The 72,089-nt window shown below is 37.5% G+C and overlaps 4 protein-coding genes across 4 annotated transcripts in view; 2 read left to right on the top strand and 2 right to left on the bottom strand.

Moving 5' to 3' along the window:
- The window catches only part of tram2 (translocation associated membrane protein 2), an 8,939-nt gene extending 3,157 nt beyond the window's left edge, over positions 1 to 5,782 (bottom strand). The window contains exons 1-9 of the mRNA XM_053490555.1: positions 5,482 to 5,782; positions 2,532 to 2,595; positions 2,335 to 2,444; positions 2,131 to 2,247; positions 1,975 to 2,033; positions 1,037 to 1,121; positions 867 to 937; positions 659 to 763; positions 414 to 557 (exon numbers count right to left, since the gene is read on the bottom strand). Coding sequence (XP_053346530.1) covers positions 414 to 557; positions 659 to 763; positions 867 to 937; positions 1,037 to 1,121; positions 1,975 to 2,033; positions 2,131 to 2,247; positions 2,335 to 2,444; positions 2,532 to 2,595; positions 5,482 to 5,601 — 875 coding nt within the window. The 5' untranslated portion in view covers positions 5,602 to 5,782. The remainder of the gene's footprint in view (positions 1 to 413; positions 558 to 658; positions 764 to 866; positions 938 to 1,036; positions 1,122 to 1,974; positions 2,034 to 2,130; positions 2,248 to 2,334; positions 2,445 to 2,531; positions 2,596 to 5,481) is intronic.
- A 3,325-nt stretch (positions 5,783 to 9,107) lies between these two features.
- Positions 9,108 to 19,610, bottom strand: xkr5a (XK related 5a). The gene is made up of 7 exons (XM_053514039.1): positions 19,497 to 19,610; positions 18,074 to 18,257; positions 17,765 to 17,937; positions 16,915 to 17,127; positions 16,533 to 16,702; positions 15,324 to 15,435; positions 9,108 to 15,203 (listed from the first exon to the last, which is right to left on the bottom strand). Exons 1-7 carry the CDS (start codon positions 19,600 to 19,602, stop codon positions 14,434 to 14,436), a joined length of 1,728 nt encoding a protein of 575 aa, XP_053370014.1. The 5' UTR covers positions 19,603 to 19,610; the 3' UTR covers positions 9,108 to 14,433.
- A 2,322-nt stretch (positions 19,611 to 21,932) lies between these two features.
- Positions 21,933 to 31,268, top strand: prep (prolyl endopeptidase). Its single transcript, XM_053491223.1, has 15 exons — positions 21,933 to 22,133; positions 24,289 to 24,363; positions 24,446 to 24,579; positions 24,696 to 24,826; positions 25,029 to 25,238; positions 25,868 to 25,989; positions 26,136 to 26,241; positions 27,529 to 27,720; positions 27,799 to 27,996; positions 28,095 to 28,198; positions 28,281 to 28,417; positions 28,513 to 28,607; positions 29,593 to 29,724; positions 29,870 to 30,026; positions 30,126 to 31,268. Exons 1-15 carry the CDS (start codon positions 22,092 to 22,094, stop codon positions 30,418 to 30,420), a joined length of 2,130 nt encoding a protein of 709 aa, XP_053347198.1. The 5' UTR covers positions 21,933 to 22,091; the 3' UTR covers positions 30,421 to 31,268.
- A 13,236-nt stretch (positions 31,269 to 44,504) lies between these two features.
- lin28b (lin-28 homolog B (C. elegans)) lies at positions 44,505 to 64,306 on the top strand. The gene is made up of 4 exons (XM_053489378.1): positions 44,505 to 44,655; positions 45,362 to 45,534; positions 58,538 to 58,725; positions 64,072 to 64,306. The coding sequence occupies exons 1-4, from the start codon at positions 44,646 to 44,648 to the stop codon at positions 64,304 to 64,306; spliced, it is 606 nt and encodes a 201-aa protein (XP_053345353.1). The 5' UTR covers positions 44,505 to 44,645.
- Positions 64,307 to 72,089: the final 7,783 nt, after the last annotated feature.

Here is a 72,089-nt window from a genome sequence, read left to right as displayed (position 1 = left end):
TACGCCGTGATGATATTCAGTACAACGGCATGACCGAGGTGAGTGTGGTGCCGCTTAAATAAAGGGAGTTTTTACTCTTTTTTTTTTTTACAGAGTAACAAAGTCCCGGTTCGATTCAAACAAACTTTACATTTATATATTCAAAGGAGTTGAAAAAACAAAAAACTAAACGATTTGTACCAGGATGTGTAAATTTACAGTTAAAGTCGGACATGCTGGTACGCAGCTAAAGGTTATTGTTAAGGCGTAACTCGTAATTTCTGACCTTAAAAGAAAAAAAACAGACAGCTGACGGCTCATCCCTAACCTGGAATTCGTACTCAGGAACTCGTCATGTTTTTACACAGCCGAAGCACAGTGTGTGGACAGAAAATATGTGTGTGTGTGTGTGTGTGTGTGTGTGTGTGTGTTACCTGATAGGCAGTGTGTTGAAGTTTCCGGCCTCCCAGTCGAGTGCCTGGTTCTCAGATCGCGCCAAACCGAATCCCACGGACAGGAACATCAGCGTCAGAGATACCATACGGGTCAAAACAAACCCCACTGACCACAGATCAAACCTACACACACACACACACAGGAGTTTAAAAACAATCCTGCACAGAGGTGACATTATTATATTGTGTGTGTGTGTGTGTGTGTGTGTGTGTGTGTGTTTTACATTTTATGGTGTGTCTCGTCGATAAAGTAGATGAGTCTGGACAGGTGGAACCCCGTCTCTGAGACGTACTGCAGGAAGAGTAGGACCACGCCTATACGTGTCAGACTGCGCACACACACACACACACACACACACACACACACATCATAAGTACACTGCATGAGATAAAACGCACTCCAGACCCTCCAGACTAAACCTGTACACTCACTTTAATAAATACGCAGCCAGGATGTGAGACAGGTACAGGCAGATATACTGCAGCTGACGAGCGATCTCTTCCTGCAACACACACACACACACACACACACACACACACACAATAAATCACCACTCCTGCCCTCGTTCACACGCATCTCCCTCTTGTCTCTGATCTCTCACCTTGCGCACTTTCTGGAAGTAGAGCTCGGGCAGAGCGTGGAGCCAGTACGCCAACTGGGTCAGATAGAAAAACTTCACCTGGAACCTGGAGAGAGAGAGACGGAGAGAGAGAGACACAGAGAGACACGGTCAGTGAGACAAAGAGAGAGACACAGAGAGACACGGTCAGTGAAACAGAGAGAGAGAGAGACACGGGAAGTGAGACAGATACAGAGAAAGAGAGAGACATGGACAGTGAGACAGAGAGACGGACAGTGAGACGGACAGTGAGACAGAGAGGGACAGCGAGAGAGAGAGACAGTGAGACAGAGAGGGACAGTGAGAGAGAGACAGTGAGACAGAGAGAGAAAGACAGTGAGACAAAGAGAGAGAGAGAGACGGAGAGAAAGACACACGGACAGTGAGACAAGAGAGAGAGACACGGACAGTGAGACAGAGATGATTAGAAACACAGAAGGAAGACTTCAAAGATCAAGGATTTTGCTGATTAAATAGTTGCGATTTATTATTATTACTTGTTTGAGTCAAAGCGGGACTTTTGATTGGGAAACAACCGTGTTCTGTTATTCTGCACAAAGTTTCACTGGTGCTTGGACCCCATCAAGGTAGAAACATTTCTCAGCGCTCCGCAGCCATGATGGGGCGTCTGAAACGCAGGCCTCCCAGGAACTCCTTTCCTTTAATAGAAAAATGTCCTCGTATAATCACTACAAACAGAACACACCGAGGGGTTCCTGGGAGGCCAGCGTTTCAGATGTGCATGAAGCCGGCAGTGCGATCAGGGCTCCGGTGTGCTGAAAAGTCGACGGTGTCCGCGCATTACCGAAACAACGGTGTTCTTAAAGTCCCCTTTTGACTCGAACATATGTTTTACCAAATCGGTGCTACAGGTTCTTCAGTGGAACTGTGTGAAGCAGTTCGAATGTGTGTGTGTGTACCTTAGGTGGACATGAGGGTAGTTCTCCCACAGGCTGCTCGGATGCAGAAGATATCCCTCCTGCAAAAGATAAAAAAAATAATTAATAAATAAATACACACATACAAATATAGAGATGGACAGACAGATAGACAGAAAGTCCGTCTTAGTGTCTTACAGTAGCGAGAACGTATAGACTCCACAAACTGGAGACGAGGTAGAACACACACAGCTGTCCGGACTCGTTAAACTTCGTGTTCTTGCTCTTCGAAAGGTGAAGACGCCGGTTCACTTTCTGTACGCGACAAACGAACAGCACGCAGTTAAAGGTTGGAAAGGACTACGTTACCCATGATGCATGTGGTGTTGTGCCGTAACTCACGTCCAGGATGTACTCCTGCACCACGGCGTGGAGGATGATGGTGATGAAGAGATAGAAGAGGACGGTGGCGCAGTCCTTCCAGCCGTAGTGGTACAGAGTCAGCTCTCCATCTAAAACACACACACACACTCGATCAGTACACCTCGTGGTACAAAAGTAATGGAGTGTGTGTGTGTGTGTGTGTGTGTGTGTGTTACCTGGTGTCACTGTACTGATGTTGTACTGGGGTTGAATAAAGAGAATAGCGGTTTTTGCCGTGGCCTGTTGGAATCAAACAGAAACGATCGTCGTTATTTCTTTATTACAAATGTCACAACATCATATCATTACATCATCCACACTAGTTTTAATAGAGCGTGATGATGAAAGACGTTTTTTCTTCTCTTTTGAGCAGCGAGTGGTGTGCTTTTTAACATACTGTGACCTTCAACATTTAGAAGTTACAAAACTTCTCAGAAAACTGACCGGGCTGCTGTCGGTTCGTTTTTTTTTTTAAACCACACATTTGCAATCATGATGAGTTGCCATAGAAACCGTAACCTCCGAAGGAAACCGAGAAAGAGAAGTTAGCATGCCTCACTAATCGGAGCCGTTATGCTAATCATCAAAGAGCTGAAATCATAATGCAGGATTAACTCCTTCTGTGCTGGTTGTCACAACTTCTATAGCGCAGGATTAAATGATCCAGGGACGGAGGAGTGAACAGATAAGTGCTTACTTATCAAAAGTAAGCAGACTTACTTTTTTTTTTTATCTTATTACACATCTGAGCAGTTGAGGGTTAAGGGCCTTGCTCAAGGGCCCAACAGTGGCAACTTGGTGGTTGTGGGGTTTGAACCTGGGATCTTCCGAACCGTAATCCAATACCTTAACCACTGAGCTACCCTTGGCCCAGGGGTAAAATAAACTATGGGTTAATCCAGCAATTAAACTGTATTGTTCATCTATATGCTGTTAAATTAATCATAAACCTTGGGTTTAAGTTTTGGATCAAGTCATATCTAAAGTAGAATGTTGGATTTGGGATAAACGTACAATTTTAGATTACATTGATGATTTATGATTTAATCTGCCTTAATCTGACAATTGTCCCTAATGCTGACCTTAACAATAACTAGTGAATTAAAATAAAGATAAATGTTATGTAATGCATATAGTGATGCATTCATTAAGTGCTGGATTAACCCCTAAACATTCTGTAATAAACACAATAGTGCTGGATTAACAAAAAAAGGGTCAATTAACCCGAACAGCACTGCATTATGTGTACAAGTGTTAAATAAGATCTCGTGAACCCGGAATTAAAACAAAGTGTTGCATTAACCTCAACAGTGCTAGTTTAAAGGCATAAAAGCGTAGTATTAACCCTAAAATTCCTGGATTAATCCCTAAAAACGTTGGATTAACCTTGACAGTGCCAGACTAACCCATAAAGTGTTGGATTAACCCCAATAGTAATGGATTAACCCCTAACAATGTTAGATTAACCTCAAAAGTGCTAGACTAACCCTGACAGTGTTGGACTAACTCCTAAATATGTGGTATTAACCCCAACTGGTTAGGACTAAACCATAAAGAGCCAGACTGACCCATAAACAGCTGGAACTGCTGGATTAATCAATAACAATGTTGGATTAACCCAAACAGTGTTGGATTTACCAAGAACAGTGTTGGATTTACCCCAACACCGCTGGGCTAGTCCCTAAAAGTGCTGGACTAACCCCTGACAGTGCAGGACTCGTACCCAAAAGTGCTGGATTAACACCCAAAAGTGCTGGATTAAACCATAAATCATTGGAATAACCCCAAAAGGGCTGGATTAACCCCCAAAAGGGCTGGATTAAACCTCAACAGTGCTGGATTAACCCCTAAAAGCATTGGATTAACCCCTAAAAGTATTGGATTAACACCTAAAAGCATTGGATTAACACCTAAAAGCATTGGATTAAACCACAACAGTGCTGGATTTACCCCTAAAAGCATTGTATTAAACCTCAACAGTGACTCCAAAGCATTGGATTAAACCTCAACAGTGCTGGATTAACATTCAAAAGTGCTGGATTGACATCCAAAAGTGCTGGATTAACATCCAAAAGTGCTGGAGTAACACCCAAAAGCGCTGGATTAAACCTCACCAGTGCTGGATTAACCCCTAAAACCATTGGATTAACACCTAAAAGTACTGAATTGAACCACAACAGTGCTGGATTAACACCCCAAAGGGCTGGATTAAACCTCAACAGTGCCGGATTAAACCTCAACAGTGCCGGATTAAACCTCAACAGTGCTGGATTAACAACTAAAAGTGCTGGATTAACACCCAAAAGTGCCGGATTAAACCACAACAGTGCTGGATTAACCCCTAAAAGTGTTGGATTAAACCACAAAGAGCCAGATTGACCTATGAACAGCTGGGTTCAACCATAAACAGATTACATAGCGTTTAATAGCTTTAGCTTGTAGCTCTCGAACTGCCCTGTAGGTGTTAATTTAACTGGTTTGGGATTTTCCTGATCTAATCTAGCTCGAGCCAGTGAAGCGATCGAGTCCTGTGTGAGTGTGGAGAGACATGCATGTTGCAGGAGAGATGATCTGCAGGAGCAGAAGGGGGAGATGAAGCTGAGCAGGAAGAGCCCATCCTCCTAAACGGAGACGTGGCACTTCTGATCTGCCCTGAGCTCCGGGGGATCCGACCGGCACACGGAGCACCACCACTTTAATATGAAAAGAAAAGTTAAAGGAACAAAGACAGACTGATGTGATGAAGTTTCCTGTGTTTTTGGTGTCACATGCGTGACGGTGCTGATCTGTTGGACTGAGTGAAGCTCAGATTACACCACTGATAACTCAGGCTTTTGTGCAAATCTCATCCGAGACACCGAGTGTGTCCGAGCTGGAGATGTTTAACCAGGACTGTCATCTGATTTCATGCGATTATATAATAATAACAATAATAATAAAACAGTGTGTGAGAGAGAGAGAGAGAGAGAGAGAGAGAGATGTGCAGATCACAGAAAAAAAAGTTACACAAGTTACCAACTGCAGGATTTATTACTACATTGTTGCATTAAAGATCAAAGAGAGAACCGATATGTAAAGGAAAAGGAGACAATTCTCTCTGTCCGTGTGTGTGTTTTTACAACATACCTCAAACATCAGGCCAATGAGAAGGAAGATGACCAGACTGAACACAATGTCGGCATGGTTCTGAATTAAAAACTCCTGACTAAAGAAAGGATAGCTCTTATTTCTCCTCCGAAAAGCCATTTCAATCCCGTCGTCCCCCCTTTTTTTTATTCTTTGACTTCTGCTTTTCTTGACTCCTTGTTTTTCCTGCTCCGACTCGGAAGAAGAAGAAAAAAAAAAAAGACGGAAAAAAAGTAAGAGAGAGAAAAAAAAAAGTTCAGTTTGCTACAAAGTTAACTTTCTGACCGCACCGCGCATGCGCGTCTCTTAAAGGGAGCGCGCGAGACATTCCTCAGCGCGGAAAAAATGACGTCAGCGCAAATTTGAAAAAAAAAAAAATTAAAGAGGATTTTTTTTTTTCAGTTATGAGTGAAGAATCAGTTCTGTGTGAAAACTTGACATTTTAAACGGGTTTATGTAAAGAAAAAGACACATTATTGTGAAACCACAGAGCAGAAGATTTAAAATTAAAATTAAAATACAGTACATTATTTCCAGGGATTTGACTTTATTCGTCACATAGACATTACTGCACATTATATATATATATATATATATATATATATATATATATATATATATATAAAGATAGTGGCTTGTGTTTTAAGTGTGTATATATACAGTATATATATTTATATAATAAAACTCTAGAAAAGTTGGCGTGTCTGTACATTGGAGATATTTATGAAAAAATATTTGTGGGGGACGTGAGATGAGTAATAGACCAAATCGAAATGTTTTTTTGGAATTTCTGTCTGTTTGTGCATCACATAAGAAAATACTGATGGAATTTTAATCTGGTTTTCACAGGTGTATTTGGCCAAGCTTGAGGTAACATATACTGTAGGCTGAAAATAGAAAGGCTGATTTGAAATTTAAATAAAAAGTGCTCTTATTGAAGGAAAAAGGTACTTTGATTACCACAGATGGCTAGACGTGTTCTAAAATTGAAGCCTATCCCAGTAGGCACGGTACACTCTGGACAAGGGACACACACCTACACAAACACACTCATTCACACACTACAGGCAATTTGGGAACGCCAATGGTCTTTGGATGGTGGAAGGAAAACAGAGTACCCGGAAGAAATCCACCAAGCAGAGGGGGAAACATGCAAACTTCATGTGCATAGAGATGGGAATCGAACCCGGACCCTTAAGGTGCAAGGCAACAGTGCAAACCACTACACCACCATGCCACCACCTGTTAATCAATTTGATTAATTTAATCTACACTACTATGAATTTGATCTAGCTCTTCACTGCCCATGTGCATCAGTGAGCCTCGGCCACCCATCACCATGTCTCTAGTTTGCCGTATTTTTCTTTCTTGGATTATTTTTTTGGTCCTGACCCCTGCAGACTGGAAACATCACATGGTGGAGTTGCTCTGACCCAGTCCTCTGACCAACACAATTTGACCCCTTGTCAAAGTCACTCAAATCCTTACGCTTGCCCATTTTTTCTTCTTCCAACACATCAACCTCAGGAAAAAGGTTCACTTGCTGCCTTACATATCCCACTCACTTCCAGTCACCACTGTAATAAGATATTTTAATATAGCTACTGTAAGAAGGACCAGGGTGCAAAAAGTGTTTATATTGTGAAGGTGAATAATTTAACATGGGAGTCAATGGGGATTGATTTACTTTTGGAGCCAGCTCCTAGTGGTCATTCCAGGAACTGCATGTTTGGGCACTTCTTATGTTCCGGCTTCATTTTTTTTAGGACCAGATTTTGATGCAGTAGAAATTCCTTTTTTGTGCGAATACAGGCACAGGTTTTTACTCCAGAAGCCCATTTTTTTGCCCAGATGCCAAGCTAACAAAAATTAAGATATACACACATAAGGGAGTGAAGCATGGTGGTGGTGGCATCAGATTGCACAATACCCTTAGTCTTTGGGTTGTTTCTTTGGAAAGAATCCATGACTATCCTTTCTTTACTGTATCTTTACACTTTGTACATTACATTTTTTTAATTAAAATTAATTAGAGTACAGGAATTTCAAGTTCCCATTTTTTATTATTTTATTTTCCGACAACATCCATCTTAACAAGCCTTGGATGTAGTTCAAAATCGAGGAAAACAGCTAGATTGTGTAATGCAGGAAGTTTAAAAAAAAAAAGAACAACACTGGCAAAAAAACACTCAGAGTGTGCTGACGCATCATGTTCTGAGGACTGTGTTTGTGATGTCGCAACAGTGCAGCCAAGGGGCACCGTAGAAGGGGGGGAATCCCCAAAAAATACAGACAGGAGCCCTGGAGAGAAAAATTAGCTGCAGTGGTCTGGGGAAAATCAGCAACACGCAATGCTCAATAAGAACAACATGATCACATGCTGTGCATTATTTAAGCATGTATAGTGATATTTTACAGTGCTGTGAAAAAGTTTTTTTCCACATTTTGTTTCTGTATTTGTCACATTTAAATGATTCAGATCATCAAATTTTAATATTACACAAAGATAAGTCAAGTCGATACAACATGCAGTTTTTAAATTATTCATTTATTTTTGGAAAAAAAAGCTATCCAAGCCTGCCCAGTCCTATGTAAAAGAGTAATAGCCCTTATTGCTAAAGCATGAATGAACTGTGATTAAGGTTAGAAACTGAACTGACATTTAGGATTTTAAAGTGCTTCACTTTGTCAGAAGTGATTTCTTGATTCAGCAGGTCTGACAGTAATAACTAACAGTAACCTGGATGTGGCACGTGCAATTTAACTCATTTTAATGTCTCAAAGAATGTGGTTATGCAGAAGGACAATGATCTGAAACACAAAATTACAAAAAAATAAAAAGGTTTAAGAGTGGCCGAAGTCAAAAGCCCGGTGTGAAAATTCAAACAGGCCATTTATACTTAAAAACAATAAAACAATTCTGCGTAGAAGAGTGGAGTAAAGTTCCTCCACAGCAATGTGGCCAGTTTTCACAAACGCTAGATGTTATTAGGTTTATGGGCAATGACTTTTCACATAGGGTCTGGCAGGTTTGGACACTTCTTTTTCCTTTAATAAACAAAATCATCATTTAAAAACTGTATTTTGTGTGATATTACAATTTGTTTCATAATCAGAATAATTTAAATGGAAAAACTATGCGAAAAAAAGGAAAACTCTGGAAGGGGCAAATACTTCTTCACAAGACTGTACATTATTGCACTTTAAATATGTTTAGAATGTAACTCTCGCCCGGCCAGGCTCGATTCCCGTCTCTGTGTGCATGAAGTTTGCATGCTCTCCCCGTGCTTGGTGGGTTTCCTCAGGGTACTCCGGTTTCCTCCCACAGTCCAAAGACCTGCAGGTTAGACTGATTGGGGTTCACAAATTGCCTGTAGTGTGTGAATGAGTGTGTGAGTGTGTGTATGTGTGTGTGCCCTGCGATGGATTGGCTCCCTGTCCAGGGTGTTCCCAGCCTCGTGTCCTAAGCCTCCTGGGATAGGCTCCAGGTCCCTGCGACCCTGAATACAGGATCAAGCGGGATAGACGATGAGTGAGTAAGTGTGTGTAACCGTCGCAAAGCTAAATAATGTAAACGTAGAGACAAGAAGAGAAGAAAACAGACACACATTGGTTGTGAACTTAATTTTATTTTAATGAACCATTCTATGATCTTATGAGAGAGAATGGAGTTTTAACATTAAAATGCTTAGGCCCTGATTTACTAATCTGACTTTTGTGGGCGTGGCCTGGTCCTTTGTTTCTTTGCCACTGATAAGCAATCATCGTATATAGCCTACAAAGCTATTTAGTTAAATACGCACTCTATTTTGCTGTGTTATGCGTTTTGCTTCGTCCTAGCTACTGATGTTGCGTTAGCAAAGAAAGCTAAGTAGACTAGCTACATAAACTCACTAGTGAGCTCATTCCATCCAAACTTTTTTTTTCTTAATGTTTTTATATCTACATTTAATTAGAGACTGTATATGATCATATAAAATTAAACCCACCATATTTATTTTCAACACCAAGTAAATGGGAACTAACTGTACCTAGGAAACGAAAAACATCAGACCACATGCTGTCTTGAATCAGTCCAAAGAACAGCTGGAGCCAGATGTTTGGATTTGTCACTTCCCAGATCATGGATAATTTGCATAGCTGTAAATTTTCCTTTTTTGTGCAAAATTAATGCACATGTAGAAAATTAATCAACACTTTGTTGCTTATGAACAGAACCCTTTATCCCTTCATAGGAACATGAATGCTATAACACAAGTATTTGGGATCTTAGTAAATCAGGGCCTTCCCATAGAAATAGCTTTATTTAAGCAAAAACACTGCATGCATTTAATCACTGCTAATTATTTACTCATGGAACACTTTCTTTCCTAAATTGCTCGGTCAGAGATTAAAGAAATAAACCAACAGTGGCTGGTCGGTGTCACTCCACGCTCAGGATCATCACGCAAACACACACAGATATATATGTACATTCCTGCAATTCATGTAGTTCTTGTAAACATTAATCAATCAACAACTGTTTTTAGCACGCCCTTGTTCGAACAGACAAAATTTATTTCCTTTAATAGCAACAATAAATGAAAAAAAAGTTTCTGAAAACCTGCGCCCCTAGTGGGTCCTCGGGGTACTGCGTGGAGGTGGACTGCAAGTGGTCATTTTTTGACAAATAATTTAAAAAGTTTTTATTTTTATTTTCCATTTTGTAACCTTTCCCATGAATGTTTTGGATAAAGTATTTACTTTTAAAAAGTGTCCAGAAGTAATAAAACTAAGCCATAGGTTTAAAACAATGTGGTATTCATGTATCTTAGTCTCGCTGACCAAAAACCAAAAATCTGCTACAGTGGTACCTCAGGATATGAATTTAATCTGCTCCTGAAGCGAGTACTTGAGATTCCTCTTGGCATAGCTAGCGTCCTTGCTAACATTGTTGAGACCCTTGGCGTTATGTCTTCACTAAATCTTCCTCAAAATGCAAAAAAAAGTTCTCGCATCTGGCTCAGTTTGCTCGTGTGCCGAAAATGATTCCCATGCTGAGGCAATAGTTAAGTTCGTATCTCGTGGTACCACTCAGTGGTACTGAGTTTTAGCATTAATCTCTACTAAAAGGTACATGAGCTAGGCAAGAAACACTAGCGGATATGGTTTATTACTCTCCCTTCGGTAGAAAAACCCATCACCATTTATCTCAAGATCTAAGGTTTGTGTGAAGCAAAAAATATCCGCTATTAGAAGCTAGTTCCTCTTCTGCTAGCATGATTTTCACACATTCGTCGAGGTGTTTTTTTAAGGTGACAAGGGCGCGCTAAAAACAGCAGTTTAACTACTTCTGTTTTTTTTTTTTGCCACGCTGATATAACGAATAAGGAAATCAAAGAGTTTCACAGCGAGTTAACGGAATATAACAGTGACGCTGGCACAAGAGATCACGGAAATCATCGATAAAAGTCCACACACTGGAGATTTCTCAAAGGTTTATTGCATAATTTCTGTGGTTCGATCAGAGCTGCCTGATTCGCTCTAAGCCGTACATCCCATCCAATCTGGCTCAGTCAGAGATTGATGGCAAGCACCAATCAGATATCCATAACCGAACGCACAACCTTCGACGACCAATCAAATCCTTGAATCCAATGTGCCACTGTATTGACTGTGTAATGCTACATCATTTCTACTGTTGTAAATAATTATCATCCTTTTTGCATGGTTTTAATGCTGCGATCTATGAACGGACAACACGTACCTTCTATCCAGCTTTAACTATCCTTCATAGTTTTTTGGTTTTCCACCTCAAAAACAGATCCGCATCTGGCGTCAATGCATTGTGAACACCAAAATTACAGATAATATGCATTATAAAATGTTTTGGCGCCTCACTTTTCACTTGCACACTTAATTAACTACATAATGAGTTATTAACCATAAATTAAGTTACAGCTAGCAAGCACGGATCATGGTTTATTTCAATTGTTTTGAGGTAATAAGTGCTTCATTTTAGTGCTTTGAATAAACTTTTTTAATGTGCGCGGAAAACCGATCTTAAGATCATTCGTACATCATTATTATTTCTGACGTCTTACTCAGGCTCTGTCTGAAATATTACAAACTTATCACAACATTACACGACGGGAAAGATAAAATAAACAAAAAATCTAAACGTATTCAGTTTGTATGGTATTAATTTATTAAAGAAGCTCGCACATCAGGTCATGTCTCTTTCTTAGGGTTGTTCTGAGAAAGGAATGAGGAAGAAGACGGAGGATCTAAAGAGCCTCGTGGTGTTCGTATTGTTTTTTTTCCCCCGCAGAAATATTAACTGAAATAGTTTAGTCTACTTATTATAGCAAGAAATAGAACTGATTCAACTGACTCATCAAGTCACGCTTTGGTGATTTTAATTACGAAGTGCGTTCAAGTCAAACTTGGACTTTCTGGTGAATGAAGACATGGAAGCCACTGACATTTAGAGAAGACTTCGATCAAAGTACAGTGATAAGACTCTTAGCCGCATTTGAACGGTGCAAACGTTTTTAAGAAGGTCGTACGTCTGTGAACGACGATCCTGGCCAAGGTCAGTGTGTTCTGTTATAATGTGCAAATAAAAGTCTTGGTTTGACTTAAACGCTCCTTGAAACAACATCAGGCTGGACTTCATAGAAAGTACTGCTGAATAAATAGTTATGTAACTGAAGCTGCATCACAGCACGCAAACCTGGTGTTTGGTCTGGTGAGGGAACTCAGGCTGAGGCCAACAGTAACTCTGAAGACGTTGCAGAGTACAGACCAGCGAGAGTGTAGAGCGACTGTGCAACAAACACTAGAGCTCTGTGGAATGTGGTAAGAACCTTTTTTGCTCTCGAAGAGGTATATGGAAGCAGAGTGACCTGGAAAAGATTTTTATTTCTGGCCAAGATGCGGGCAACACCTCGATTAACACTGTCCCTATAGTGAAACATGGTGGTGGCAGCATCATGGTCTGGAGATGTGCTTAGATGAATCTAATGCTTGTAAGAACTTCTAGCAGGACAAAAAAAAGGGTATGTTACAGTGGCCAGTATCAAGTGCAGATCTGAATTCCTTTACAAAACTGTCGTATGCTTTGAAAATCACATTGAAATAACATCAAACCAACCTGAAGAACCTGGAGCAAGTCCTCCAAAACAAACAGGGGTGAACACCGGAACAACTAGCAAATGTTTAAGCTTTACAGTCCAATCAGAGGTACCTGTGCTGAACAAATTCAAGACCACTAGAGCTTACACAATCCCTGATTAATTGCGGAATTTCAATGGAGCTGTAAGAGTTCCCTGAATGACGCCATAACATAAGCAATGCGCTCTGGAAAGCAAAAAACAAAACTTCGAGATCTAGAAAACGACGAGTTACATAACACTCATCAATGGCTCATCATTTCTTTAGGTTTTTTTGTAACTCCAAACCTGAGCATAATCCCCTGCCTCTAGTCAGCTTCAGAAATAAATGCACAAGGACCAGTTCAACTATAGCGATGACTATAGTTCTGTAATGACGGCCAAGCTTTCTCCAAACATGTTATAGTTTACATATGACCTGATGTGTTTGTCTTTCAGAACCAGCTTTCTTTCACGCTGAACTCTTTACATCTCGCCGTCTCCATGCCTTGTGTGTCGATGCTGCAAAATCTGGTTCCCGAGCAGAAAATATCCGGTTCCGTCTGAAATAAAGAAATCGAACCCATGCCCCAGTTGAGTGGCTCCAGGGAAGTGCTAATCCAGGGCGGCTATTTCAAGACGCGCTTTCTGAAACGGGTGGATAAAAACAGCATCAGCGTCGCCGCAGGCTGAAACCGAGTCTAAAATAGCGCAGCGCTTTTGTTACAGCAGACGCCACATCACATGGGCTTTTAGTTTAATTTATGGGTGTATCGTTTCAGACGTATGATCTACCACTGGATTCTTTTCACTAGTTTAATTATTAAAATATAATAACGATAATAAAGTGCAAACTTGATCACATTTTTCAAAGTAGCAGGAGCTTTTTCTGGGTTCACGTTTAATGAAAAACAGCTATGTGTCCATATATGGAGTTCAGACCATATTTTCAAAGAAAGCCAGTGGTTGGGAGATGAAAAGTGGGCGGAGTTTAACTTCATGCAAACGAGAAGCGAAGTGATTCGATTGGTGAGGATTCAATTCTAAAAAAAGAAAGTCATCCCATTTGTCATACGTCAACAAGATAATGCTGGCCTGGGTAACCATGGCAACCGGCTCACGCTCAGGACAGAAACGCCCCTGCTGATAAACCGAGAGAGATGCGACATAGAGCATGAACATAGAGAACGTCATCAAACCTGCGATGGCCGTATTTGCATCTTATCCTTTTGCTTTCACTTAAGCAGGACGTGTGGTTTGTGCTTTTAATTCCATACACACACACACACACACACACACACACACACACAGCTGTACAACAACAGATCATTTATCATTTACGATGCCATAAACATGACACTCTCTGCCCTTCGTCAGTAATCTGTCGGAAACGTCCGAAAAAAATAATAAAGATGGCGCCCTTGATCATAAATAAACACGTCCCAGTCGATCCGTATCTGTAGTTTGCGAATAAAGCTACGAAGCTAATGCGGCTAAACAAAGTCTGAACAAAACTTTTTTTTTTTTTAGGAATACCAGTGCAAATTTTTGAAGCTTCAGCGGTTTATCACTTTAAAAAATTGATAGGCGGAGCTTAAGGGACATGATGTGTGACGGCTTAGGTTTGAAATAAATAAATAAATAAATAAATAAAAATCATCCGCCCCTGCGCTTCAGTCCCTCTGCACCCTAACGTCCACACGTGTGGCGAGGTCGGAAGCGAATATTTACAGGATAGAATCGGACGAGACCGGTAATAGCTGCATGAACCTCGTAGCAACCTGAACAAAGTCTTGACGTAAATGATTTTATCGACAGGTCAGAACAACGTGTCGTCCTCCGGGCCCCGTGCGGAGAGGACGAGGTGCCGGCGTGGGCCTGTCAGATGGGCTCCGGTAAGGTCCGCTCGGTCCAGACGGGGGTCGCTGGCACTGCTTGGGGATTGTGGGTCTGCGCTGAAGTAGAGCGTGGAGCTGGACTCGGTGGGGCAGTAGTCAGGCTCGGGGCTGTCCCCGAACACGGACTTCCCCTCGGGAGAGCTGCGCTTCCACTCGGAGTCCACGCTGTCCATTTCCTCGGTCACGTCCACGTCCGCGTCCTCTTCCTCTACGTCTTCCCTGGCCTCGCTCACGCTTTCAAACTCGTCCTTGCAGTCCGACAGCGGCGCCAGGGTGTCGTCTTCGTCCTTGACCTCCAGCGCGTTTTCTTGTCCTACTTTCTCTCGCGAGTCGTCCTCCTGGTCTTCGCTCTCGACGCCAGTCATGCCCCCAGCGCCGAACGCCCGCTCGATTTTGCTGGGGTCGCCGGTTTTCAGCGCCAGGCGCACGAGGAGCCAGTGGTGGTGGCGGCACTCGGCGCCCGCCTTCGCCCCGCAGCTTCCCGGGTGCTCCAGCAGCGAGAAGGAGGGATGAGAGGAGGAGAGCGGAGGACGGAGAGAGGGAAGAGCGAGGCTCTTGTCAGCCAGGGAGAAAGACGAGTCACCCTGCTCCAGACAGGCGCTGCCCGCCTGAGCGCCGTGCTGCAGAGTGTGGGAGATCTCTGTGGACTTGGGGTGCAGGAAGCGATAATACAGCAGCAGGAACGCCAGACCTGAGAGAGAGAGAGAGAGAGAGAGATAGAAAGGAGAACAGGTCAAGATTTTCAAGCTACATCCAAAAGCTAGTCTGCTTCTTCTCTTTAGTTACAGGAAGCTCACACGCAGCCACTCACCCAGCAGGAAACTGCACAGGACAGCAGTGGGGACAGTTAAGCTTTCCCATGATGCCTCAGTGAGGATGTCGGAGGCGGCCAGGACGAGAGTGACATTCTCCAGCAGCATCACCTGTGACGTCACGAACAAAGGAGTCAACGCTGGTGAGAAACTCAACAAGGACTAACGTGTACGGCGGTCAACGTCTTTAAAAACAACAAACGGATAAAAATGACCAAATCACAAAATCAATCATGTTAGACTGCTAGTCTTACAGGACAAACATACAGGGTTAGACTAAACTAAAAGGAGCTAAAAATAACAACTTAAAACTACATACAATGGAATTATGACTGAATAAATAAAAATAAACAAATAAATAAACAAATGAACAATAAATAAGCTATTAAACTACTTTTTTAGTTGTTTAAATACAGTAAGTAAATTAAAACACTTAAAAATAAATGAAATAACATGACAAATAAATAAATGAGACTGAAATAAATAAAATACAAAAATAAATGAAAATAAATAAATAAAAACAACCAAATAAGTTAAAAAAAATTTCAAAACACAAAAATAAATACATAAACCAACAGATTAAAAAAAACTGAATAACATGATAAATAAACAAAATACATAAAAAAGTAAAATAAATTGACCAAAATAAACAAATAAATAAATAAGAAAATAAAAACATAAAATTTTAAGAGTACATTAATTTAAACTTAACAATAAATAAACAAAAAAATTTAACATCATATGAAACAAAATAAACTAATTCAAATAAATGAGCAAACAACTAAATAAAGAACAAAAATAAATAATAAATTAATGCACAAATAAACAAATATATAAATAAAGGGTGTGCCAAAAGCTTCCAAACATTGGAGAAATAATGTTTTTTTTTGTTTTTGTTGCTTATGTTTGCGATTTTGTCCCTAGCATACGTACACACACACACACACCTGGCAGGACACCAGATTGTACAATACCCCTGTCAGTGCTTTGTGACTTGGAGATGAAACCCGGTGTCCTGTGATGTCTCCTGTCACGCTCGGTGTGGACTTACCTCCCTCCAGGTTCTCAGTGTTACCTGTGCTGCGCTTTAACCACCCCTGTGCTCGCCCTGTCTGCCACGCCTCTCATCATCTCACTGGGTTTTACAAAAGCCTAACCACACACACACACACACACACACATACCTGACCCTGCTGTGTAATGGTTACCGTGTAAAAGCCGGCCATGCGGTACCGAGACGGGCCGTCCTTCACGTTCAGGAACAGGAAGACGTGCACGCCGCCCAACACCAGGTTGAACCCACGCCACGCCCACTGGCCCAGGCAGATATCGGTCTGCTGAGAGACCAACCAGAACGCCGCAATCAGCCAGTGACAGCCTGCCACCAGAAAGAGAGAGAGAGAGATACTTACGCAAACATATCCAGATTTAAAAGACGTATATAACGATACTACGATCATTTACATCGCGACGTTAAATTCTCTAATCTGATTGGTCAGAATCTGTGCATTTAGATTAAGACGGTCCATCGGCTACATTATCGTTACTATAGTTGTTTATGCTGCAGACGGATGTGTGTGTTAGACTCACCCACGACGCCGATGACCCAGCATCCGAAAGAACGTGCGAAGAGGGCGAGGCTGACGAAACGTGCGCTCAGTAGCCCCGCCCTCCACAGCAGCTGGCACAGCAGGGCAGCGGGGGGCATGAGCAGGTGACCGGGCCGCGCCAGGCAACACGCACGACTGTACAACACCAACGCCCAGGACAGGGACAGCACACACACACCGCTACACAGAGCAACTGACACCGGAACACACACGTGTACAGAATTAAACAAACATTCATTACCACGGATGGTCAATACCGTTAATGATTCTTACTACCGTCATTTCTGGACTATATTACTTAGAATCATGACATAAAAAGTTTGCTAAAATGTATACACTGTGCGCGGAAATGTTCATACAGTATGTATATAAAGAAAAATTATTTGATAACCTCATAAAATTTTTACATCAACTAATATCAATGTGTATAGACACTAAGTAGACGTGCTACTCTGGACATTACGGTAATTTGAAACCACCCTAGATATCATCTAGATAAACGTGATTTCTCATGCTAAGTGTAATTAAAGTATCATCTGAGCTCAAATTAATCTGTTTTCATGATTTTCACACACATATCTGAGGTAAATGTCGTCGTTCCGGACTCGTATATAATCAGGATGAGACTGAAAACCGTACAGAACTGTGAGATATAACAACTTTCACCTCAGACGCGGTGAGAAATTACTTTAAATAGAATATATAATAAATAAAACATGCAGTAAAACACAGTGTGTGTATAAGACTGGTGTGTGTGTGTGTGTGTTTTTTTTTGGGGGGGGGGGGGGGGGGGGGGGTTATATTCTGAGGATTACGGTAAATGGACTGACCTGGAGACGCGAGACTGAACTCGGTCGCCGTGAGAACGTAAGTGTGTGTGAGCGCCTGAGGGAGTGTGAGGAGCAGAACGTCGAGCAAACGCAGCGCCGCCACGTCCACCTGCTGCATCACCTGCTGGGCCTGAGACTGAGCGCGCCACACACACACGCTGCAGTCCCACAGCCTGTGTGTACACACACACACACACACACACACACACACACATCAACATCAGTCCATACACAGCCTGTGTGTACACACACATACACATCACAACATCAGTCCATACACAGCCTGCATGTACACACACACACACACACCTTTTGAAGATGCCCAGGTGCAGTGTGTGTATGATGAGCAGGTGACATGTTCGCTGCTCTCCATCCGCCCGGTACCACATGAAGCTCAGCACCTGCACTATCGCCCCTGGCAACAGCAGGGCAAAGGTCAGCCCCGCCCACAACAACTGCTCCTTCCACAGGTAGAAGGCGAAGCAGCAGATCACTGAGGAGAGACAAGAGAAAATTGACTTTTATATGCACTTTATTATGAAAACTGTAAAAAAAAAAAAAAAAAAAAACACTGCCTCTTCCTTTCTTTCATCAGTTCATCAGGTGGTTTTTAAATCTTTACAGTTTGATGTTTTTGACTTTTGGCTTTGTTTAGAGCGTAGTTTATTTACAGCATGTCGTTTGTCTCCTTTGACCAGCAGTACAAAGCGGTTTATCTTTTCTTAAGACACGTCTCCCTCTGTGTGTGTGTGTGTGTGTGTGTTGTGCTGAGCCCTGCTCCTTCACTCCCCTGCGTGGTTGCACTCACTGACTGCGGGTTTTTCATTCAGTAATTGGTTGTGTAGTTGCCGTCTTCTCCTCTCTTTCACTCCTCTGCACTTCTTGGTGGTGTGTTTGCTTGTGGCTGCTGTACCTCTTTGGTTGTAGACATTAGGGGCGGGGACACTGTTTGCGCTGGCTCCTGTACAGGTGTCAGGTTTTATACTCGAGCTCCGTGTGCACACGGCTCGGCCTTTTATACCCGACGTCCCCACATCTCAAAACATTCAAAATCTGTCTGCAGGAGGACAGAACGGTGTCTCACGTGTCTCGGGCTGACGAACCTCCCGTAGCGGGTCAGATCCTTCATTATCACTTGGACTGTAGATCCTCTCACCCCCCCCCCCCCCCAAAAAAAAAGGTAAAACATATGGCCCATAACTTGGCAGGACGCCAGAGTTCCTGTGTTCTGGAGGAAGATGTAGAGAGAGAGAGAGAGAGATGGAGAAAGGGATTTTCTTTTCCCCAGAAGGAGTCTCCAGTGTCAGATAACATTAACCACGTGCGCACTGTTCTCTGGCTAGAGTTGTGTACGTTCCCATATATGGAAGTGATTTCCGCCGCTGTGACGTCATGTTCTAATAAAAAAAAAAAAGGATTGGAAAATGGAGGACGCTCGCGCGCTACACCTTTATTATTTGGCGGGCGGGACGGGGATCACCCTGAGCTCGCGCTTTCTTTTTGGCAATCAGTTCGCGTGCAGAATACCCATAATGCACTGTTGTATAACACACACACACACACAGAGCAAACAAACAAACAAACAAAGGTGTGCATGTGATGATAACGATGTGATGCGGTCTCGCGCGCAGGTGATGCTCTGTGTTCGACACCTGAGCCGCACGCGCAGCAGCAGTGCAGTGCAGTGTGTGTGTGCGCGCGCGCGTGTGATGGGGCTGTCGGGGTCACTCACGCGCGGCTCTCTCCGCCAGGATCACGAGCGCGGTCGAGGCGAACAGGAGCACCTGCCAGCACGCGCTCCCGCATCCTCCTCCCTCACCGCACAGCACCGCGGCCATGTCCACTCTGTGTGTGTGTGTGTGTGTATCTCACGCCGCTGTCATCTCCCGCATCCGCACAGCCTCCATCACCCCCTGACCCCCCCTCAACTCCTGCCAAAAAACATGTGACGTCATGGAGATGGAGTTTAAAGAGACAGTACACAGATATCTCATACAGTCTGAGGGGAAGCAGCATCTTATCATCACCATAACTTATTATCATTAGAACTTATCACCACCATAACTTATTATCATTAGAACTTATCATCACCATAACTTATTATCATTATAACTTATCACCATAACTTATCATCACCATAACTTATTATCATTATAACTTATCACCATAACTTATCATTACCATAACATATTACCATCATAACTTATAATCACCATAACTTATTATCATTATAACTTATCACCACCATAACTTATAATCATTATAACTTATAATCACCATAACTTTTAATACCTCAGTGTTGATTCCATTCTATATAAAAATCACAATTTTTATAAATATCCCGGTTCGATATTACATTTCTCGTTCCAAATGTAAATAAAAAAAATTAAATGTTCATTTATAAAAATTAAAAAGTGAGAAAGCACATGTACATAAATTAGCAAAATTGGGTTTAGACGCAATTAATTTTTAATAAATTTCCAAAAATCTCAAGTAAACTTTTTTCATGTTGCTCTTATGGAGTGTTGTGTGTAGAATTCTGAGATTTTTTTTTTTATCCAGTTTATAATAAGGTTGTGACATAACAAAATGTGGAAAAAGTGATGCGCTGTGAATACTTTCCCGATTCACTGTAACTGAGCAGCGCGTATCTCTGTCATCCACCATAATTATTATTTCTAAATAGAAATTAGCAGATAATTTACTCCTATCACACAGGGCAAAATCGTGGAAATAGTTCAGAGTGCGCCACCTGTAGGATTATAAAGAAACGCTAATGTTTTACCACCTCAAACGCCTCCAAGGTTTCAAACTCAACCTGACAGTGAGCATGAGGGTTGAGCGGCTGCGTGTACACGGGCATGTGTGCCTTCTAACACACTATTGTGTTTTTTAACTAGTTAGCGCTGACAGTGTTGTGAGACTGGTGTAAAAAGGCAGATCAGAGGCTTTAACGTGCATGATTTTTGATAATGTAACGCCATAAAAATGTGTTTTGTTGCACCACTCGAATCGTTTATATCTGAGCCTAATCGGGCAATCGCGTGTTAAGCTTGGCACCCCGACCCCAAGTTACTTCCACAGTTGGAGTTTTCATCACCCAATGTATCAGATGGACCAAAATATCAAAAAAAGAAATGGTCGAGTTTAAGTCCCAAACTCCTGCCCTCAGATTATAACATATTTTACACTTTGAAAAGATCTAACCAATCACAAATGAGAATGAATTATTGTAACCAATCACAGTGGAATCACTGGATTTAAAGCATGTGCATCTGCTCATGGTGTAAGCAGTGAAAAAGAGGAAGGAAGAAAGAAAAGAAGAAATGCACAGATTGATTGACTGATTCAGCTAAAGTGAACAAAGGAGGCAAAAGCATTCAAATGAAAAAGAAAAGAAAGATAGAGCAAATTAGAAAAGAGAAGGAATCACACTGAGAAAATAAAAAGGAAGAAAAGAATGAAGAAAAGAAAATGAAATATTTATTTTAAATTATAATTTAAATAAAGAGCAAAAAAGTACAAATTAAACTAAATAAAAAAAAAATAAGGAAGTCGGAGAAATAAAATTAGTAGTAAAAAAAATCATAAGTTTACATTTTATAATTAAAATGTTAAAGAGAATCTCACAGTAGAGAAAATAAAGACAGAAAGAAACACACAATATATATATTTTTCTTTATAGATAAAGATAGATAATATAAGAAAATCATACAGAAACATGTTGGAAGGTAAAAATAATGCAGAATTAAGAGAATAAATTAGGAAAAGTGAAAAAAATGATAGAATTAAGTGAATGGATTAAATTATTCTAAATTAAACTAATTCAACAAATTAAACTAAAACTAATTAGTTATTTTAAATATTATATGAATTGAACATTTCCGTTTAATGCTTTTTTATTAAAATTAATTCTGTACCTATATATGCACTTATTTTATTATTCAGTCTAAAATGTATGCTAATATTCATATAATATAAATACTAATGTAGTAAGAAAGTGCAGTGCCTCTTTATAAACAGCAAGGGGCGCCAAATCTACTGTGGCGATTCCTCCAATCAGAAAGCGTCACTCTGGAACTGTATCCTAAATTCATCTATTGTCTTCTTTGTAGGCGCGCTCACGCGGACTAGAAGTTAGGAGCGGCCCGAGCGCTACGTAGTGCACTTCGTGTTTGTGTCGTATTTGGTATCGAGCCCGCGCCCGCTGAGATTGCTTGAGGCGGAGTGTTAGCTTCTGGCTAGCTGTTCTGTTTCAGTGCTCGGGTTTTACCGTTTAATTTTATTTTATATTTCAGTAATAATAGACAGTAATATTCATAATAAAATGCCTTTTCAGTATCCGAACGCGTATCGTGACGAGGCTGTGGTAAGACTTTCATTTTCTACATTTTAAAAAGAGAGAAATAAAGAAGAAAAAAAGGTCTGTGCTAATCGTTAGCCTAGCCGTGCTAACGGAATGAATGGATGTGTTAGCCGGTTAGCTAGCCTCGTTAGCATCAGTTCAGGCTAAACTAGCTGTAAATAGACTGAAATCTCAGGATTTATTAGTATTAATTAATTAATAATAATTATAATAATAATAATAATAATAATAATGATGATGTTAGCTTGGTGTGAAAAATGTTTAAAGGATATAATAGTTAACAGATATGACTGACAACTTTGCTAACTGCTAGCATTTCTGTTGTATTTATGTGATTGTGTTTAACACAGTGAATAAATAAATACATACAAAATGTAACACCACTTTAACAGGTGTAATATAAAGCTGAGGTAAATAAGTAATTTAAATAAATGAAATAAATATATAACTTAACTGTTTTAATATAATATCTATCATATTAATAATTTTGTCTGGATTTTCATTTTGAGTATAAAAGATAAAATGTTAAATAGTTGATTCTGTATTTGACATGTTAAAATAAAAAGCAAAAAAAAAATAATAATAGTAAACTAGTGTTAGGTGACGGTTAAAGAGTTTGTAGAAAAAAAGGTTAAATCTAATAATAATCTGCTGATCTTTAATGTAATTAGTGATTTATTATCATTATTATTATTATTATCTGTCTAACTTATTAATACAAAGAAATCATATTCTGTAAGGTTGAGTGTGACTCGACTGACTTACTTACTCGAACAAAACCTTTGCTTAATTTATACTGATAATAAAATTATGTCGAAATATATGTTATGAGGATTATATATATGGAAGGGGGGGGGGGTTAACTCATAACGCTGGACTCTCAGTCTGGGTGAGTTACACTGTGAGGCTGTGACAAAATCTGGCCGGACAGACAAACAAATATACAGACATACTTTATTGACAGAAATTTGTATCAGAGGCTGGTTTCTGGTCCTCCAGTGTATAAAACGTAAAAAGATATAATAGACAGATCGATTCCTTCCTCCTCTTCTTTGTCTTTCGGCTGTTCCCTTTCAGGGATCGCTACAGCGAATCATCTACCTCCATTTAATCCTATACTCTCTGCATCCTCTTCTCTCACACCAACTAACTTCATGTCCCCTCTCACTGCATCCATAAATCTCCTCTTTGGTCTTCCTCTAGACCTCCTGCCTGGCAGTTCCAACCTCAGCATCCTTCTACCGATATATTCACCATCTCTCCTCTGAACATGTCCAAACCACCTCAATCTGGCCTCTCTGACTTTATCTTCAAAACATTTAACGTGGGTTGTCCCTCTGATGAACTCATTCTTGATCCTATCCATCCTTGTCACTCCCAAAGAGAACCTCAACATCTTCAGCTCTGCTACCTCCAACTCTGCCTCCTGTCTTTTCTTCAGTGCCACTGTCTCTAAGCCGTAGAGCATCGCTGGTCTCACCACTGTCCTGTACACCTTTCTTTCATTTCTCGCTCTTTTATCACACAACACACCTAAAACTTTTCTCCACCAATTCCAACCTCCCTGTACCCGCCTCAATTAACAAACAAAACCTTTATAGTATTTATGTAGAAATAATTATTATAAAGATTGCATATAAATCATTATTTATTTAATTAGTTACAATTAAAATGATTAAAGCAATACTGTTTAAATCATTACTTAACTTAAATGTTCCAGAAAAATATAGAAAGTGTCAATATTATTTTAACAGAGCTTGTTTCTGTTATTTTTGGACTTGTGTATAAGATATTTAGCAAGAAGCAGAACAAAAAAAATAATTTCACAATCTTTTATTTTCAAAAATGTCTTCAGAAATAAATATATCCAGAAAAAGTTGGATGAAGACATGGGAGACAGTGTCCATGACGTGTCTCCAGAGCGTCTTTGTGTGGTCACAGGTACCACTAAATGTGTCAGGAGATAACACGATTACACAAAGGTTACACATCAGGGTTTAAGTTTGTACATTCTTTGTTTTACCTCGTTAATTACAAAATACCTTTGAGGAAGACGGATTAACGTGCTCCAGACGTCACGTGATCATACGTAACTTTAAATCAGGAAGAAAACAAAACTCTTCTCGGTTGACGATCCTGGCGTGTCCTGGTTTTTCAGGTTGAGGACTTCCACGGCTGTAAGGTTCCTGACCCGTACAGCTGGCTGGAGGACCCGGACAGTGAGAAGACACAGGTGTGTGTGTTTGTGAGTGTGTGTATGTATGTGTATGCACGATCGTATGAGTGCTACTGAACTTCTGCTTTTTTTCTCCCAGGCGTTTGTGAATGCGCAGAACCAGCTGACGCTGCCCTTCCTGGAGGAATGTCCGGTCAGAGAGGTGTTTAAGGAGCGCATGACCGAGCTCTACGACTACCCCAAGTACAGCTGCCCCTTCAAACGGGGGAACAGGTCAGGGTCGAGGGGGATTATTTTACTGTTAACCAAAAAAAATTTTTTTTAACTTATTAAATTTAATGTCGCCTTCACCTTCGATGTCTGACTAAAGCTCTGCTCGTCCCTGTTAGGTATTTTCACTTTTATAACACGGGCCTTCAGAACCAAAGCGTCCTCTACGTACAGGAGAACCTCGAAGCAGAACCCAAGATGTTCCTCGATCCGAATACGTTTTCAGACGATGGAACTGTAGCGCTACAAGGTGAGTGTGTGTGTGTGTGTGTGTGTGTGTGTGTGTGTGTGTGTGTGTGTGTGTGTGTGTCGGTATACATAGATATATACAAGGGGTGGGGGGAGTTATCCACTTCACCATATTTTATTAATTTGTTAGTTATTAAATAGTTATTTTATTTCTGTCTGTGTTTTGATGTTATTCTCCTCTCTTTCAATCGCCTGTGTGTCAGGTTACGCGTTCTCTGAGGATGGCGAGCACCTGGCGTACGGCGTGAGCGCGAGCGGCTCCGACTGGGTGGAGATCCGGTTCCTGCGCGTCGACGGCGCCGTGGCCCTGGAGGACCGGCTCGAGAGGGTCAAGTTCAGCTGCATGGCCTGGACTCACGACGGGAAAGGGCTCTTCTACAACTCGTATCCTGAGCAGGAGGGAAAGAGCGATGGTACACACACACACGCGCGTCCGCACACGCGCACACACACGCGCACACACACGGTGGCCCAGGAGTGCAAAACTAAATAACAAAACCGAAAAATAAAATAATTTGAAAAAAACAAAAAAAAAAATAAAATTGAAAAACTTTTACATTCGTTATAACAAAATAAAACAGAAACAAACAAAACAAAATTATAATAATAATATATAATAATATAACAAAATAAAACGGTAAAATTTAAAAACAAAACCACAAAAAAACTGAATAACAAATTCGGAAAACAAAATAATAAATAAATAAATAAATAAATAAAATAAGAAAATCATAAATTCAGAAAACAAAATAACAAAAACTAAATAACAAAAAAAAACAACAACAAAATAACAAATTAGATATCACAAAACCAAAAAAATAAATAAAATAAATAAATTCAGAAAACAAAATTTCTGTTTTCCGTTTGTTTGTTTTTGTTTTTTTTTGTTTTCAAATTTGTCACTTTTTCAGTTTTATTTTGTTTTTTGCACTTTTCGGCCACTAGACTAACACACACACACACACACACACACACACACTCACTCAAGTTTATCATGCGTAACTTTTACATAGATGAAGATGAGATGAACTTTGTGTCTCAGGGACGGAGACGTCCACCAACCTGAATCAGAAGCTCTACTATCACGTGTTGGGGACGCCACAGTCACAGGATGTCCTGTGTGCCGAATTCCCCGAGGAGCCCAAGTGGATGAGTGGAGCTGAGGTAACACACACATATACATACACACACACACACACACACACACACACACACACACACACACACACACACATACATACACACATAGTCCTGGTACAGGTCATACACACTAAAGCCATAAAAACAAAGCGTGTGTGTGTGTGTTGTAGATTTCTGACGATGGCCGCTACGTGTTGCTGTCCATCAGAGAAGGTTGTGACCCCGTGAACAGGCTGTGGTACTGCGACCTCAACACCATCCCGGACGGCATCACAGGTGACCCTCTCAGCAGCCTCGTCCCTGATCTCTCTCTTACATACACACACACACACACACACACACACACACCATCTCCATAGCAATGCCCCGAAGTCTGGGTGAGGTCGTAAAAATCTCCTTAAAGAATCCTTAAGTTCCAGTTGAGGAACATTTTTGTGAACTTGATTTTGTGTGTGTTTGAAAGAATCTGACACTTTGGGTGATGCGTCCTTGAGAAACCAGACGTATTTCCTTATAAGGAACCTTTTCAGGAACCCTAGTACCCCTTTTTCACCAAGGCCGCCCCGGACAGTCTGGTTCCTCTCAAGGTTTCTTTCTCTAACCATCTAAGGGAGTTTTTTCCTCACCTCGGACTTGCTCACTAGGGATGATTTTGTCTTAACATCTAGGATGTTTTTTTATTTTATTTCTAATGTCCTGTAAGGCTGCTTTAAGAGAATGTTTATTACGCTGTAACAAAATAAAATTGAATTGAATTTACCAACCGGTTCCATGGAGACACCAACATTTTGTTGGGTTGGAACAAAGATCCGCTTACATCAGCAGGAACTTGTGGGATAAAAGATGACTTTATATGCGACGGTCAGCGCAGATGTTTGATGATAAAGCCAGGAGGAATGCTCACAAGGTCAGGGTGAAGTCTGCCGTTGTCCTGCTTATTGCTAGCATTCACGTTAACATTCCTGCTAACATCGTTGGCAAAGTAGAGACGGGAACAGACGTATCCTGTGATGGAAAAGAGGCTCTTGATTGGAGATGTGTTTTGGACTAAAGGAGCCGTTTGAGAACTCGAATCTCTCGCGCGTTTTTGCTTACAAAGCCCTTTGAAGAGATTTAGGATTTTAGACTGATTATTATTTTAGTTTTATATATATATATATATATATATATATATATATATATATATATTTTTTACAATCTGACACTTTCTAGGAATATCTCGTTTAGATGGGTGTGTTTTCTGAGTCTAAAGGTTTAAGAAACCTTTCCAGGAACCTGTCCACGACCTCAAGCTGTGTTTCCACTCAAACTGTTTCCCAGATAAGTTTTGATCTTATCTTTCAGGAACATGAGATGTGCTGAGGGCCGTTTTTATGATCTTCAGGGGACTTTTTCGGGAACACGGGAGCGTTTGAGGTGTTTAAACAACTCTAGGTCTTTGAGCTACAGGTTTTAAAACCGTTCTCAGTTCCCGCTCTGTAGTGTGTATTAAGCGTCGGCGGTGGCTCCTCCCTCGCGCGTGGTGTTTTGTGGCGCGACTCCTCACCGGCCGTGTTTCAACAGGGTTGCTGTCGTGGGTGAGACTGATCGACAACTTCGACGCCGAGTACGAATACGTGACGAACGAGGGCACGGTGTTCACTTTCAAAACCAACCTGGACGCGCCGCGCTACCGCCTCATCAACGTGGACTTCGCTCAGCCGGCGCCCGGGCAGTGGAAGGAGCTCATCCCACAGCACGACAAGGACGTCCTCGGTGAGACCTCAAACTAAAAAAAAAAAAAAAAAGATTATCGACTTTTGTTTAAGTGTTTATTATTATTATTATTCTCAGTGTTTGCGACGTGCACGTACTCCAGCTTCCTGTGCGTGTGTTACCTGCATGACGTGAAGAACGTGCTGAAGATGTACCAGCTGGCGTCGGGGGAGGAGCTGAAGACCTTCCCGCTGGACGTGGGCTCCATCGTGGGCTTCACCGGCCGCAAGAAGGACTCGGAGATCTTTTACTACTTCACCTCCTTCCTGTCTCCAGGTGAGAGGGCGGGTCCTGAGCTTCTCTGTGTTCCCGACCAGGTACGAATGTAAACAGTCTATTTTTTTATTATTTATTATTTATTTTTCCCCTCACAGCCATCATCTACCACTGTGACCTCACAAAAACGCCTCTACAACCGCACATCTTCAGGGAGGTCCAGGTCAAGGGCTTCGACCCAACAGAGTACCAGACCACACAGGTACTACTTACAGTATACACACACACACACACTCTTCTTTACACACAGGCACCGTGTTTCATTCTGAAGTCCTCCGTCGCAGGTGTTCTACCCGAGTACAGACGGCACACAGATCCCCATGTTCATCGTGCACAAGAAGGGTCTCCAGCTGGACGGCTCACACCCGGCCTTCCTCTACGGCTACGGAGGGTTCAACATCTCCATCACACCCAGCTACAGGTAACACACACACACACTTTCTCTCTCTCTCTCTCCCTCTCTCTCTCTCCAGAGTGTCATCAGCGAAGGTTAACGGTCTCTGTTTGTCTCTGCAGTGTATCCAGGCTCATCTTTGTCAGGCATCTGGGAGGAGTTTTAGCAGTGGCCAACATCAGAGGAGGCGGGGAGTATGGTGAAACGTGGCACAAAGGTAACGCGCACATGAAACAAGCCGTCCCTTCATTCCTTCCTCTTTTTTTTTTCCTCTCACATAAGTGTGACCTCACGGGCTCTCAAATAAATATATGATCAATATATATTATATTATTTTATATTGGGAGTGGAGTGATGGACCGGCAGAAAGAGCCATGCCTAAAAAGATTGATTGATTGATTGATTAATAAATGGATGAGATAACAGCCCTATTCACACAGGATTAGTATACGCTGGTGACCTCTGGTCATTTGCAACACAGTACGTCCCCGAGTTACGAACAATTTCCACAGATATGAACGGACTGCAGGAACAAATAACGGAACCGATATTTACAATTATATACATTAATTTCAGTGTGTAAGTAAATGTATGAAATGTCTAAAGTCCGGAGTAGTGTGTGTGTGTGTGTTTGTGTGTGTGTGCGCGCGGGAGAAATAAGTCGGCTTAACCGGTGGTTTCAATGACTCCGTCCATTATCGTCTCAGTCCAGGAACACAATAATGGAAAATATCTGTCCTGTAAAGGCTGGGTGTAGCTCGGTGGTTAAGACATTGGACAACATGGTCTCAGGTTCAAACCCCACCATCATTAAGTTGCCCCTGTTGAGCCCTTAAGCAAGGCCCTTAACCCACAGCTGCTCAGATGTGCAATAGAATATGATAACAATGTTATCAATAAGGGTGTAATTAATGTAAATGTAAAGCTGTCCCGATTGGAGAAAAATACTAATTAAAAAAAAAGAAAAATCCTCAACAAAAACAGTCCAATACAGGGGAAAACAGCTCTGAGACATTGCGGTTTAAAGTTGAACAGACAACACTTTTAACTGGTGTGTGGAAAGGGGATAAAGATTTAGTCCAGTGGATTGTTATTCTTTACATTGTATATTCGTGTCAAAAGTGTATGACTCACTTTGTCAGACTTGAGAACAAATCCGCCTTACAAACATACTCCCTCTTTCTCTCTCTCTCTCTCTGTAGCGGGGATGTTGGAGAACAAGCAGAACTGTTTCACTGATTTCCAGTGTGCAGCCGAGTATCTGATAAAGGAGGGCTACACCTCGTCGAAAAAGCTCACCATCAACGGAGGCTCCAATGGAGGCCTGCTAGTGGGTAGGACCCTCTCTCTCTCTCTCTCTCTCTCTCTCTCTCTCACACACACACACTGGTATAACTCTGTTTGATCCTACAGTAATGTAAATTAACTGAAAATTGTGCCGTGGTCAAGTTAAGATACATGATGTGTGTGTGTGTGCAGGAGCGTGTGTAAATCAGAGGCCGGATCTGTTCGGCTGTGCAGTAGCTCAGGTCGGAGTCATGGACATGCTCAAGTTTCACAAGTTCACCATCGGCCATGCCTGGACCACCGACTTCGGCTGTTCTGAGAAAGAGGAGCAGTTTAACTGGCTCATCAAGTGAGCGCACACTTAAACACACACTCACATACACTTGGAGCTTATAAGAAAATCAGCCCTCTGACCCCTCCCCCTTCGTCCCCTCCCCCTCCCCCTCAGGTACTCTCCTCTACACAACATCCGGACCCCCGAGCGTGACGGCGTGCAGTACCCGGCTGTGCTGCTGTTGACCGGTGACCATGACGACCGCGTGGTTCCCCTGCACTCTCTGAAGTACATCGCCACCCTGCAGCATGTGATCGGTCGCTGGCCCGGCCAGTCCAACCCCCTCTTTATCCACGTGGACACCAAGTCGGGTCACGGGGCGGGAAAACCCACCAGCAAGGTGATCCAGGAGGTGGCGGATACCTACGCCTTCATCGCCCGCTGCCTCGACCTCCACTGGATCAATTAACACACGTGGACACATCAACACATCTGGACACATCAACAAACGTGGACACATTAACTCACGTGGACACATTAACTCACACACACACGCACTTCATTCAGCTGCTGCTCCCCCGGCGTTCTCTCTCAACCTTTATCTCTATCTGTCTCGTCTCTTCTCTAGTCATTTTCCTTCATCCCTTTCTTCTCTTTCTTCCCATCTTCTTTATTCTTTCTTCTTCTCCTCTTTTCCCCCTCTTTATCTTCATCCTCCTTTCTTCTCTTTATCTTCCTCCTGTTAATTTTCCCCTTGTTCCTGTTCTCTCGTCCTCCCTCCATCAGCCTTCTTTCTCCTTTTGCCTTCCCCGTTTTTTTTTCCTTTCTAGCTCTTTCTCTCACTCCTCTCATCTATCTCCCTTATCTTTCTCAGTCTGTACTCATTCCTCACTCCCTTCTCCTCCTCCACATCTCTCTCTCTCTCTTTCATTCTGCTCCAATGGATCCGGATTTCACTCTGCAGTAAGCCTTCATCATCTCACCCATCTCTCTCTCTCGCTCAGCCTGTTAACGATTTTTTTATATATTATACTTTTCCCTGGACATTTCATGATCATCTTCTCTGAAACACTTTGTATAGACTCTTAATTTATTATCAGGTTCAATAAAATTCAATAGGTCTTTACCAATTAACCGCACAGTATGTATGTGTGTGTGTGTGATTGTAATAAGGTATCATATATAATGTATATCCACTGGCTGCTTCTACCTCCAACCTTATGCAGATTTTGTTGTTACATTTTCAAACCAATAAATGTCAGCGTACCTTGTGATACAAAACAACTGACGTAATAAACACAATAATGTTTTGAACAATTGCGTTTTTTTTTTTTTAGGGACACTTTGGTTAACTCGCTGAAGCTGTTTTAACGACCAGAATTCACTTCTCATTCTGCTCACTTTAATCGGAATATTGTTTGACAAAAACGTGTACTGGATCATGGTCTGGAAAGTATTTTATTATGTAATGAGTTGTATTCACTTTATTTCTCATTAATTAGCAGAACATGCTTGATCACTATCACATTTGTTTTCACAAATGTGGAATGTGTTCATAGAAATTTTTACACAAACAATTCAAAACGTTATTTCAATAATAACAATAATAATAATTAAAAATCAAAAACATGCTGTTTATTTCAATAAAATTGCTTTATATTCATTTTCCAATGTGTGTATCCAATTGTGTTGTGTGCCTCCAGGCTCATGAGAAAATCTTTATAGTGTAGCTCTTAAGTGTAACAACGAAATGTGTCAAAAATATAAAATACAACTATAAATCAGCAGTTATTAAAGGTTATTAAACAACAGGTGTGTTCTGAGAATTCTGAACACCGCGATATGCGGATATGAAATCGAATCAAATCAGTTTTATGAATAAATATTGTATCTTGTAGAAGCCTCATGTTCCTTCAATAACATCTAATAGATTATTTCTCTTTCATAAATAAAGATTTATACCAAGATTGAGCTGAAACCTTGAGAAAGAGTTCCCATGTACTTCCCATCTCTGACCACATGGTGGCACCTTTATTACTGTATAACAAAGTCATCATCACATTGACACTAAAATACTCTCAGTAATTCTCAATTCTTACAGCACATTGGTAAACATAAACTCTTAAAATGGTAAATATTGTTGTGAGAACACCAACTAAATAAATTAATAAAGAATATGATTTTTTTTTCTTCCTGGTGCAATTTAATATTTTTCCCAGCTGAAGCTCTACAAGAATGTTTAGTAAAGTTACTTTCGTTGCTGCTTTTTAAAAATGACTTACTTATAATAAAATACTTGTGTAAAAACTAAAAAACATAAATACTAGTATTACATTTACTGTAAATAAAATGTATCTCGCATAGGATGACAGAAAAATGATTTATCACTCAGAAACCTGACAGGAAATGTACTGCTGTAGTGTTGGACTAAAACCCGTCACCTCCAGATAAACCACCCTCCACAGTAACAACCCTCCAGAGTAACAACCTTCCAGAGTAACCACCCTCCAGAGTAACCACACTCTAGAGACACCACCCTCCAGAGTAACAACCTTCCAGAGTAACAACCCTCCAGAGAAACCACCCTTCAGAGTAACAACCTTCCAGAGTAACAACCCTCCAGAGTAACCACACTCTAGAGACACCACCCTCCAGAGTAACAACCTTCCAGAGTAACCACCCTCCAGAGTAACCACCCTCCAGAGAAACCACCCTCCAAAGTAACCACCCTCCAGAGTAACAACTCTCCAGAGAAACCACCCTCCAGAGACACCACCCTCCAAAGTAACCACCCTCCAGCGGAGTCAACCCCGACTTCAGCGAGTGACGTGAAACCAACATGGCCGCTCGCACCATCAGCAGAAACCCGACAGCTTCCTTACCTGTGGAAATAAAATGTTTTTTATCCAAAGGTTGTTTTCTGTATTTTAGCTGTTTTCATTACAAACGCATTCTTTTTGGTCTCTTTGACCACAAGAATTTGGAGGAGATTTTTATTCTTTTTTGTTCTCATCATCATTTTTTAGAAATACAAAAAGAAAGATAACTATGTTATAATAAATTGCTATGTTTGTTTATTCATAAATGTAAATATAATAATAGTACACCCCTCTTTCTCGTATTCAAAAATAACATTATCAGATATTTAGAAAGTTTTACATTTTCAAAAAAAAACTCCAAAGTTGCTAGAATTGTACATTTATGTGATTCATATGAATTTTTTTTTGTTTCTACTTTTGGTGCTTAAAATTTACATATGAATATATATTTTTAATATTCATAAATGTCCATTTTATAATAGTATACCCCTCTTTCTTGTATTCGAAAATGACATTCAAAACACACAAAAAAATTAAATAAAAAAATGAAAGAAACCCTCCAAGTCTGTTAGAATGTAACATTTACAATATGTGACTCACATGGTACTGTATGGATTTTTAGTTTGTATTTCTGGTGCTCCATAACCAGAATATTTAAATATTTAATTTATTTCCTTTTCTGTTTTTATTTGCTATTTACTACTCTTTTTTTCCCCCTGGTTATGTTGTTACGTATGTTTCGGTTTGCATGCTGTCGTTTTTGTTTTGTTTAAAAAAAATTAAAGTGGGGGGAAGTGTTTCTACCTTTCTTCTGGAAAATAGCAAATGCAGGCAATAATTTTTTTCCCTCCAGTTCTGTAACTCGATTGCAAGACTTCCTGCAAATATATTTAATCTGAAACTGTTACTGAACTGTTGATGTGCCAGTTTTGAGCACTGACTGTAAGTTACCATGGTAACAAGACAATTTTTTGAATTCTGTCTTGTCCGTTCATCATTCTGTCAACTATGTATTATTCAAAACTAACCAGCGTAATGTTGGCTAATCGTTAATCATTACACATGTCCGCTTTTAAAGGAGCGCTGTGTAATGTTTCACATCCTCTGCTGCCCCATAATACAAACTGCAACTTTAATAAAACTTTATAAATCCTCCTTATCTCTCAACTCTGCATATTAGTCATCTGTAGGTTACCTTTTATAGAAAGGAACCAAAGTTCAGTTTCATCTGTGGGGTGGAGCTAATTTCAGGGCAATTTCTGAAACAATCAAAACTGGCACATCAACCATTCAGTGACAGTTTCAGATTACATTTTTCTTCCTGCTGTGCACAGGTGTTCTTATTAAGGTGGCCACTGAGTGTTAAGGGTGTTAGTTGGTGCGAACACCGAACACCAGACTGGTCAAGTTGTTCTGAGACACATTTTCTCTCCCCTGCCTGCTATTCTCACACGCTCCTCTTCTATTTCACAGCCACGATTAAATATTAATAGCTGGAAAATTCCTCGATAAAAGGACAGCGCTGTTGCCTGTGACCCGACCCGGACATGCGCCTAGTAGAACACTTCCCTATCCCTTCATCTACACTGCTCTCTGTGGGACATCTTTTATTTTTACATCCTATGTGGATACACACGTCATGGATGTTCGGTCTCTCACAGGTGAGTCTGACTCCTGACATTTTGAAGACCTTCATTAAGGGTTCAGTATGAAACGAGCTCGGGAGGGCGAGTCAATGCCCCCAGTAATAATCGAATTGTACGGGTAGCACCTTGGATTTATCCATCAAAGCGTCTGTATAATGTCTTTTTCTGCAGTTAGAAACATGAACCAGGATAAATTTTGCAGTTCTCTGCCTCATCAACAGCATTCAATTTCATATCAATAACATTTCTCATAACTAGAATTCCAGGTCATCCAGATTGTAACTCTGTAGATGTTTTAAATTTTTTATGCTATTGTACTAAAATTGTGTTATTTGTAGAAAGGGCTTGGGACCGGCACTGCATCCGGTGTCTGGGGTTTGGGCTTTGGCTGGGAATCGGACCCGAGCCTTCCACATGGTAGGCGAGAAACCAACCTCTGACCAACCAAATCCAAAGTTTTCTGAATGAAAATCAGAAATGTATTTAAAATTGTCACTTCTACAGTAGGTACGCTATAAGATGGGGTTATTCCACGCTAAAAAGAAAACAGGTAGCCATAATAAATTTCGGTGCTTAGATTTTAATCGTTCAACTATAGGTGTCTATTAACTTCTTGCATGTCTAGATGCATATACGTTTCCTTGGGGTTCTCCTGTTTCCTTCTAGCTCCCAGAAACAAGCCAGTATTTGGACTGGTTTTAACCCTTTTTTGCGGCTACGTCCAGTGAAGTTGGCTATAGTCCTGTTGACCTTAAACTTCTGAAGAGAAAAACTTCTGACAGAAACTTTAAGCTGCTTGGAGATGGTGTTGTAGTCTTTACCTTCAACATGTTTGTCTATAAATTTCTTTTTAAGTTCCTGAGACAACGCTCTCCTTAGGTTTCTGTGGACCATGTTGATGTGTGTGGTGCACACCATGATACCAACCAGCACAGTGATGATTTTTTTTACCTTTTAAACAGGCAGACAGTCTGATTACAAGTTTGTGTGTTGATTACAAGACACCTGGGATGATAATTACAGGACACACTTCAGTTAAACATGTCCCTATGGTCAAATTATTTTCAATCTTTCCTTTTCTAGGGTTGCCATCATTTTTGTCCAGACCAGTTCAATTAGTCTGAATCAAGTTATTTCAGTGCACATGGTGGGTTTTTCTTCCTTTAAGGGAATAATACCTGCAATGTATATTAATACTTGTGTTATTCCATTCGCATCAGCAAAGCAAGGAAGCGTTCTTTACATATAAAACGTTTTGCTTACACAGAATAACCATGTAATATGCAGTGCTTATACTGAACAACACTGCAGGTTCAGTAAGCACAGGTAAATACATGCACTGTAGTGACCCGGTTTGGTTTCCATAGTTACAAAAGTGCCTCTAATGATCTGCTATTAAATGTTAACCTGCCAATTAAGACCATGAGGCCTGAGTGTTAGACATAATGTTACGGGAGGACGAATTTCCCCGCGTTTCCCGTTTTAATAACACCGCGCAGGTAGGCGAACTACCTAACAACCCCCATTAGACGTTATTCTGAACAGTCGCCATGGTTACCGCTGCGTTCCTTTCCCACTTCCGACTACGTCACAACGTCCCGCGACGTCGTGCTCGTGCATTCTACAGGTCTAAACAATGCTTCGCAACACCAGCAGCCGACCACGGTAACTATGGCAACTTTTTAAACTATTATTATTATTAATTTTTTACATTTAAAAATTAAGATTGTTAAATGAAATATTCAGGACTCGACACTTTATCATAAAACTCGCATAAAATAATAACAACACATAACTATAATACAATTTCTAAAGGGTTATTAACTAAAAAAAAAAAAAAAAACACGCCATTGTTCTCTTAAACGAATAGGTTTTTACAAATCTTTCATGCACATTTTCACCAATCTGTGCTGCATTTTTATTTTAGTTGAACTATCAGACAATAATTAGTCTAGTAAATTAATAAACAGGCTAATCCCTTACAAGGTTTAGACAGGGTAATGTGATATGTTTAAAACAGTAACTAAAACGATCGTTAGATTAAAATACATTATAAGTAATTCTGATTACATTGTGCACATGAGGAAGATGTAGGTCAGTACACAATAAACAAAGCCTTTTTGTTTTCAAAGACAAACATTTAAAATCATCTTTTTCTGATATAAAATTAACATTAAACGAAAAGAAAGCTGACATAAAACATTTGATATTTTATTTACTTAAAATGCTGATTTGTTTCTAACAAGCAATAATATCAAATGAACATAACGTACTGTGTGTTTTTATACGACCTATATAAGCAGATCCTTACGTGATTAGTGAGACTAGGCACAGTGATTAGAGTATCTTCTCCTTATTTCTGTCTAAACTAATTACAAGGAAACTCGGAAAAGCGCATTGAACTTAGTTATTGCATGTTTTGAAGAAAATGTGGGATGGAAAATTTGGTAGATTCATTTGAAACACTAAACTGAACCTAAATGTAGAGGGAGAGAAAGAGGAAGGGAAGCAGTGTTGGTTGGGTGGTTGGTTGGTTGGGTGTTGGTGGGATTCTTTAGGTCCTGGGTGGGGGTGAAATTAGCCCCGGGGTTGTTGGAGTTGAGCAGCTCAGTGCTCTTCAATCTGCCTCATCTCCTACACCACGTGTGTTAAAAAAAAAAAAAAAAAAACTACTCGGAGTGATATCCGACTCCTTAGAGTCAAATCTGAATTATTGATTTCTAACATCATCGGATGGAACCGGATAGCCGGCCTGAGGCGATTAAAACATGGTGCGGAGCGCTTAAGTGATTTTCTGATCTGTTCAGGACACTACTTCAGTCTGAAAACCACAAACCGACCATCCTCATTCAGAGCTCCATTCACACTAATGAGCCCTTACACGCCTAATTTATGACCAGCTCTGCGGCGTGAATTCAACACTGCCAGATTTTTCTTTTAAAAGAAAAAAAAAAAAGAGATTTAAATTAAATTACAACTAAACGAGCGATTTTAGGGGAGACTTTATTTGCATTGTTTTTCATAATTATTCAAAGAAAGGTACTATAAATTGGTTTTAGGACAACCTATACTTAAAAAAGAAAAACAATCAATACAAAATGTCCAAAAGTATTAAGCACAAAATCATGATATTTATATAGTGTTATTAATTACTGCTAACTTCATATATAAATACTTTTTTAAACTATAATGCAAGCAAGAACATTAATAAACATTTTAAATAAAAGACAAACAAACAACAACAACAACCAAAACAAAAGCATTTTTTAGGGACGATTTGTCCTCTTAAATACTGGACAATCTCTTACTTAGATTTGCAACAAAACTTTGGATATAATACTATAAATGTATTTCTGTTAGAAAAAAAACGAAGCACATTCAATTAGTTGTCAGAAAAAAAGCCAATTTGGGGAAGAACAGGAGAAAGAGAAAGACACAGAGAGTAAGAGAGAAAGAGAAGGAGAGAGGGTGGGAATGTGTTCATTAAGTTTCTTATTAAATACTTGACACTATTAAATCTTATTTTAAAAGCTTAACTTTACAGATAAAATTGGATACATAAAGCATTATTTTATTGCATTCAATTAAATTCATGTATTATTATTAACTATAATTAACAACTATATAGCTACATTTCTAATTGTTTATAGTTAACCCACATGTGCACATCTTGTATCTTAAACAGTGTGTGTGTGTGTGTGTATATATATATATATATATAATTATTTGTCTGCATACTTTGCATATTAATTAATTGAGAATGCAATTCAGAACTAATTAAAAACGTTATTAAGACCAAAACATGTCTATATTTCCTGCGTGGTTCTTCTGTACTTATTAGAATGAATGTTAAAAAAAAAAAAACTTTACTACCCAGCAATAATTTGCCTAACAACTCTGTTAATACAAACAAAAGTCAGTAGAATGTGATTTCTCCTAATAAAGGTGACAAAAAGTGACCTACAGCCAACATTAGGAGGATTAACTCGCAGTGTAATCCTAATACTTTTGAAAAAACTTGCTAAATATATATATATATATATTTTAAATCTAATTTTCACCAATCCAAATTGGATTTCATAAAATCTTACCACACGCAGTCACAAACACTGCTGATGATTTCCTGAGCCTTTACTGTAGGAGTGTCTAAAAATAGAACGCCACGTATGGTAACCATGGTAACGTACGCCTCTACGTAGGCGTCGTGACGTAAGGCGGAAGTATGGAGGGAACATGAAGGCGCTGATCTGTGTTTTGCATTTTGTTTTCACGGATGCGTTATGTTTCCTAGTGACTATATAATATTTAAGGGGGGAAAAACATAGAAAGTCATCAAAAACCTCCAAAGGGGCGTGGCACAAGTTTCTGGGCTTTAAACAAGAATCCAGTCTCTGTGGACTACGTGGTTATTTTTGCATAAAAAGCAAACAAACAAGCAATCAATCAAACGAACGAACAAACAAACAAACAAAATAAATAACTAACTAAATAAACGACGCTTATGCTTAGATCTTATATTTAAAGAATCACAGTTTCACTACAATAAACATTAATGGTTAAAATAACTACAAACAAGCTTTTAATAAATGTAAAAAAATCCAAACATTTTGTTAGAAAGTAGTCTAGAGCTAGACATAAATAATAATGAGTAAAATATTATAAATAAAATAAAAAAAACTTATCACAGATGTTTTCTAATATAAATTATAATGTAGCAAATAAGCAATGATCAGAACAATTGTATTACTATTATTAATAATAATAATAATAATAATAATAATAATAATATTTTTAAATAAAATGTATAATTCATAATTACTTATCTGAAGTACCATTATTTTCTTTTACTTGGTATACAAAACTTTGTTTGATCAGTGATGTGGCTATTCTGCAATTATTATGATATAATAACATATTCACTAATGGATTTGGAGATTATGAAATGTGATTAAATGTAGTGTATACAAAAAATATAATATATTCTGTAAGTGCTCATAAAATATAAAATACTATAAAATATTGCACTGGGCAAAATTCTTTCGCATATACAAAAATATGGTTAATCTGTAAAGATGGTTTTGAAAAATAGTGATAAACATTGATGTCTTAAAAAGCTAACAGCAGTAATAAACTAAACAATGTAAATATTTGGTGATTTCTGCATTTTGTGATTTTGAAATAGTGAATTTCAAAGTAGAGTAGAGAAGAGTAGACTCAGGTAGACTGTTTGCCCAGTTTTTATTATTATTATTTTTATTTTATATCTGTATAATTGTCTTTTATGTAATATGTTTATTCCTTTACGGATTTAAAAACAATTTTATGTAACTTTCTTGATAATAACGTTAAAGAAACGTTAATAAAAGTATGTGCTAAAATACATAGACAACATAACACTTGTGCACAATCCTGTAATTCTTAATTTAAATAAATAAATACAAAATTTTGCTATTCATATCAAAAAATATTTTTTATTATCATTTTTAAAATCTGCACTTCTTCTTAACAATCAATATGTTTTTATATATATATATATATATATATATATATATATATATATATATATATATATATATATATATAGTATTGATGGCAAAATCTTCAAAAACATGTAAAAACTGAATTGGAAATAATAAGCCACATTTAATTTGTTGTCAAAAAAAATAACCAGTTAAGGGGGACGGGGTATGGAGAGAGAGAGAGAGAGAGAGAGAGCCTATTAAGTTGACTTATTTAATACTTAGCATTATTGAACTTTGTTTTTAAAATAAAATGCATTTGTTACATAATGGTTTATTTAATTAGAGCTGTTTTACCACTGCCTTAAATTATAACACTGCATAAAGTGTCCATGTAAAAGTTCTAATTGTTTTCATTTCAGTCACATGAAGACTGAACCAGTGTAACCTTCAACCTGTAAGCTATGAAGTAAATATTTTATAATTTTTCTGTATAGTTCTTTGCTGTACATGATCATTTTTTTTTTTTTTTGTAAACCAGTAAAAATGTACATGTGATATTTAATTTTCAGAACGAAACAGGCTTTTTTACAAGCGGATGAAACAAATTGGGGTTCTAAAATTGAAAATCTCATGTTGACGACGAACTAAAAAAAAGATATTTATAAAAGCTAATTAAAAACACCACATGTATGCGAACAATATTAAAAAACACATATACACTGATAAATCATGTTATTAATTTATATAATCATATACTGTATATTTGTATGTGATTGTACTATATTTCATTTCAATACAGTAGTTTGCTTGTATTTTCGCTCTGGTAGATGTAACTTTGAGGCTGGATACAGCCATAAGGTTTCATACATTGATATTTATAATCATTATCAAAATGTTAAATGCTTGTTTTTTTATTTTATTAAATACAAATTTTCAGTGTTCATTTTTACTGTAGATAAAGATAATGCAAATCAAGACATGTAGGGATACAGTAGAAGACATGATGAAACTATTATGTCAGGATAAGTGACATGTATCATAGATTTGCTAACACACTGCCAGCAATGTAGTTAAAATAGTAAAAAATTCAAAATAAAAAACAAGATACTGGCTGATTATTATCATTAAAATTTACAAAAGTAAAAAAGAAACAAACACTACAAAACATTACAAATTTGAATTTAGTCTTTCAGTCTTTCTTGCTAAATTTCAGCTTAGTTCACATGTATTATCATATTTCAGTTGTAAATATATTAGCGATCTTTCTGGCCAGTCAATCGATCCAAACTGTCATTAGATTGAATAAGAAAGTTCGCAACAAATTTTAGGTGCAAAAGGACCATTGTATCTCTTTAGCCTCAAACAGATGGATGAAAAAACTATTTTCTTTTTTAAAAGTTGCATGTCAAATATGTATTGTAACAAAGCAACACCACATGTATGCGAACAATATTAAAAAACACATATACACTGATAAATCATGTTATTAATTTATATAATCATATACTGTATATTTTAAGTGATTGTAATATATTTCATTTCAATACAGTAGATGAGTTTTTTCGCTCTGGTAGATGTAACTTTGAGGTTGGATACAGCCTTAAGGTTTCATACACTGATATTTATAATCATTATCAAAATGTTGAATGCTTGTTTTTTAAATTTTATTAAATACAAATTTTTAGTGTTCATTTTTACTGTAGATAAAGATAATGCAAATCAAGACATGTAGGCATACAGAAATATGTTTCGACTCTTGGTCTTTAGATACAAAGTTAGTACCAGACATGTAAAAAAAATTCCAATTAAAATTAAAAAATTTACTATTTTACCTAAAAGACAAACCCCCCTTTTTTTAATCGATGCCAATGCCTTTTTAACCTGATGAACATGTTTACATGCACAATTTGAGGATTCTATTGTTAGTGAAATGTAAATATCTTTAAAGAAGTGCTTTTAAAGATTCTTTCAATATAAGGTTTTGAAAGAAGTTCTACTCAAAACACTCTTTGAGAGGGGAATGCTTTATGTTCCACACAGTACTTTTAAGAACATTTAACAAACAGTACACTATCAGAAATAAATGTAATTTTCTTTGATTCTGATGTGGTGTATCTTTTACCTGTAAAACCTTGTGTACTGCTACATTGAAGACCTGTGTAAACTCCTTAAGATTTAGTTCTTTTAAAGTGGGAAAAATACACTCTGAAGGTACACATCATGTTATATTAATAGTCATATTAAAAAAATGTGAAAGTCTAAGAGTTGCCAAAATGCTGCTATGTGCCTTCTAAATTTTTATAAACATCGTGTCTAGAAGCAGGAGCTTCTGAAATTCCATAAACATACAACTATCTACAAGGTTCTGATCATTAAAGTTTCATCACGAAGGAAAACAATGGTTTGATTTGACTTATTTTTAATGCATAAATTGTATTCACCACAGGTTCATTGAACATCATTGTTGTACATTTTGAATAACTGATTTGTGCTTTTTTGTGTACATTTTACCTGAAATTGTAAATATAGTGTGCGTTTAAAAAATAGTATAAGGTACACAATCGAACCTTAAATTGACTAGGACAAAAATAAAAACTTTCCAAGGTAAAATGCATATGCAATATTCCAAGGTAAAATGCATATGCAAAAAACATATGAGCCCTCCACGATACTGCACCAGTGACAAAGGAAAGTCCTTTATTTCTAAAAGGGGATTAAGATATAAAAAAAAATTTCATTGTGAATTATGTGACTTTGGTGCTCATCTTTATACAAGACAAATATTCTAGTACGCATTTCACTGCATATCGTATTGTGTGTGACTGTGTATGTGGCAAATAAAATTTGAATTTGATTTAGTTACCCTGGAAGTCTTAAGTGAATGATGGAGGTGAATGTAAAATGTCAAATAACCAGAAACCTGAAGTGACCCAAGGACCGATTACCCCCCACCCAAGGGACACACGCTTACACACCCGACGTCTCCAAAATTTTCACACGGTGGTCGGTTTGAGACACTCCCACTGTGTCTGTGGGCGGAGCGGTGGGGGGGGTGGGGTTGGTAGTGAAATTCCTGAGTTTGAGTTAGAGAGAGGGAGAGAGAGAGGAAGAGGAGAGTCTGATGGAAGGTGGGGGTAGTTGTTGATACACTCTTTTAAAGTAGTTTCAAACCCCTCCTGAGTTAAACAAGATTCAGAAGGAGAAGAGGTAGAAGAAGAAGACAAACAGCTCGTGACTCGTGAAATAAGTCCAGATATTTCATAACATGGAAAAACATGTTTTCATGAGCAAGCAGAAAGAAGAGAAAAAAAAAATCCCTGCAACTGTAGAACATAAACAGGAAATTGTTTAAAGATTTAAAGGGTCCTTTTTGGGAAAAACAAAAACACAAGGTGTTGTTCTGGTGCAAAAAGGGATTAGTATAATTTATTGTTAGTGTGGTGATACCATCAGGGGGATACACCTCTTGCGCATTTAGTCTGTGGCCTAGCTTTATACAAAGGTGAATGTAGTAGCTACATTTGGAGTTTGAAGCCAAATATTAGTTATTATATGTCTGGTTAATGTTTAGTTTAAAGGTATCACAAACACATATTACACAGTATGTAGCCTACGAACAAAGGTTTGATTGCAATCAAGGGTATTAAGCAAAAAGCTAAAATATTGATAAGATATAATGTATATAAAATAGCTTTACAGTAAATACAAAGTTTTCTAAGTAGATTTAAAAAGTGAAAGTGTGAACAGGATTTGCTTCTCACAAGATAAACAAGATCTGTTTATTTTTAATTAAACATCTTAAATTATTTTTTTTACATTTTAAAAATAAAAGAATAAAATAATGAATATGCATTCTGTACCTTTTACACAAGTGCTTACATAAAAAAACTCTTTATGCTTTTATTTAGATTTTTTTGTTGTCGCCATAATTAGCCTAAAAACAGATCTTAAGGTGTTTATGTGGGTACTTTTCTAAACAGCAGTGTTTAACAGCTGATTAAGCAGCATGCTGTTTCACTTTATTCACATTACAGGCTGTTAACTGGTACAAGCCGACCACAGGCTTAGTGTAAGCAAACGCACTGGTGTGTAATAAACACAGTTACACGTAACGAATTGCACGAGTGTAGATTTAGAGTTTACCAACATATAGTCTTGTAAGCATAGTAAACATGACTGCATCGATCCTATCACACAAAGTGAGGCAAACACGTGATTGTGTGTCGGGAAAAAAAAACTGTCAAAAACAAAAATGAACAAAAGTCGGGAAAATGACTATTTCATGCACAGCACCAGATTCTAACCACCCACCTCAGGTACTAAACTATTTAGTAGGGTAGTGTGTGCTTTTTGGTGATTTGGACAGAGCCCAAGTCACGTGTTCGAGGGCAGGAACCAATCAGAAGCCAGCCAGAGAGAAAGGGAGAGTGAGAGAGGGAAATAGAGAGACAGGGAGAGAGAGAAGGAGGAGGTCACAAGAGAGAGAGAGAGGGAGAGAGAGACATGAGCAAACATCAAAAGAGGCGAAGCACGCTGTACCATGCGAGCTCGCGCTCGAAAATCGCAATGTCGGATCCACGGTGACGCGCATCATCATCTTCATCATCATCATTACCTTCATCACCGCCGCCGCCATCATCATCATCATTATCACTACCACAACCAGCAACATTATCACCGCCGATCGCCCGGTTTTGCGAAGGAAACGCGTTTTTTTTTCATCGGAGGAACTTCGCAGGAACACGGAGGGTCCGCGCGCGGGGAAACATGGCCGAAGGTTTCTCTCTTTTTTTTCTTTCCTTCTTAATATTAGTAAAAAATAATGAACAAAATCCAATGCCACTATTGCACATTTTTTACTTTCATTTTTCAATTTCACGCAGAATAAACACCGGCGTCGGGAGATTTTTGGCTCTTTTGATTTTTTGCTTTGTTTTTGATTTTTTTTTAGTTTTAAAGCGTAACTTGCTTGTTTTGTTTACGCCGTGTAGTGATCGCACGCGCTATCGAGAACGCTTTTCGCTCTCTAGTACTAAGATGCGTGAAGGTGAGTAGAGGGAACGGATTGGGTGGTGGTGGTGGTGGGTGGGGGGTATAGGGTAATCGCCCGCGCACCTGCCCCCCCACCCCCCCACCTACTCCATACCCGAAAAAAACGGAGTGCACGTGAATTACGGTGTGCACGTGGAGAATGTTAAGGAGGTTTAGTTAGTTAGTTTTGAATGGGTGACATTGAGCAGTCATTGGTCATTGGGATCATCAAACGTGTAGCTGACCCGGAGTGATGGTCCCCGTCACTAGATGCCTCACATCACACCTTGTATGGGGTAAAAAACGTTTTAGAATGATCGTTCTGTTCGACCACACACGTCGATAATCAACTGATCCTGTGTGTGTGTGTGTGTTGTGTTAAAACTACTCAAACTCCGAACTTGATTACCCAGCCACCTCCTAACCGTGTTTTTTTTTTTTTTTTGCTTTAGGAGGGCCGGGCGGAGACACCGCCACGGGGCAGGAGGAGCGGATCCCGGGGCAGGTCCTGGCTGGATCCGGGTACTGCAAATGGTTCAATGTGCGAATGGGATTCGGATTTATCTCGATGACCCACAGCGAGGGACGCACAGTGGAGCCTCCATTAGACGTATTTGTCCACCAGGTGAGAGCTGTTATACTCATTGATCGCTGATCTCCTGGCCTAGTGTGTGTGTGTGTGTTGTCCAGTGCTACAAGAAGCGTGCATGATATGATGATTTGGTTTGCAGTGTGTTTTGCACCTCGTCTGCATTCCCGATGGCAATAGGGCCGGCTACGTGTAGACTACTCACTAGTCTTCTACAGTAACTTGTAACAATGTGGTCTATTTTACATTATACCCCCCCCCCCCTCTAATACAGTGTATACAATTCTGCGCATAACGTGGCAATAAAAACGTTTGGATTTTTCTCCCCTTGGTGTAAACATGATCACATGATCTAGATCTGTTTCATGACGTCACTGGTAGATTTCCTAATCTCAATTCGATAGATACGTAGATCATTGTTGATCTCGAAGGAAATTCCAGATCTTCAGCAGCAGTAGAGACAGTAACATAGAGACAGGTTGTACATGTGTTTGCACGCTGTATGTCTTACATATTCTCAGTAGACAGGATGAGAATGTGAGAACCGATCAGGAGTTACTAGTGCAATGTTAAGAACAATATATTATTTTTATATGCTTTATTTATTATATATATATACATAATAAATAAAGCATATAAATCACATGTAAAAAAAAACAAACAAACAAAAAAACAACATTGGGCTAGGCTATTGTGAGGAAATGCTGCCATTAAAAAAAACATATTTCGAAAAATGATCATCTGGCTCATGAGGACGAAAAGAATGATGGAGCTGCTAAAACGTCGGATTTCACTTCACATAGCCTGTGTTGATCTATTTGATCATGCATGGTGTATGTTTTTTTTTTTTTTTTTTTTTGCCCATCTTTAATAAGCTAGCTGTTTTTGTGTCCAGCGTGGAGCCAGATGTCGTCATGAGCTACAGTGTTTACATCCGATGCTAGCAGCCTAAAGCAGGAGGCTGTTCTCACTCGGTTTCGCTTTAAGACGGTCGCTACAGGATCCAGTTCGTATTCGATCCCGGTTTAGACCGGATTTAAACCCGCGCGAGGCTGCTACGTCATAATGAGTCGGTTATATTTTGAAATTGAGACCGTTAAACCGCGCGTGAGCAGGCCGCTGAGGCGATTACCTGATTGTCTTTTTTTCCACATGGTTAGCTTAACAAAACATGAATAAACACGCGTTTAAGTGGTTATAATCACTAAATCAAGCCATAGCATAGTTTGCTTATATATATCTTTCGTACATCTCTCACTGCTACTACACACCACTAGCTGAACGTTATATATATACATATACCATACATACCATCGTGCTAAACTCTATGCTAATCAATATATGTTTGCTATACTCGATTCATTCATTTTTTATATTTGTCTTTTAAACACTTTCATAACGAGTTGGATCACATTGTAAGCATAATTCAGTCATATTTTCAGGAAATATATTTATTGTATTTTATTAATGGTTCATATTGGTCCTATTACCCATTTAACATGTTAATGAGTAAGTTGTGGTTAATAAATGTAATAAGTAGTGCTTATATGTTAATGAGTGCTGTAAGCAACATGCTGGCTATGAAGTGCTGCTCAGTGTTTCTGTCAAAAAGTGCTAGCTTTATAGTTTATATGTGTTATGTTTGAAATTAGCGAGCATCATAGCTAATTCATAATGATTTGTTTTATTTATTTCTATTTTAAAATCAGTGAATGTGGTGTTCATGTGCTTGCAATAAAGTGTGCCTTATGAGCCGTTTGCTGATAAATATTAGCCTAATTCGCTTTATGTTCAGTTCTCTGTCAAGTGTTTGAGAATTTAAATATGCATAAGGTGTGTATTTCTGTTTAGAATCGGAAATACCACCATAGAGTAATTTATGTAAAATGTTAGTGCATAAATATTTTCGATAAAAAAAGACAAACCAAATCGAGCACAAAATTAACTCAGAACGACCAGTTATCTGTTACACTACCAGTATCAGCTGTGTAAAGTAATTGATAAGGTAATAAAGTAATAAAAAATATAGTAATAAAGTCATAATGTTGATAGTCATATCTTGCTCAGACTCTATCAGATGTCTACGTGTATAGTTGTTGCCATGTTTTAAACTGTAGCGCTGTGTAAACACTACTTTGATTAGTTAGATAGGTAGATAAATAAATAGAGTGCTTTAATAATTCCAAAGGGAAACTGTAACATTATAGTAGTCAGTTCACAGATTATGCAAGAAATAAGCAAGAAGCAATAATCACAATAAGAAAATGGCAAAGTAAAATAAATAAATAAATAATAATAATAAAAAAAATATTATTATTATTATTATATAGTATATAAAATAATGTACTGGGTACAATTTAAGGTACATTAATGCGTTAAAATGGTGTAAAGTAATAAACAATGCAGTGCCTATGTACAGGTAACGTTAATAACTTTACATAAGGTGCACCAGCAAGTTGAAATATTAATAAAAGAGAGAATGAAAAGGGCATGATCATATTAAATGATTAGATTAAAATGTTTTGTGCCACTGTAAATCTCTGCTACTGTTTTTTATAATTTCATCACCAAGTTTTTTCTAAAATATTATATGATCCCTAATAATTGCCCAAGCACACCTTTTGTAAACGTTTCTGAAACAGTTGTATTTAAAAATATAAACATCATATTATTTTTAAACATTTCTTTTGGTGGAATCTTTATATTTTAAAACTAATTGTAACAAAATACATATTTAAAGCTTTGATTAATTATTCTGCCATTTAAGGATAATCATTTAATTGAGGTTAAATATAAGCTGAATACATCTTTAAAGCATTTCCAAATAATTTCTCTGAACGAGTAGTGCCTGTTTCACAAAGTGCTATCTGTGTGATGTGCTTTGAGGTATTGATTTATCTGTTTGTCTAAATTTGCTGGTGTTTCTGTAAGAAATGTAGGACCTGATAAAACCTGTCTATGGCATCAGTAGAGAGGCTTTTTACAATAATCTTCTACATGTTTATCTTCTTTGAAATGTTAAGAAACAATTATTAAGCTGAGAAATCCTAAGGTTAGTTGTGGAAATTCTGTCCATTTGTCAAATTTTAAATTTTTCTGTCCATTTGTGAAGCTAATTTAGTACTAAGCATTAGTACTTTAATGAGATATGTGTGAATAAGATAGATCCATATATGTGACAGGAATTAAAATGCTTAACCGAGAGATATAAATTGGTTTCCATATAAGAAATTGTGTATGTTTAAAAGATGTTAAAAATGAAGCACAAGCCCAAACTTTAATTGAAATTGCCTTTATACAGCATTATGAGCCCAGTTATAATGGAAATACGATTAAAGCGAGTTTATAACCCAAGGGCTTAATTTTACTCGATATATCCAGCTCGCTAGACTTTAAGATTTCATTTTGAATTAAATCTACATGATTATTATTATAATTATTGTTGTTGTTATTATTTTTCTCATTATGCATGCTTGCTGGTGCACATGTTTTCCTCTTCTATCTAACGATTGATGATTATTATTAATACTAATGTAACCAGAGCTTCAAAGATTGCACACCAGCTTCCTCCAGTCCTAATGGAGGTGTGTGTGCAGGTGGAATGAAGGGGAATCGAGAAGCAATTATTATACACAGTGTGGGTTTATTGAAGATAAATGAGAAATGTTAGCATTAAGGCATATGTGAGCATTTACAGAGTTGAAATCCAGAACATACTGACTTTCATATAGCTTTGAAATTTGACCTTACTCTGTTAAAAATTCTTCTTCATGTTTCTACACTTCCGCATCCTGCTTTATTATAATTATATAATCATAATTTTTATTTTTATATAATATTAATAATCAAACGTATTACTTTTTTCTAAATAAAACACTGATGCATCATGATTTTCATATACATATCTATATGCAATATGTACCATGATCGCTGCAAAAGCAATATCGTAGCAATTAAAAATATTTTGAAGGTAGTGAAATTTATGTATAGTTTGTTAATATACTGTACAATTACAGCAAAACAAATACAGGATTATTAAGCGAATTTCTAGACAATTTAGTATAATTTGTGTGTTCCATTGGCTGATAATTTTGCTAGTTTTAGGCATTCATTTTTTTGAAGGAGTAGACAAACCATTTTTACTTAAACTATCTAAAAAATGTTGGTTTAATAACACTATGTTTGGCTTGTTTTTAATCTTATATAAAGAAATCGTAGATAAAATTGACAACATTTAAGATATTTTTACTTGCAATCACAGTGTTGCAACAAAACTTTGAAAAACAATACAATGAAAAAAAACCCTGAAAATTAGGATCAATACATTCTAAAATGGTGAAAATTGGGTATTTTGGTAAAAAAAAATCAAATAGCAGCCCATATGCTTATAATCATCTGTAATATCTACTAAAATTATATTTATATTAAATTATATGATTATATCCCCCAGTTGTATAATGAACACACCTTAATGGAAGCTTAGTTTAGGCTAATCCAAATGACATTTCCGTCATTTAGTAATCAAGGAAGTAAAAGTAGAAACTGGAATCTGGGTGCGCATCTTAAACAACAACAACAACAACTAAAAAAGATAAAATTAATTTTAAATTGACCTACGTTAAGTTCTGTGTGTAATATTAGCCTGCTGTTTACAATATATATGTATACAACATATATGTGAAATATTGAGTAATAACCTTTGTAGCGATTTCCAAATAATAACTTTTAATGTTGGTAAAATGGGTAAATACATTATAGCGGTTGCTCAAATCGTAATTTTCATTTTAACAACCATGATAAACAACTTCACTGCTTGCACTAATCCTCCTTCTTAATCTCTGTTTAGTAACAACATTATAATTTCTATTAAAACTAAAATCATTTAAAACTCCGTAAAACAAAATATAATTCGAACAGTTTGATTGGAAATCTTAAAAAACACAAACCGAACTTACACGCTTCTCGCAGATCTGGTAATGTTGACACGTAACATTTGTGGCTTTAGACCGGATTAGACGTAATCTTTATTTAAATACAGATTTGTTCATAAACACAGCCAAGGCTTCGATTTTTTTCACCTAAAGTTGTTAGCCTCCGGAGCTTTTCATTCACTTTATGGTTCCAGTTTGTTTTACTGGTTGCTGGTGGATTGCTCAGGAAGTGGGAGGGGCTTTACTTCGAACAGAGATTATAATCATAGTAATTCACTAATTGATAACATGTAAGAAGTCCAGCCTTTAAGATTTCCCGTTATACGCGATAAATCGGAGATATGTTGCTGTGATGAAGCAATTTACTTTGCTTTCATTTGTTCTTAATCAAGCAGTAACACTTTCGATCATTTCTTTTTTTTTATGTATAGTTGAATATTGTTTAACATCCACGCCAAGTCCTACTAAACAGACAACAGAACGTGAACTTTCACCCGTTGGTACTTCCTGTTTCTGCGCCTGCCCCTTTTTTGATTGAAGGCTAAGAACCTCCTACTGTTCTGAGAAACCAGGGACGGTTCAGGCTTTCAGGAGATCTGATGAAGCGCTCACTGATCACTTCCTCTGTGTGTGTGTGTGTGGCCACAGACCCACCCACACGCCACTGAAATGCTGCTGCTGCATCAGCATAGCATCCCCTGGCACCGCTTTTCTGACTGCTGTGAAGATTGCGAAGCCTGTGTGTGCGTGTGTGTGTGTGTGTGAGAGAGTACACCTCTGCATGCAAAATACAAGAGAAAAGAAAAGCGTTTCGAACGCACATGCATGTGTGTTGGCTGTTTAAAAGTGTGTGTGCGCTGGGGGTTGGGGGCTCTCACTCTCCGCGGGCATTCTTTAAAAGAGGAATTTCTTTAAAGACAAAAAAGGGAGGTGGATTGGGGGGGGGGTGTCCGACCCTCCCCTCCCCTCCCCCCACTTGAAATCACATGTAGAAATACACACACATACAGGGTAGATTTATTCTGTGTGTGTGTGTGTGTGTGTGTGTGTGGCCATGAGCTTGCTGGATAGATTGACTTTTTCGACTTTTGTTGTTGAAACGTTGCTCTGTGTGTGTGTGTGTGTGTGTGTGTGTGGGTGTGTGTGTGTTCTAAATGTTTGGACTCTGTGTGTGTGTGTCCTCTCTTCTTCTGTGTGTGTGTAAAGGTTAAATCGGGCCCCTGGTCAGATTAACCTCTCGTCCGTTTCACCATTTGGCACATAGACACACCCCTAACTCCTGAGGATTCTCTCTCTCTCTCTCTCTCTCTCTCTCTCTCTCTCCCCCTTGAGAACGTATGACATCAGGAGCTTTCGTGCAATGTCATGTTGTTGCCATAACAACAAATCAAGCAGTTTAGATTCTTACTACGTTAGAAACAACTCGATAAATCAAAGGATTCAGCTAAAGGTTTTTTTTCTAACAGTCACTTGCTCCTGAGAAGAATCGTGCAGAGCAAACTACACTTCATCAGCGGTGTTACACACACACACACACACACACACACACACACACACATGCAGAATAAAGACATTAGAACTAGTGAAACCTCGTATCGGCTATCTCTTGTGTGTGTGTGTGTGTGTGTGTGTGTGTGTGTGAGACTGCTGTCTAGAGCAGTGTGAAATCTCCTGCGCTGCAGCATCGTCTCCATGCTGCGTGTAAATGCTGAAGGACTGAAGTTGAACAGAATTCACAGGCATCATGTGCTCTCCTTCTTCTTCGTCTTCGTCTTTTGATGTTACAGGGTTTGATTCATAATCCAGTAAAATGTTGCCAAAAATATCGAGAATATTAAACCCTCATGCACAGATCCCTGGCGGCAACACAGCGCAGGCCAACGGCGATTTAAAGAAATTGGTGTGCGTGGTTATGTGGAAACCTTGCCGGTGTGTGTTAACGGCGAGGCTGTGTTCTTGGGTTTTCAGATGTGTCAGGTAGAAAAAAAGCTATCGTTACTTTTATAAAGGGTACAGTTTAAACCTAATGGAATATGAGGATGACGTCGCAAAAATCTGAACTCTCAAAATGAGCATGGTGTCATTATTTTTTGGTCAGAGAAACAAGCAATAAAAACAGGTGATTGTGTGTATCTGTGCTGTGTGACGGATTTTTTTGTCATTTTTTTCATGTTAGTACAGTTGGTTAGAATGATTGTATATATATATATATATATATATATATATATATGTAAATATATATAAAACAGCAAAATTAATAATGACTAAAATGCACTGACTTTAAGAGCTACGTGAGTAATAAATGTATTCAGAATACATACAGTAATAAGAATAATCAAAAGATCATTCAGGAAGTAAAAGGTGAAGAAAAAGGATGTGTGTGTTAAATGAACGAACAGAACATCCTCTTCCTTTCATTCATTCTCCTTTTTTTTTCAGTTCTATCTCTCAGTGTTCAGGAAGAACTCTTTATTAACATGAACGACTACGTAGCAAAAGGTGCCTGAATTCAATTATTTATATTTTATAAAATTGAAATCTTATAATCTGAATGCTTTAGAATAAATCAAACATTCATTAAAATATCAGAATCCGGCTCGTAAGCTTCAAGCCAACCTCTTGAAGTAAAAATACAACAGGACATTTTTTAATTTATTTTTTAAATCTAATTTTCTCACATTTTTATTGTATTAAAATGATTTTCATGTGACCTTTGATGACTTGATATATTTCTGCAATTTTTTTTTCAAATTCACTCTTTTTCTCTTTCGTTCTCCAAAACGCTGTTTCAGTCCTTCTTTTATCACTCACTTCCTCTTCTCTTTCATTCTCCTTCACTTCCTGAACATGTTGCATTCTTTTCCTTTAAGCTCATTACGATCGTTTACCCTTCATAAACTTTTCTTTTTTTTAACACTCAGTCGTCTCCCTCTCTCCTCCGTTTGTCTCTGTGTCTCGGCGTCTCCGTCTCGTCCAGGTTGTTCTCTTTCCCCCCACTGCTTAAGTTCAAAACCAGAGGATGAAAAGAGGGAGAAGAAAACACAGCCTGGGTCACATGACCAGGTCCCGCCTTCCTTTAAAAAATTCCTGATGCCCATATAAGGAAATAAAGGCAGAATGATTAAACAGACGTCGGGATGAGAAGACTAATGGTTTCTATAGAAACTAAAAAGTTTTTTTTTTCTGTTAAATGTGAAATCCTGTAGCCTGTCGGTGTTTTAAATCTGAAACCTGTGTTTAATAAGGATGAAGGTGCTTTCACCTTAATTTTTAAAATGCTTCTATTTATAAAGGTTAAACATTTAAACAAGATTTTTTTGATATATAATTTATTTTACCTGAACATTTTAACACAATTTGCACCAAGTTCATTCAATCAGAACGATCACATTAATGTGGGTAATATAAACTGAAAATGTTGTTTTTTTATGTGATATTTTTACATTAAAAATTAAACAGTATACCAGAAAAAGATGTTCCCTAATAATTAAAATTATAAAATAAATATTAAATATAAGTTATTTATAATAAAACAATTTCTTAATAACTCACTAAGAGAAAGGACAAGTTAAGTAAGTTACATTACAATATTTGAAATTGAATACCTTGGTATACACTACATGTTATATAAATGAGTTACAAAGATTTAATTACTAATTACTTAATTATTTGCTAAGAATTATTTAACATTTTTCAGCTGAATTTTGATTTAAATTGTTTCTAAAAGTACAACTATACCTAAGCTTTTACAGTTTGAGCAGACATAGTATTTTTCATCATTTTGTTTTGTATCACAATAACGAAATTATGTTAAAATTATACAAATTAAATGCATTATATTTAACATAACCTTGATTTATAGTTGCATAATAAAAAGGAAGCAGTGCCTGTTTAATAACCCTTTTCATTATATGTTTGTTTTAACTATTAACAAACTACATCTTAATTAATAAAATCAAATAAAACACAAATGCATTTAAAATTATGGATGTAAATAGTGACAAAAAATCTCAAGTTTAATTATTGCAGTTTGTTTCCTGATGCTTGGAAATCAAAGTGACAAATTGTATCTTTACACTTAAGTAAAAGTATAAAAAGTGCAAATAGTATAATTTGTGAATGGCATATTTTCCTTTAATGAACAAAGTTAAGTAAAATACAGAAAGTCAAATTACATCTTAACAAACGCCAAAACCCCTCAGAATGTTGTGATAAAGGACGTAGCAAATTTTGAACTTACACCAATCCTAACTTACAAAATCCTTTGTGTTTGTAATTAAAGGATAATTTTTAAATACATTTTAATGAGTACATATGTACATCAATTTTTTTTTTGAAAGTTATGATTACCAGTTTTAAACTTTAATTTACAAGAAGTTGTACATGCTATATTTTAAAGACAATTACAAGACTATTAAACAACTGGAATTATCCATTAGAATGTTTTTAGGTAACTTACTAATTATTTCACATAATTCCAAAATCTGTGAATATTACTAATAACTAGTAATTGTAACTAATTCCTTAAATGTTATTATACTATTAAGTTAAAAACAATATATACTATGAAAATACAAATATTTCTCAATAAATATTTCTCTATGCCATGCACTATATTAATAAGGAGGTATTTTTTTATTTGCTTTAAAACGTGATTGTAGTGTGTAGCAGCACAAACATGGTGTCTCATAAATAGAAAGGTTTTCACAGCTGCCTGAGTTTGTGTGAGTAGTAGAAAGAAAACTTAACCCTTAATCAGACGAAGAACCACATTTGGTAACTTTTAAGTTCAAGTATTTGTACCTACGATATGCAGTTTTGCACATTTTATGTTTAATTAAATGTGACTTTAACCGTGATACACAAATACTGTAGTATTGCTCTAGACAGGTGACAGATGATACATCTTTACTGACCTTAACTTGACCCTAACCTTGGTTTGCAACATAAAAATGACAATGAAAAAAACAAAACAAAGTAAAATAAAATAAAAAGAAACGTTTGGATTTTTACAATTTTATTTCAGTGACTGAACCTATAAAGGGTTAGTACTAGCTAGCTAGCTCCATCACCTTATTAGCAAAATAACATCATTCTCTGTGTTTGTCTTACATTTGGTTAATAAAGTTTCTAGACAAAAAAATAAAATGCTCGATGGATCATTCCAGAGACTCGTTTAGAGATTGTTAGATTGTTTTTTACATTAAAAAAAGTTATAAGCTGTTGGACTAACGGCTTACAAAACAATGCTTTTTCGCTCCGAAATATTTAAGTGTATTTAAGTTAATAATGTTTTACCCAATTTAATTTAACGTCTCAGAGCTTTGTGCTCAGGCACAAAATCCTGCGAACAAGTTCAAGATAAAGAAAGCGCATTTCCTCATTAGTTGACCTGTTATTTTTTTAATTGATTTTTTTGTTTTTTTTTTCTAAATAATTTCTGTTTCCTTAATTTTCAGTATCTGTAAATTGTAGATTTTTATTTGTCAGATTAATTTATTGACGTAAAAAAAACGATAAACCGTCTCTTTAGAATCAGGAACACAGGAAGATGGAAACTGACAGATAGCTGTTCTGCTATAAGTAACAGTTACCTCAGAGGTGAAACAAAGACGATAGCTAGAGGTGAATTTCATGGACGTATGATGTAACAATAAAAGACTACAGCTTAAACAGCTTTCTCTTAATAATATAGATGCCATGCACTATATTAAATATTGGTTAGACAAGGATAATAATTGTAACATTGTTGACTACAGTACTAGCCTGTGAAATGCTAATAATTTACACTAGCGATACTTTTAAGCTAAGAAAGCTAATTCGCAGAACAAAAAATGGTGTTAGCTAATACATTTCAGAATGATTTTATTGTGTATGTATTGTTTTGTTTTTTTACGTGGTGTGTGTGTGTGTGGTATAGTGTAAAACGTATTGTGTGGAGAGTTTTCTTGACTCTGAGATCACAAAGACGACTGAGGAAATGACACTTCTGTTTTAAAGCTTTTGGCCATGAATTTAAAGCCAATGGAAAGACACACACACACACACACACACACACACACACACTGCAAACCCAGTACAGAGTTCATATCCGGCTGCTACTGCCGGTGTGTTCTGATTGATATAGAGTGTGCCAGGAGATCAAATGGTATGTATGTGTGTGAGTGTGCGTCTAATAACACACACACACACACACACACACACACACACACACACACACAGAGTGAGCTCATTTGGAACCGACGAAACAGTGTGTATGTCTGTTTCGAAACAGAGAAAGCACCCGAGAAGAGAGAATGGGGGAAGGGAAAAGGGTCAAAGGGCAGCAGGAAGGATGTAATCTCCTGGAGCAGGGTTCGAGTGTCGGTGCAAAACGGGAATTGCAAGTCTTTTTTTTTCCCTCTCTTGCTCTGCCGTCTTCTTCTTTTTTTCCCATCGTCCTGTGTTTAAAGTGGAGCCGCACATGTACACCCCCCACCCCTGGGACCTTTACCCCTCGCTGCCCCTTGTTAATAAGAAAGAACCTTTACGTGGCTGGAATTGTGTAATAATATTGTGTAATAGCAGTGTGTGTAACAGCGCAGAGTGTTTGTTAGTTGATGCCACACGTGTGACGGTCACCAATTTAGCTCTATTTGAGCTACTTTAGCATAACAATCCCACTGACGTGCGTTAGCATGATGGACTTGACGTGAGCGTATCGCTTCATTCTCATTCCCCCGCTTCTCTATTCAGTTCAGCTCAGTAAGACGTAAAGAGAAATACATTTATGAATAAAGATATCCCCAGGAGTTAACTCTGCCTTTTAACGTATCGATTTTTCACTCCTTTTTTGTAATATATATATAAGATGATTTCAGACGCCATAAGGATTGTATGTCTTATACGGACAGATGATCGGGTCAAAAGTCAGAAGTGCTGTACGGCGTGCCTTCGGATCATAATGCTGCTATTCAATCACTAGAACCCTTAATAGATCAAATAGTTTAGTTTTAAGCTTTAATATGGTGTGCGAAGTGTTGTCATGGCAATCTGTCGTTAACGGTAATACTGATTTAATTCTTCTTAATTTATCATTCTTCTGCTGCCTGAGAATGTGTGTGTGTGTGTGTCTTTGAGTAGTTGGAACAGAATTAAGATTTATAATTAATGATTCATTTTCTATAACAGCAGCTCTGGTTTATTTGAGTAAATCAGCGTTTCTATAGAAACGGCTTATTCACCGTTACACCTTAATTCGTTTAATAATAGAGCGATTGAATTTCAGCTGATTATGCAGTTCAATCCTTGTTGAGGTGAAAATTCTAATTCAGAAGAAGTTTACACGTGTTCAATAACACAGCCTTCTCACAAAAATACACACCGTCTGAAATATACCTGTACTCATGTTTTGCGTAAGTATTTCGTCTTAGTCTTCTTCTTCCTATGAGTGCAGGGGAAGTTGGCGCAACACTGCCACCTAATGAACGGTTAAGGAGAAGGTGGGAGACGTGCACCAGAAGTTACACAGCTTTTTAGTGTTTCTTGGATGATTTAAGAAGGAAGTACCTTGTAGTCTGAGGTATATTGTGGGGGTTTAATAGGAATAAAACACGTTTTAGAAAAAAAAAAACATTCAATTTAAGAATAAGAACAGTGAAGCCACTTCATCATGCAACAAGCGTTTTTTTTAATTTATTTTTTCTATCTGTAACTGTCTTGTCTAAGAAGTGAGTGACGTTTCTGATCATTAAAATGTCACAGAAATAAAGTGATCTGTTATTTTGTACTGATTTTTAAATGAACACTTTAATAATTCTTTATACATCAAATTCTATTCAAAGTGTTGGGAGACGTACTACACTCTTGTAAGCGCTAAGCTAGCACACTACGGTATACTATTAAGATTTTAGATATAGTTAATAAGAAATGTTTACAGATCTGGTAACCGAGCAACCGTGCATTTTTGCTTAATGAAATTGTGTTCAAGCAGCATCAGAATAAAGATAATGAATCCTGTATACTTATGTAGATTATAATCGAACTCTAGGCTTAAACTGTGTCTTGAAGGAAGTTATACAATAACTTTATAGTGTAATAATAATAGTGTGTGTGTGTGTGTGTTACAGAGCAAACTGGTGATGGATGGATTTCGGAGCCTGAGGGAAGGCGAGCAGGTCGAGTTCACCTTTAAAAGGTCCAGTAAAGGGCTGGAGTCGCTCAGGGTAACGGGGCCCGGGGGCGGACCCTGCTCCGGCAGCGAGCGACGCCCCAAAGGCAAGGCCCCGCCCCCGAAACGCAAACCAAAGGGAGACCGGTGAGTCCGCGCAGCATCATGGGATATGTAGTTACCCCATGTTGCCTCACTCCATATATTCCTCAATATTTTTCACGCAAACGTTTATACATGTGTGATATTTATGAAGTGATCATATAAAATCATTTATCATTCATAAAATCACAAAATTATTTTAGTTAGTCAGTCGGATCAGACACTGAACCTTCTTTTCGTGCATACTTATATAACTATAAGTATTATTATTATTATTATTATTATTATTATTAATAAAACATTATACTATAGTCCAATTTTAAATGTTTAGTATTATTTGTATAAATATTGGGAATTAATAATAATATCATTTAATATCTGTATTTATTTTATTTTTAAATAATGGAGGTTTTCATAAAAAGCAAAAATGATATTTGTTTGTCCTTATGCGTGTGTATTGTTCGTCTGTGCTGATGTTATCGATTTAGTCGAAAGCTCATAATGGTTGCCATGGAGATAGTGTGGAGCAATTAACTGTTGAATAAGGGTTTGTCAGATCGAAACAGTGTGTATGTGTGTGTGTGTGAGTGTGTGTTGTACAGTGGTCTAATTCAGGTTGTGTTTTAATTGAACGGATGAAGATTTCAGGATCATTCAGAATCGTACGAGAATAAACTGCGTTTCAGCAGCGCTGCAGGATTTGCGAGGTGATTCAGTTTGATGATGTGATAAAGCTGTGAATCAGAAGCCTGGCGCTCTGTACGGCATCTGTTACCGTGTGTGTGTGTGTGTGTGTGTGTGTAAGATCTGCATCCTGTCAGACTGGACTTCTCCAGAAATAGACACACAGTGGGTGTTGATGGTTCATCATGTTTTCTCTCACTCGTGCATTGTTCTTACACACACACACATACACACATGCATCAAGGACAGTGCAGCAGTGTCTTGTACACAATAATAATAATAATAATAATAATAATAATAGGTATGTATTTTTTTTAGCAGATCAGTAATATGAGGTAAATATTAAAACCATATTATTATATTAATAACACACACACACACACACACACACACACACACACACACACAAAACCAATTGGTTGACGTTTTACTTTTAAATCTGCAAAAAATCCATTAGATTTTCTCCCAGGTATTTCATCAGGATTAGATGAATGTGAATGTCCTGGGTTAAATATACTTGGGTTAAACATGGCTTTAGCGTGACTTTCTAGCAGAGCTATTTTTCTGGGAGGCGGGACTATCTTTAAACCCAGTTTGTGATGTCACTGATCTGATTTGTCCAATCACGTCTGATATGCAAATGAGATTTAGAGACTATAAGCCACCGCCTTATATTCGACTTTGTGAGTCGGTGTGTCCCGCTTTCAAGGTGGTGATTACGATGTGGTCAATAAAAATACAGATACTTTCATTCTATTTATTAGTTGTTTTGCAAAATAAATGTCATTTTTTTTTTTTTTTTTTAAAAACAGTCAACATACAAAATTCACACGCCTGCTGTAGGAGTCCTGTTCTTGTGGCCACAGTAAAAAATAAAGAATTAAAAATAAAAATCACACTGCAATGGATTTAAACTGCGATATTTAACGATTAAATTTACTGTTTTGGATTCAAATGTGTTTATCCAGACTGACAGCAAATAACTGGTCTAATGATCTCATTAGGAGGATGTTTATTTATCACCTTAAAATTATAACAAAAATAATAAACGAATACTTTGGATTATAGGCAGACTTTATGTAAATTCCCGACTATGTGTATATTACACGTAATAACATTTTTTTGGGGGTTTTCTTTTGCGTTTAAAACACCTGCACAGATCCATAATTCGATTTAGATTTTTAATTGTTTTAATTGTGCGACGCTCATTGATGTGTATTAGTACTTCTGACAGATTTGACAAACTTTGTCCTGGGAAAGAATCATGCTTAGCTGTGCTTGTTAAGCTAATTTAGCTAATCCCAGTGGCAAAAACAAAACGGTGCTCGTTACGGTAATTCGCTGTTTAATGCCGTTTAGACTTTTTGATGAAAACTCACATAAACATACACTGTAAAGCTGAATAAGTTGGCAAAACTAAAAAAATTGGAGGTACTCAGTTACGTAAATTTTTTTGAGTAATGATGTTTTCAATTATGTTGTGAAGTTTGTTGTACTCATTTATATTAATGGTTCTTTACATGCATTTATGAGTATCCTAACTCATACTGTTTAATAGCAATTATAATTTTTTTTAGTTGTCGCAAATCAAATAAATTGTTGTTAGTCTTTCGGCTGCTCCCGGCGATGGGTCGCTACAGCAGACAATCCGGTCCGCACACAAGCTTGGCACAGGTTTTACACCAGATGTCCTTCATGAAGCAGTCCTCTCATTTTATCTGAGTTTAAGACGGGAACTTCATCCAGTGGCTGAGAATCAAACCCGGGCCTTTAATGTGGCAGACGAAACACCTACTACTGAGCCTCCAGCGCCTTGTTACAAATCAAATAAGTCAATTTCTTTATTTTTCTTCAGTTAAATCTGAAAGTACAAAATCTATGAATATTAATACTGAAATTCTGGATTCATATTCAAACCCCGAAAAACGGAGTTATAAACCCGACAATTTCAAAAACTAAACAATTTATGCTAGTAAAGTAGTCGGTTCAAATTAAAGATTGATATTTGCCGATTACAGGGAATCTTGCTTTCCTAACAGTAGCTAGTGAAAAGTGGAGCTTAGGTTTTCTCCCGTGTGCGCCTAAACACATTCTATTCATAACTCTAGAGAGTGTTAAACTGTCGACAATCAGATGAGAGAAATCAAAAACATCAGCTTTAGGGTCCCCGGATTTTTACAGCATCATGCAAAGACAGACCAATCCACCATCAATTCATCGTGGGCAGTTTACAGCTGGGCTGAAAGTTTGTAAGTTGGTGGAACTTTAGGGAGACTTTAACACACAAGTTACTGTGGCTTAAAATATCAAAGCTGTTCAGCCAACTGGAAAAGTGTCAATTCTACAAACTCATGAATAACAAAAAGTTCTAAATCCTCATCAAGGTCTATTAATTTGAACTAATTGTAATTATTTAAGTTAACAGTACTCAATATGTTTAATGACTTTGAGCATTAGGGTTTACAGCGTAAACTACACAAACTAGCCAAGGTAGCTAACGTTAGCAAATCAGCTGGTATTATATATATATATATATATAAGGACGATGTGAAAGTGTTTCTGCTTTGGATATTTTTGGATTTATTACATTTAAAATTTTTACTTTAAATTTTTTTAGGGGTGAAGTGTGAAAGTTCCCAGGCATAGTGTCAGTTTTTTGGGCGTACAACATTTACATACCTATTCGTCTTCTTATCACTTTTTTATATTATGTCTTCTTTTATTTTTTAATATAAAGAATGTATTCCTCATTAATTCCGTAGGTATTGTCACATTTCCTGCGCTTTGTCTGTTTGAAACATTTCACATGTCAGTGTTTGATGAGTTCTGCACAATGTCACCCTGAGCAGTATCACACTGTTAATCCTGTACTGCCCTCTACAGGACACGCGCATGTACTTCACTACACAAAGAATAACAAGCAGCAAGATTAATAAAACAATTTAAAACAAAATATTTTATTTGTATAGCACTTTAAACAACATGAATGCCCCAAAGCGCTTCACATAAATAATAAAATAACATTGTAATCTAATAAAATAATGAATAATAATAATAATAATAATAATAAAATGAATAAAAATGAAATAAAATAATACAAAAGTAAAAGATTTTTTTGTAATAAATTGTAAAACAATATGTAAAATCAACATGTCATGTTGGTTTAAATGCCAGGGAAAACATGTGAGTTTTAAGATGGGACTTAAACACCCTCAATGATGTAGTAAATCAAAGCGTGTGAGTTTTAGAGGAAATAAGGGCAGGCTTATAACGATTATTATTATTATATTATTATTATTATATTATTATTATTATGCAGATTTTTTAGTTTTTATAATTACAGAATGAAATTTCTAGATCAGACATTAAAATAGACACTAAAATCTTAGCAAATTAATATTATTAAATGTATTGTTGCTTTTTTTATGTGATAGGTGGATAATAAAAAAAACTGATTAAAAAATAAATAAAAGTGATTAAAAATAAATTTATTAAAAAGTTAATAGGCTGAAAGTTTATTTTTATAGATATAGAGTAATAAAAAAATATACGAACATGCTATTTAAACTCAGTATAATTTATATATTTCATTTACACTGTATTTAAAATTGGATTCAGATGTTAATTTATTACATGCAACTAGTAAATTATTAGAGATGGATTAACCTACTGTAGCTCATAGAAAAATAGCTTATAGCATTATTAAAAACTTATCTAAAACATAATGATATTACAAGCAAAATTAAACATTAATCTAAATATATTAATTTTACATATATTATCCGGTATGTAAATGACACAGTTGGATTTTCAGTGTATCCACATGTACAACACTAATTACTGTAAATTGTTTAACAAAGAAAAACAGCAAATTTATGTCTGGTGGGAAAAAACTTAACTATTTATGCTTTGTGTGTTATTATTAATTATTGATTATTTATTCTATAATATTTTTTATTTATTACCTTCACATAGGATGTTCGTATATCTAGTAAAAAAAAAGACTCACACACACACACACACACACACACACACACAATCTGTTCTGCTGGTCTATATTAAGACGTTGCCAGTGATGTCACTGCACGGTGCGCCGTGGCAACCGCAGGCTCCATGGTAACGCGTATAGGGACAGAAACGGCGCTGCTTTACAGTAATGTTTGTGACGTCGGATTTAGGATCCAATCATCAGATAGAGGTCTGACGTGTCAGATTTGGATGTAAATGCGTGCATAGTTATCGTCTGTATTCCCCTGTAACGAAATATTAATATACAGTGGATTACTGTATCCAATATGCTCATAAGGTTAACAGAAAGTGAAACAACAAAACACTCAGTGTCGTGCTATTGCAGGGAAATAATCAGCAGTGTGGTGTGGCAATATCAGATGACATTTTACATGTTTACGTGTACAGATGCGTGACGTTTACTGAGTGCGTTAAAAAAAAATCTCAGAAATGTAAAGTTTTACATCAGATGCCTATACAGCGCTAACACCTGAGACTCCCAGACTTCCTTACGGGTTAAATAAATGCCGTCTTATTCAACCCCAGTATACAAGCTCCTGTGAGCGAAGTGTTTCCATAGAAACGCGAACGAAATAAATCAAATGTATTTATATGATCTTGCAATTTGTGACTAGCTTGAATTCACTAAAAGCCACACTCTGTCTCTCTTTTTCTGTGTGTGTGTGTGTGTGTGTGTAGGTGTTATAACTGTGGAGGTCTAGACCACCACGCTAAAGAGTGCAGTCTGCCGCCTCAGCCAAAGAAATGCCACTACTGTCAGAGCGTGACCCACATGGTGGCCCAGTGTCCCCACAGGGGGGCGCCATCCCCCTGCAGCTCTCAGGATCCCCGGCAGCCCCGAGACGACACCCACTCTTCATCTCCGGAGGACACGCCTCCCACCTCTCAGCGCTGGAGGACGCCTCGAGACTGACCACGTGTGTGTGTGTGTATGTGTGTGTGTGTCTCGCCTCTAAACTCTGACCTTTGACCTCATTCTGAGAGAGCCTGGATCCAGCATTGTCTACCTCACACGCTCGAGGAACAAGGGAGGTCCTCGCTTCCTGCGCAGCTATGGCTATGGCAACGGCCAAGTGTGTGTGTGTGTGTGTGTATGTGTGTGTATGTGTGTGTGATAGGACCCCGACTAATTTGCCCTCTATGCAACTATGGCACAGGTTATCAAGGGGGTAACTAAATGTGTGTATGTGTGTGTGTGTTAAGAGATTTGCTGTGAGACACTGAAGTGAATGTGAATCCAAATTCATAGTCATCGTCACATAAACCTCATGACGTCTTCAAGCTGCTAATTTCGATCAAACTGCTACTATGAAGAGTTACGAAGTTACAATCAACGTTTTCTCTTTTTACATTGACATTCCTTCAAGTGAAAACAAGCTTTTCCACTTGAACAAGCATGACCATTGACCGAGCGCATCGGCTACACGCTAACAATGCTAACGCTAACGCTGCAGCTACAGATCATCGAATCGTAGCACACGGCTCGCTTCGAGAAACACACTCGGGTACTTTTCTTATATATGAAAGTGGCCAACAAAATGAGACAAAAAATAAGGCTTCACGTCATTTTGGCGGTTAAAACGTTTTTTTTTTTTTTTTTTGACGTACCCAATACAAAGCAGTCAAATTCCGCCATCTTGAAATTGAACCTTTGACAATCACTTGTCAACATTTATCGAAAAGCCCTTTGCTTACCATGCTACACGAAAACGATCGGATTAATCAACTTAGCAAAAAAAAAGACAAATCAAAGTAAAAAATAAATAAATTCTCCCCATTTTTGTGTGGAATAAACTTCAGGCTACGTTCACACTGCAGGTAAAGGTTAAACAAATTTGTGCATTTTTTCTTAGTATATTATTATATTATTGTTATATTAACATTAAAGCAACAAAACGAAGCAGAGATCTGTGAATGTAAAATGCAATTAAAAAAATCCGATATAGACTAAATAAAATAGGAAAACATGCATTTCATTATGTAATTATAATATTTGAATTCTGCGTAATTAATAATAATAATACTAATGTGATAAAATGTAAAAACTGTAAAAAAAAAAAGCAATTTCAAGTTGGCACCAGTTGCCTAATTAGGTAAAAGCTCTGGTCAAATATTTTTATACATCCATTATCGAAAATAGTTTAAGGTTAGATTCGTAGCTTTTCCCTGTTTACCTGGCATGTGGCCTGTTTTACTGAAAAAAGGAAAAATTCTTTCATTTATAATTTAATTAGCAAATATATTCTAAAATCAAAACTTAAATAAAGGTGGTTGCATGTTATAAAGATTGTCATGAAGAAATATGGGAGCCTTTTGATTTGCTTTGAGCTTTAAATTTGCAGTGTGAACATAGCCAAAGTGTATACGCGTGATTGCTTATCTGTTGCTGTGAGTGTGCATCTCCTTGAGATTAGCTCTGAATTAGCATGAAAATTCCAAAATTCCTGGCTTCTGAGACTTAGGATGACCAAGACGAAGACACTTTACGTCTGTTTTCTATTCTCGCCAACGAGACCGCCGCGTAAATGTTAATATATGTGCTTAAAAGATTATATGAAAGTATTGAGAGTTATGTACTGTATATAAAATCTAGTTAGATAAAGTTGTTTGTTTTTTTCTAGTAATGGCATTGAGTCAGAGCCACATAGCGTGTAATCTCATTTAAATTCATGCGCAGGGACTAACATTGTCATTAGTTAACAGCCAACAAAACAAACACACACTAGCTAGCTAACGGCATCTCTTAGGAACAGATGTTGTTGAAAATGTACTTTGTACCCCAACGCAAAAACGATATCTGAAGCGTTCATATAGGCACACCAATCCAGGAGGTTGTGATAGTAAACACCTGAGAAATAGCTTTAATAGAATGTGTATTTAGCAGTAGAGCGAACGAAAGCTTAAGCACAAATGATCACACAAATATTACCACAAATTTACACGCGCAGGGGATGGGTAGTAATGCTGGGCACAACAGCGATCACGCCAACAAAGTTAAATATTATGTTTTCAGATGAAAAATTTCCAAGCACAAAGTATTAACCTAGCACATTCACAGCACATGATTTTCCGAATGTTTTCCCGAACGTGAAAACCGAAAATGTTTAATTTTGTCGAACTTTTCACAACAACACATGGATAAATGACGTTTTCAAACATGTCCACGTTCACCACGAGGTGACAGTGCTAACTCGCACGGTATATTTGTCGAAGTAACGACGCTTAATACTAACGCAGATTGATTTCTGAGAACTTTGTCGATTCTGTGCGCTTGATTAAACCTCGGATTATCGCTGATTTTACCTTTTTGGAATAATTTACTCAGTGAACTCTATGCCTTTGGGATCTCAAACATGAAGTAGCTTTTTTTAAAAAAAAACAACAACTGGACTGTTATGAAGTGTGTGAAGGGGCAGCAGAGCTCACACACTGCTTACTGTGTCTTTGACATTGGTGTATTATTCGTTAATATTACTAGCGAAGGACTCTGACTCATCACTAACTCCATCCTGTCACTCTTAACACATAGTCAGGAGAAGAGTATTCGCTGGGGTGTGTGTGTGTGTGTGTGTGTGTGTGTGTGTGTGAGTGTGTGTGTGTGTTTTGGTGCAGAGAGAAAGACAGTGCTGCTTTTCATAATCACTTGAACTGGCACGAAAACATAAAACAAAAAAACGTTGACTCTTCTCTGACCACACTGAATGTGAAAAACTTGTTGAACTCACAGCCGGTTACATAAACCTTTTGTAAAATCTTGTGTGTCGACAAATCAAACAAGACACCGTATACCGTATTTTCCGGGAATATACCTCACGTTTTTATTGGTGAGGGAATGGACCCTGGTGTTATTTTTGTGCTAAGATGGCGATATAAGTCTACAGAAGTTTACAAAGATAATTTTGTTAAAGGAATTGCAAAAATTAACGTACTAAAAGAGCTACTAGAGCAGCACACGCTCTTCTGTATGTTTGCATTCCGATGTCGTAAAACTACAAAATCATATCCCGTTTCATTTTTCCAAAACTTACCTTGGATAAGAAAAACCTGCAATGACTAGTAGTCTCCTGGACCCAGAAAGTCTCTAGCTAGCTAGTGTAAGTGCCTAGCTTAAATAAAATTTTTTAACCCGAATAACATGGCACCTTTTTTATACCTTTACATGGCACTTAAGCTACCTAGTGACCTATTGATTGACGCTTCAGAATCATGAAGCTAGTACCAAGCTAAGTCCGTAGTACCATCTTAGTTAGCTATCTAGCTTAAAGTGTAACTTAGCCGTTTGTTAAAAAAATGCTAAATGGAATATCTAGTGTAAGCTTATGAGACTAGTAATCAGCTGGAGCTTAGGAGTTAATTCAGTTAGCTAGCTAACTCAGCTGTCTTAACCATCTCATGTGGCATATTTTTCCCAAATCTATTTAAAATAGTGAGCTAACTAACTTTGTTTCTATACCCTAGCTAGTTGTTTACTACCCAACTTTTGAAGAAAGCCAGATAAAGCTTAGCATTAATGCTAGTCTAAATAAAATGTTTTTAACAGGTCATTATGATTTGTCCTGACACTGAAGCTGGCTGGCCTCTTAAGATTTGAAAAATCTCTGGGCTTTAGCTAGTTGCAAGTCTTGCATATTTTCACTCAAAACACAGAAAGAGACTTTTGATTTCTGGAGTTTAGACTAATAACAAAAATAATACAAAGCTAAAACCTGAGAAGCCAATTACTTAGCTAGCTAGCATTGCTGCTTGCTAGGGAACGGATGTTCTCCTTATTTTCTTCAACTTCAGATTACCATGTCCGTCTTCTGGAGAATACGGTATACGTACTGGGTTTTTAAACTATAAAACTCTATTTTGGTATTGACGTGTATACCAAAGATGATGACTGTGCTGAAATCATTTCGAGTGTGGGAGTTCTACGTTATACTCACTAAACAAAATGAAACGAACTGATGGTCCGACACTGATGTGGCACGCAGTGTACCGACTGCACATTTGTTGTTATGTTTCCTCCGTGTGCACGTGTGCGGTCTATTTAATCATTTGAAAAAACACACACAAAAACCTGCAATCTGAGAGAGCACAGTTTTATTATACTGCATATTTTTTTACCCACGATTCCTCTCAGGATGAACTTCTCTCAGGGAACGAATGGAGTAACTGAACTGATCGTATTCTCTTGGGAGAAACTGCGCCGTTTTTTTTTTCTTCAACGCGAAAACCTCATCACTGTTAGTTTTCCACACATGCAGTACAACACGCGTACTGAGCTTTTAACAACTACCTCTTTGAGTTATACATAGTCATGCAGTTGCGATCTTTTTTTGTTTGTTTCATGGGGTTTTTGCTTTTTTTTTGTTTTCTGTCATACTTATCTATGAATGTTTTATTTAGGTAAGATAATACGTTTGTTTACAGCAAAAGCCTACCTCATTTTATCTGTTCATCTCGGCCCGTGTGAGACTCTGTCCTGATGCTTTTGAGCCTGTGTAAGTGGGGAGAAAATCAGATAGAGCACCGCATTCATTTCTGATCATATCAGGCTTTGGCCATTTTGCAGTAAAACATGTCTTTATAAAGAAAATATTGACCTGTTTGTTTTGTGTATAAAGCTGGACAGACGCTACATGGATGCTAAAAAAAATTTTTGGAAAAAATAAATTAGTATAAAATTTTATTTAGTTTTTACAAAATTTTATTCGTTTGAAAATCAGTTTTCCTTAAGTTAGATTACAGGACTATGTTTTCAGTTGTTCTGGCACAACAATAAGGCTTCTCTTTTAATAAAAGTAGTTCATGCTGACAAAAATTAAAGCAATAATGCTGGGATATTTATGCCACAAGAATTTGTATTTGAAATCAAAATTTTGTGTTTTAAAAAAGAAATTCTTGGAAAATTGCTACCGTTTTTAAAATTCAAATATTGATAAACACAGTACTGTGCAAACATCTTGATCCAGCCCCCATTTCTTCACATTTTGCTTCCAAAGAACCAGATTTTCTTGTTTCTTAGTGTAGTATATATTACTACAAAAAATAAAATAGTGCTCCAGGCATCCAAAACGAGTTTTTCTGTTTCTCATTTTCAGTCCAGTGACTCATTCAAGCTTAAAAAAGTTTCTAACATCAGGCCTAAACCATTGAGAAACAGGTACAGATGATGACAGATGATCAGGCCGGTGATTAGTGAACTGCTGATGCTGAATGCTGAGTGGATGGAACAGATGAGAGGAGAAATGAGGTTGCTGCTCTGGCTGTGGATTTTTTAATTGTGTCTTTAGGCACTTTGCGGCCTGTCAGACTTTTATTCCTATTTGATGTCATTTTATCTACATAGTTAGATTATAACATTAAATTTAATATGAAGAACGGTGCAGGGTAGAGGCTGTGAAGACTTTTGCACATTACTGTATATTCAAATTTTGGTGACACAGTTCATGTCAAATTTTGCTAGTAAAATTTTTTTTTTGTAAAAACGTCAGAAATATTTAGAACCCACTTTTAGTTATTTTGATTTCATATATTCAGATGCATCATTAAACTGGAATTTAGTTATTTCTAACTATTTCAGTTTAAAGCACAAATTTTATTGTCATATACTATGCTCTGATATAAATCGCTTTAAAAACAGGAGACATTTAATTGAAAAAATAAAACTTGTGTATCACAGCAGAAGGAACCTAAATAAATTTTTTTATTTTTTACTTTAGCATGTAATAGCTAAGCAAAAAAAAAAAAAAAAAAAAAAGAAAAAGTGACATTTGGATGGAAAGCTTGATTATGTACGCCGAAAGTGCTAGTGGTTTTAATGAAAACAATTCTTTAAAAAACCTAGCAAAATTGACTAAATATGCAGGTACTAGCAAAAAAATTTTTGCTTTAACTTTTGACAGCATTAAATATTTTCTATGTAACGTTTGCTAGAAATAATAATAAAAAAAACATCCTAACATTCCTGCAGTGTTTGTCCAGCTTAAGTCTTTAGTTGAAATCTATTCTTACTGATTTCACTCCACATGAACAACATCTAAGGTTGGAATGATTAAAAAACGTTCTCGTATGTACTCAAACTATTTTCTTCAAGTATGAAAGTATTAATTGTCACTGAAGGTAGAGAAACTAACTCAGTCTTATAGGAAGTGCCAGTAAGTACAGAATAGTTTTTATGTTTTGTCACTGGAGTGCCTGTTCTCATTGCCATGAATGAAGTTGGATCATTTAAACGCTGCCTTTAAAACAAAAACAAGAAAACGGCCTTTAGTTTTCATGCATTTTCATTGGATGTAAACTGGTTTTCTTTTCCTCACATGAATACCTAATTAATGAAATAAATGGGTAGGCATATCCTGACAAAAATGTTTACGATAAATCATGCTAATTGCTTAATATTTTATCATGATTTACAATATAATTACTATATTATTTATAGATTTATCTGTACTTTTATTTTTTTTGTCACAGTTTACTATTTAGACAAACCAAGCATGTCAACTGACTCATTAATGAGAAATAGGGAAATAGACCATATTTTAAAGGATCCATGATATTAACAATATTTTAATATAATGGTGTGCTGTTTAATCAGATATCATGGCTAAACATGTAGTATTATATTAAAAGTCCATCTAATTTTGTGTAAAATGATTCCAATTTTTTTTTTTTCTTTTTTTAGAGGAGTACAAATACACCAGTGCTACATAAAAAAATAACTGCTCATGTGTTTAAAGCTGGGTTCAGCATCAGGTTGTTGTTAGCTCAAAAGACATTAACGCAATAAATAAATAAGGATTTACAGATTTGTTTTTTAACCATAGAAATATTTGAAAAAATTAGGTTTGCAACAACAGCAACAAAATGTTCTGACAACAAATAGCATGATTTTATAATGTAAAACCAAGCAGTTTTGTTTCTGGATAAAAAAAAACAAAAAAAAAAACGATCCTAATGTTATTGAATGAAAATTATATGATTCTATATATTGTCAGTTCTATTACAAGAACGGTAACATAAAGTACACAGTGCTCCCCTTAACACCGAATGTAGTCAATCAGCCAAGATATTTTGAAGTGTAGCCTGTAACTGCCAATTCAGCATTGTACAAACTGCATCAAAACGTATTAACCGCGTGCTTTGTACAGTGCTAAACTGGTAGCTGGTGAGCTACTGTATAACTTGCTTTATATCACTAGCCTGTTAGCTGCTCAACTTGAAATTTAAGATTTTCCTGTTTAGCACTTGAACATTAACAGCAGTTTTTCTTTTTTCATTTTTTTTTTTTAAGTTTGTTTCCACCTTCATTTAAAAACCCTATAGCCATGTGGACTGGGATTTCGAGAATCAAAAGTGGATTACTTTACAAAAGTCTACATGAAACTTGGGCTAATGAGAGCACTAATGTCGACTAATCTAAATGAATTTATTGATGTGATTAATTGGACCTATAGCTGAAACTGTATTATAGGCAGTACACCCTAATCCACTGAGTGCTAGCTGAACGCTCATCCCTTCTCAGTGCTCATATTATACCATATTCACTGTAGTCTTTCATTTTTATACCAGTTCAATTAAAGCACTGATTTTGTCCCTCTTATTTTAAATGCATATCACTCCAAATGTATCCTCATTATTTGCTCTGTGAATCTATGGATTTTTGACTACGTTTAATTGTATTACTTGATTCAAATTAAAACCTGCTATAT

This window comes from Clarias gariepinus, chromosome 2 (genome assembly GCF_024256425.1).
Source record: "Clarias gariepinus isolate MV-2021 ecotype Netherlands chromosome 2, CGAR_prim_01v2, whole genome shotgun sequence".
Lineage (NCBI taxonomy): Eukaryota > Metazoa > Chordata > Actinopteri > Siluriformes > Clariidae > Clarias > Clarias gariepinus.
This window is presented reverse-complemented; position numbering and strand designations above follow the sequence as displayed.

Bases quoted from the DNA above. Each gene is read 5' to 3' on its own strand.
- xkr5a (XM_053514039.1), bottom strand. From the start codon at position 19,602: ATGGCCGCGGTGCTGTGCGGTGAGGGAGGAGGATGCGGGAGCGCGTGC. The intron at 18,258-19,496 runs GTGAGTGACCCC...GTCTCTCCTCAG, and splicing joins CCTGGCGGAGAGAGCCGCGC to TGATCTGCTGCTTCGCCTTC. The intron at 17,128-17,764 runs GTCAGTCCATTT...TTCCGGTGTCAG, and splicing joins GTTCAGTCTCGCGTCTCCAG to TTGCTCTGTGTAGCGGTGTG.
- prep (XM_053491223.1), top strand. From the start codon at position 22,092: ATGCCTTTTCAGTATCCGAACGCGTATCGTGACGAGGCTGTG. The intron at 29,725-29,869 runs GTAGGACCCTCT...GTGTGTGTGCAG, and splicing joins CAATGGAGGCCTGCTAGTGG to GAGCGTGTGTAAATCAGAGG. The intron at 30,027-30,125 runs GTGAGCGCACAC...CCTCCCCCTCAG, and splicing joins CAGTTTAACTGGCTCATCAA to GTACTCTCCTCTACACAACA.
- lin28b (XM_053489378.1), top strand. The intron at 45,535-58,537 runs GTGAGAGCTGTT...TGTGTGTTACAG, and splicing joins TAGACGTATTTGTCCACCAG to AGCAAACTGGTGATGGATGG. The intron at 58,726-64,071 runs GTGAGTCCGCGC...GTGTGTGTGTAG, and splicing joins CGCAAACCAAAGGGAGACCG to GTGTTATAACTGTGGAGGTC.